Raw genomic sequence first — 72,089 nt, 5'->3', positions numbered from 1 at the left:
TCAGCGTAAACGGCGACCCAAGCCCCGCCTCGACAAAAACCCAGCCATAGAGCAGGACGAGCCGGTAGACGACGAGCAGGCCTTAGAGCAACCGTCCGAACAGGGCAACACGGATAGAGAAACTGAACATCCCTCCTCCGGCGAAACGGCATTCCGGACGACCTCACTCCGAATAAACCTATGGAGCAGAAGAATCTCCACGAGAGGCTCGTTGCAACTGCACACAGCCTAAAAAAGCAGAAGCGGAAGCTAAAAACAGCAGAAGATGCACTTCAAATTAGATGGAGCAAAGTAATCAATACCACAGATAAGTACGGCGGCAGTCGCCACACTAAAAGCTATCCGAAAAGAAAGCTACTGCCTGAATTCGACGAAGAGGCCCTAGAGCCCTCGCATTCAAAAAATGAAAAAGCCACACGGTCGGATAGACGACCCCATAAAGCGGCAAGCGGCGCCGCACCTAAATTGGCATGCGACCCACTTAAGTATTCGCATCATGGCCCAGTCAGGTCCATTTATGGGCCAAGAAAGCAAGCTCTCATAAGCAACGCTATGAAGCCATCATCAGAATCCGGCACACCCAAATACAGGGGCGCCGCACACCCCCTATGTTTCAACGATGAGGTCCTGGACTATGAATTCCCAGAGGGATTCAAACCCGTAAACATAGAGGCATATGATGGAACAACCGACCCTGGAGTTTGGATCGAGGATTATATCCTCCACATACACATGGCTAGAGGAGATGATCTCCACGCCATAAAATATCTACCCCTTAAGCTTAAAGGGCCAGCCCGGCATTGGCTTAAAAGCCTTCCCGAAAACACAATTGGAAGCTGGGAAGAGCTCGAGGATGCTTTCCGAGCAAACTTTCAAGGGACCTATGTCCGCCCTCCGGATGCAGACGATCTTAGTCACATAACTCAACAACCCGGAGAATCAGCTCGGCAGTTCTGGAATAGATTCCTCACTAAAAAGAATCAGATAGTCGACTGTCCGGACGCCGAAGCCTTAGCAGCTTTCAGGCATAACGTCCGAGATGAATGGCTCGCCAGAAACCTCGGCCAAGAAAAGCCAAGAACAATGGCCGCACTAACAAGCCTCATGACCCGCTTTTGTGCAGGGGAGGACAGCTGGTTGGCAAGGTGCAGCCCCAGCGACCCAAGTACATCCGAAACTAGGGATGGAAACGGAAAACCGCGACGCAACAAGGACCGTCGCTGGACTGAGGACAAAAGTCCGAAGAGCACAGCAGTCAATGCCGGATTCAAAGTCTCATGACAAAATCGGGAAAAATCGCCCCCCCCCCCAGGATAACAGGGACGATCCATCCAACCTAAATAAAATCCTAGACAGGATATGTCAGATACACAGTACTCCCGGGAAGCCTGCTAACCATACCCACAGAGACTGTTGAGTTTTCAAACAATCCGGCAGACTCAATGCTGAAGGGGCTCGACACACCAAGCGAAGACGAGGACGAACCCCAAAAGCAGAGCACCAGGAAACAAAAGAACTTCCCACACCAGGAAACAAATCGTGCGGCGCCCGTAAACGTACGCACCACACGGCCCATCCCCAAAGGGTCCTACCACTGGTTGTCAAAACCGATCATCTTCGATCAGCTAGATTATTCTAGGAATATCAAGAATGTAGGCTGGACTGCCTTGATACTCGATCCAATAATTGGCGGACTCCAGTTCTCAAATGTCCTTATGGACGGCGGAAGTGGACTAAACCTGATATATCAGGATACAATCCAGCACATGGGGATAAACCCAGCAAGAATCCGCCGCAGCAAAACCTCCTTTCAAGGGGTAATACCTGGTCCGGACACCCATTGTATGGGTCTTCTCCGGCTCGAAGTCATATTCAGCTCTGTCGATAACCTCCGCCGTGAAAAGCTGACCTTCCATATCGTCCCGTTCTCAAGTCGCTATCAAGCACTACTGGGACGCGAAGCTTTCGCTCGCTTTAACGCAATACCGCATTATGCATCTCTTACGCTTAAGATGCCCGGTCCATGAGGCATCATCTCTTTGAAGGGCAAGCACTAAAGTGCACTCCCCAAGCGGAGGACTGTGTGGCCGCTTTGACAGCCCCACAGCAAAATGGCCTCACCGGCCAAAAAAACTTCGAAATAGGTCATTCAAGACCACGAACGCGGATAGACAAGTTCGGTGCAAAATCATCATTGATGCAGGCCTAGAAGCCATATACCCCCGCACTAGGGGCTCCACGCATATACAATAAGAGACAATAAAGCCCAATCTTATATATCTTACTTTATACTTTGCTTATTTTAAACTTTTTCAGCACGACCCGTTTTCAACTCAGTTCCTCTCTTTTACAGATGAACGTCGTGCGGCGCCCGTCCAGGATACGGCACAACAAAGACACAGGCGCAGACGTGCAGTAGGGACCCGTCCTAAAGGATTCTTTTTAGATTAAGACCCTGCGTAAACCTTTTTTACTGTCTCTTGTTGCTACACATCCCCTGGTTTTTTCTTTCTGATATAACCAAGGAGGAGGCTGGCGTCTTGGCATGTGGCCACGTTAGAATTTTTGCACGTACCTGGACACTAGGGTTTTTTTAATAAAGAGTGTTGTTTCGCCTGGGTTCATAAAGACCGAACACCTTAGGAAGTGTTCGGCGTCGCGAGTTTTGGCATTATATGCATCAGCTCCAAATCATGTCTTTGGTCAAATGTTGGGTTGCCCGGCTCCTGAGTTCGGCTACCTTATGTTCCGCTCTATCGGCTAAGGTAGCACCAGGAGAACTACTGCGGTTGTGCCTCGGTTCGACCGGGCAAGCACCTCAGTAGAGAAAGCCGAAAACTGACTGTCATGATGTAGCGTGAGACTGGTCAGCCACTCGATGACCTATCGGAATCTATCGGATTCCTCCGCTTTAACGAAGGGCCGCTTCCCGGTCAGGCACATACGCGCCCCGAACTCGGACAAGCGCAGTTGCCACCAAGGGGCTACCTAAATAGTCTCACTGTCAAACTCCTATGGCTAAGTGAAAGTGTTAAAGCATTATAGTCCGGTTGCCTGGCCCGCTGCGCTATCACCTCCTTTGTAGGACCAAGACGTTGGGTTAAGTGTGAAAATGCGTCTTCTGCGAGCACCCCCGCACTATGTGCGTGGGGGCTGAAGCCAACGACTGCCATCTTTCAGATTCTATATATATCTTAAAACGGCCGCACAGGAGGTGTTCCCCATACTTGGAGGCACAAGTATAAAAAAGGCCACTACAGTTTATCAAAATACTACTTTATAATTACATATGCTATCATAACATAGCATCTTTCGGGCACTGCGTCTCTATTACATGAGCGCCTTCAAGAACTTCCTGAAAATAGTGCTCGGAGGGTACTCGGCTTTTGTCTGAATCTCGGGACGCAACAATGGTGGTCTCCATCTCTGCCCAGTATGTCTTAACACGGGCAAGAGCCATCCTAGCACCCTCTATGCATGCTGACCTCTTCATTGCATTTATACGCGGCACCGCGTCAAGGAATTGCTGCACCAAGCTGAAATAACTCTTCGGCTCCGATCTCCCCGGCCACAGGTGACCCATGACGTACTTCATGGCGAGTCCAGACAACCTATTCAGTTCGGCCCATTGAGCCAAACGATCATCCACTACCAGTGGACGCTCTGGATTGTGAAACTGCGACCAGAAAAGCTTTTCCACTTCGCGATCTTTTTGATCTCGAAAGTGTTCGGTCGCATCAGCAGCACTCGCTGCCAAGTCCAGATAGGTATCCTCCACACTCCACATCCGGTCCAACGGAGCAAACTTTGGATCACAAAATTTCCTTCGCAGCATAAAGTGAAGGAAATATGCCCTAGAGGCAATAATAAAGTTATTATTTATTTCCTTATTTCATGATAAATATTTATTATTCATGCTAGAATTGTATTAACCGGAAACATAATACATGTGTGAATACATAGACAAACAGAGTGTCACTAGTATGCCTCTACTTGACTAGCTCATTAATCAAAGATGGTTATGTTTCCTAACCATAGACAAAGAGTTGTTATTTGATTAAGAGGATCGCATCATTAGGAGAATGATGTGATTGACTTGACCCATTCCGTTAGCTTAGCACTCGATCGTTTAGTATGTTGCTATTGCTTTCTTCATGACTTATACATGTTCCTATGACTATGAGATTATGCAACTCCCGTTTACCGGAGGAACACTTTGTGTGCTACCAAACGTCACAACGTAACTGGGTGATTATAAAGGAGCTCTACAGGTGTCTCCAAAGGTACATGTTGGGTTGGCGTATTTCGAGATTAGGATTTGTCACTCCGATTGTCGAAGAGGTATCTCTGGGCCCTCTCGGTAATGCACATCACATAAGCCTTGCAAGCATTACAACTAATGAGTTAGTTGCGAGATGAGGTATTACGTAACGAGTAAAGAGACTTCCCGGTAACGAGATTGAACTAGGTATTAAGATAACGATGATCGAATCACGAGCAAGTAACATACCGATGACAAAGGGAACAACGTATGTTGTTATGCGGTCTGACCGATAAAGATCTTCATAGAATATGTGGGAGCCAATACGAGCATCCAGGTTCCGCTATTGGTTATTGACTGGAGACGTGTCTCGGTCATGTATACATTGTTCTCGAACCCGTAGGGTCCGCACGCTTAAGGTTTCGATGATAGTTATATTATGAGTTTATGAGTTTTGATGTACCGAAGGAGTTCGGAGTCCCGGATGAGATTGGGGACATGACGAGGAGTCTCGAAATGGTCGAGACGTAAAGATCGATATATTGGACGACTATATTCGGACATCGGAAAGGTTCCGAGTGATTCAGGTATTTTTCGGAGTACCAGAGAGTTACGGGAATTCGGCGGGGAGTATATGGGCCTTATTGGGCTTTAGGGGAAAGAGAGAGGAGAGGTTGGGCGCCCCCCCCCCCCCAAGGCCTAGTCCGAATTGGACTAGGGGAGGGGCTGCGCCCCCTCCTTCCTTCTCTTCTCCCTTCCCTTGCCTTGACTCCTACTCCTACTACTTGGAAGGGGGGGAATCCTACTCCCGGTGGGAGTAGGACTCCTCCAGGGCGTGCCATAGGGGCCGGCCCTCTCCCCCCTCCTCCACTCCTTTATATACGTGGCCAAGGGGCACCCATAGACACACAAGTTGATCTCTAAGATCGTTCTCTTAACCGTGTGCGGTGCCCCCTTCCACCATAGTCCTCGATAATATTGTAGTGGTGCTTAGGCGAAGCCCTGCGACAGTTGAACATCAAGATCGTCACCATGCCGTCGTGCTGACGGAACTCTTCCCTGACACTTTGCTGGATCGGAGTCCGGGGATTGTCATCGAGCTGAACGTGTGCCAGAACTCGGAGGTGTCGTAGTTTTGGTGCTTGATCGGTCGGGCCGTGAAGACGTACGACTACATCAACCGCGTTGTCACCCTTCCGCTGTCGGTCTACAAGGGTACATAGATCACACTCTCCCCTCTCGTTGCTATGCATCACCATGATCTTGCGTGTGCGTAGGATTTTTTTTGAAATTACTACGTTCCCAACAGTGGCATCCGAGCCTAGGTTTTATGTGTTGATGTTGTGCACGAGTAGAACACAAGTGAGTTATGGGCGATATAAGTCATAGTGCTTACCAGCATGTCATACTTTGGTTCGGCGGTATTGTTGGATGAAGCGGCCCGGACCGACATTACGCGTATGCTTACGCGAGACTGGTTCTACCGACGTGCTTTGCACGCAGGTGGCTGGCGGGTGTCAGTTTCTCCAACTTTAGTTGAACCAAGTGTGGCTACGCCCGGTCCTTGCGAAGGTTAAAACAGCACCAACTTGACAAACTATCGTTGTGGTTTTGATGCGTAGGTAAGAATGGTTCTTGCTAAGCCCGTAGCAGCCACGTAAAACTTGCAACAACAAAGTAGAGGACGTCTAACTTGTTTTTGCAGGGCATGTTGTGATGTGATATGGTCAAGACGTGATGAGATATAAGTTGTTGTATGAGATGATCATGTTTTGTGAAGTTATTGACAACTGGCAAAATCCTTATGGTTGTCTCTCTATTGCATAAGATGCAAGTGCCCAATAATTGCTTTACTTTATCGCTATGCGATAGCAAAAGTTGCAAGAGCAATTGTTGGCGAGACGACCATGTGACGACACATTGATATAGATCAAGACGATGGAGATCATGGTGTCATGCCGGTGACGATATAGATCATGATAGTACTTTGGAGATAGAGATCAAAGGCGCAAGATGATGATGGCCATATCATGTCACATATATTGATTGCATGTGATGTTTATCTTTTATGCATCTTATCTTGCTTTGATTGACAGTAGCATTTTAAGATGATCTCTCACTAATTATCAAGAAGTGTTCTCCCTGAGTATGCACCGTTGCGAAAGTTCTTCGTGCGGAGACACCACGTGATGATCGGGTGTGATAGGCTCTACGTTCAAATACAATGGGTGCAAAACAGTTGCACACGCGGAATACTCAGGTTATACTTGACGAGCCAAGCATATATAGATATGGCCTCGGAACACGGAGACCGAAAGGTCAAGCGTGAATCATATAGTAGATATGATCAACATAGTGATGTTCACCAATGAAACTACTCCATCTCACGTGATGATCGGACATGGTTTAGTTGATTTGGATCACGTGGTCACTTAGAGGATTAGAGGGATGTCTATCTAAGTGGGAGTTCTTTAGTAATATGATTAATTGAACTTAAATTTATTATGAACTTAGTCCTTGTAGTATTTTGCAAATTATGTTGTAGATCAATAGCTTGCGTTGTTGCTTTCATATGTTTATTTTGATATGTTCCTAGAGAAAATTGTGTTGAAAGATGTTAGTAGCAATGATGCGTATTGGATCCATGATCTGAGGTTTATCCTCATTGCTGCACAGAAGAATTATGTCCTTGATGCACCGCTAGGTGACAGACCTATTGCAGGAGCAGATGCAGACGTTATGAACATTTGGCTAGCTCAATATGATGACTACTTGATAGTTTAGTGCACCATGCTTAACGGCTTAGAATCGGGACTTCAAAGACGTTTTGAACGTCATGGACCATATGAGATGTTCCGGAGTTGAAGTTAATATTTCACGCAAATACCCGAGTTGAGAGATATGAAGTCTCCAACAAGTTCTATAGCTAAAAGATGGAGGAGAATCGCTCAACTAGTGAGCAGGTGCTCAGATTGTCTGGGTACTACAATCGCTTGAATCAAGTGGGAGTTAATCTTCCAGATAAAATAGTGATTGACAGAATTCTCTAGTCACCATCACCAAGTTAGTAGAACTTCGTGATGAACTATAATATGCAAGGGATAACAAAAACGATTCCCAAGCTCTTCATGATGCTAAAATCGACGAAGGTAGATATCAAGAAAAACATCAAGTGTTGATGGTAGACAAGACCACTAGTTTCAATAAAAGGGCAAAGGGAAGAAGGGGAACTTCAAGAAGAACAGCAAGCAAGTTGCTGCTCAAGTGAAGAAGCCCAAGTCTGGTCCTAAGCCTGAGACTAAGTGCTTCTACTGCAAAGGGACTGGTCACTGGAAGCGGAACTGCCCCAAGTATTTGGCGGATAAGAAGGATGGCAAAGTGAACAAAGGTATATTTGATATACAGATTATTAATGTGTATTTTACTAGTGTTCGTAGCAACCCCTCGGTATTTGATACTGGTTCAGTTGCTAAGAGTAGTAACTCGAAACGGGAGTTGCAGAATGAACAGAAACTAGTTAAGGGTGAAGTGACGATGTGTGTTGGAAGTAGTTCCAAGATTGATATGATCATCATCGCACACTCCCTGTACTTTCGGGATTAGTGTTGAACCTAAATAAGTATTATTTGGTGTTTGCGTTGAGCATGAATATGATTTGATCATGTTTATTGCAATACGGTTATTCATTTAAGTTAGAGAATAATTGTTGTTCTGTTTACATGAATAAAACCTTATATGGTTACACACCCAATGAAAATGGTTCATTGGATCTCGATCATAGTGATACACATATTCATAATATTGAAGACAAAAGATGCAAAGTTAATAATGATAATGCAACTTATTTGTGGCACTGCCGTTTAGGTCATATTGGTGTAAAGCGCATGAAGAAACTCCATGCTAATGGGATTTTGGAATCACTTGATTATGAATCACTTGATGCTTGCGAACCATGCCTTATGGGCAAGATGACTAAGACTCCGTTCTTCGGAACAATGGAGCGAGCAACTGACTTATTGGAAATAATACATACTGATGTATGTGATCCGATGAGTGTTGAGGCTCACGGCGGGTATCGTTATTTTCTAACCTTCACAAATGATTTGAGCAGATATGGGTATATCTACTTGATGAAACACAAGTCTAAAACATTTGAAAAGTTCAAAGAATTTCAGAGTGAAGTGGAGAATCATCGTAACAAAAATAAAAAGTTTCTACGATATGATTGCAGAAGTAAAATATTTGAGTTATGAGTTTGGCCTTCAGTTAAAAACAATGTGAAATAGTTTCACTACTCACGCCACCTGGAACACCACACCATAATGGTGTGTCCGAACGTCATAACCGTACTTTATTAGATATGGTGCGAACTATGATGTCTCTTACCAATCTACCACTATCGTTTTGGGATTATGCATTAGAGACAGCTGCATTCACGTTAAATAGGGCACCATCTAAATCCGTTGAAACGACACCATATGAACTATGGTTTGGCAAGAAACCTAAGCTGTCGTTTCTTAAAGTTTGAGGTTGCAATGCTTATGTGAAAAAGTTTCAACCTGATAAGCTCAAACCCAAATCGGAGAAGTGCGTCTTCATAGGATAGCCAAAAAGAAAATGTTGGGTACACCTTCTATCACAGATCCGAGGGCAAGATATTCGTTGCTTTGAATGGATCCTTTCTAGAGAAGGAATTTCTCTCGAAAGAAGTGAGTGGGAGGAAAGTAGAACTTGATGAGGTAACTGTACCTGCTCCCTTATTGGAAAGTAGTTCATCACAAAAATCTGTTCTTATGACTACTACACCAATTAGTAAGGAAGCTAATGATGATGATCATGTAACTTCAGATCAAGTCACTACCGAATCTCGTAGGTAAACCAGAGTGAGATCCGCACCAGAGTGGTACGGTAATCCTGTTCTGAAAGTCATGTTACTAGACCATGACGAACTTGCGAACTATGAGGAAGCGATGATGAGCCCAAATTCCGCGAAATGGTTTGAGGCCATGAAATCTGAGATATGATCCATGTATGAGAACAAAGTATGGACTTTGATGGATTTGCCCGATGATCGGCAAGCCATAGAAAATAAATGGATCTTCAAGAGGAAGACGGACGCTGATAGTAGTGTTACTATCTACAAAGCTAGACTTGTCGAAAAAGGTTTTTGACAAAGTTCAAGGTGTTGACTACGATGAAATTTTCTCACTCGTAGCGATGCTTAAGTCTGTCCAAATCATGTTAGCATTTGCCGCATTTTTACGAAATCTGGCAAATGGATAAACAAAACTACATTCCTTAATGGGTTTAAAGAAGAGTTGTATATGATGCAACCAGAAGGTTTTGTCAATCCTAAAGGTGCTAAACAAAATATGCAAGCTCCAGCGATCCATCTATGGACTGGTGCAAGCATCTCGGAGTTGGAATATACGCTTTGATAAGTTGATCAAAGCATATAGTTTTATACAGACTTGCGGTGAAGCCTGTATTTACAAGAAAGTGAGTGGGAGCGCTACAGAATTTCTGATAAGTATATGTGTATGACATATTGTTGATCGGAAATAATGTAGAATTATTCTGCAAAGCATAAAGGAGTGTTTGAAAGGATTTTTTCAAAGAAAGGCCTCGATGAAGCTGCTTACATATTGAGCATCAAGATCTATAGAGATAGATCAAGACGCTTGATAAGAATTTTCAATGAGTACATACCTTAACAAGATTTTGAAGTAGTTCAAAATGGAACAGTCAAAGAAAAGAGTTCTTGGCTGTGTTACAAGGTGTGAAATTGAGTAAGACTCAAAGCCCGACCACGGCAGAAGATAGAAAGAGAATGAAAATCATTCCCTATGCCTCAGCCATAGGTTCTATAAAGTATACGATGCTGTGTACCAGATCTATTGTATACCCTACACTGATTTTGGCAAGGGAGTACAATAGTGATCTAGGAGTAGATCACTGGACAACGGTCAAAATTATCCTTAGTGGAATAAGGATATATTTCTCGATTATGGACATGACAAAAAGGTTCATCGTAAAGGGTTATGTCGATGCAAATTTTGACACTGATCTAGATGACTCTAAGTCTCAATCTGGATACATATTGAAAGTGGGAGCAATTAGCTATAGTAGCTCCGTGCAAAGCATTATTGACATAGAAATTTGCAAAATACATACGGATCTGAATATAGCAGACCCGTTGACTAAACTTCTCTCACAGGCAAAACATGATCACACCTTAGTACTCTTTGGGTGTTAATCACATAGCGATGTGAACTAGATTATTGACTCTAGTAATCCCTTTGAGTGTTGGGCACATAATGATGTGAACTATTGGTGCTAAATCACATGGCAATGTGAACTAGATTATTGACTCTAGTGCAAGTGGGAGACTGAAGAAAATATGCCCTAGAGGCAATAATGAAGTTATTATTTATTTCCTTATTTCATGATAAATGTTTATTATTCATGCTAGAATTGTATTAACCGGAAACATAATACATGTGTGAATACATAGACAAATAGAGTGTCACTAGTATGCCTCTACTTGACTAGCTCATTAATCAAAGACAGTTATGTTTCCTAACCATAGACAAAGAGTTGTTATTTGATTAACGGGATCACATCATTAGGAGAATGGTGTGATTGACTTGACCCATTCCGTTAGCTTAGCACTCGATCGTTTAGTATGTTGCTATTGCTTTCTTCATGACTTATACATGTTCCTATGACTATGAGATTATGCAACTCCCGTTTACCGGAGGAACACTTTGTGTGCTACCAAACGTCACAACGTAACTGGGTGATTATAAAGGAGCTCTACAGGTGTCTCCAAAGGTACATGTTGGGTTGGCGTATTTCGAGATTAGGATTTGTCACTCCGATTGTCGGAGAGGTATCTCTGGGCCCTCTCGGTAATGCACATCACATAAGCCTTGCCAACATTACAACTAATGAGTTAGTTGCGAGATGAGGTATTACGGAACGAGTAAAGAGACTTGCCGGTAACAAGATTGAACTAGGTATTAAGATACCGACGATCGAATCTCGGGCAAGTAACATACCGATGAAAAAGGGAACAACGTATGTTGTTATGCGGTCTGACCGATAAAGATCTTCGTAGAATATGTGGGAGCCAATATGAGCATCCAGGTTCCGCTATTGGTTATTGACCGGAGACGTGTCTCGGTCATGTCTACATTGTTCTCGAACCCGTAGGGTCCGCACGCTTAAGGTTTCGATGACAGTTATATTATGAGTTTATGAGTTTTGATGTACCGAAGGAGTTCGGAGTTCTGGATGAGATCAGGGACATGACGAGGAGTCTCGAAATGGTCGAGACGTAAAGATTGATATATTGGACGACTATATTCGGACATCGTAAAGGTTCCGAGTGATTCGGGTATTTTTCGGAGTACCGGAGAGTTACGGGAATTCGTCGGGGAGTATATGGGCCTTATTGAGCTTTAGGGGAAAGAGAGAGGAGAGGTTAGGCGCCCCCCCCCCAAGGCCTAGTCCGAATTGGACTAGGGGAGGGGCTGCGCCCCCTCCTTCCTTCTCTTCTCCCTTCCCTTGCCTTGACTCCTACTCCTACTACTTGGAAGGGGGGGAATCCTACTCCCGGTGGGAGTAGGACTCCTCCAGGGCGCACCATAGGGGCCGGCCCTCTCCCCCCTCCTCCACTCCTTTATATACGTGGCCAAGCGGCACCCCATAGACACACAAGTTGATCTCTAAGATCGTTCTCTTAACCGTGTGCGGTGCCCCCTTCCACCATAGTCCTCGATAATATTGTAGTGGTGCTTAGGCGAAGCCCTGCGACAGTTGAACATCAAGATCGTCACCACGCCGTCATGCTAATGGAACTCTTCCCCGACACTTTGCTGGATCGGAGTCCAGGGATCGTCATCGAGCTGAACGTGTGCCAGAACTCGGAGGTGTCGTAGTTTCGGTGCTTGATCGGTCGGGCCGTGAAGACGTACGACTACATCAACCGCGTTGTCATAACGCTTCCGCTGTCGGTCTACAAGGGTACATAGATCACACTCTCCCCTCTCGTTGCTATGCATCACCATGATCTTGCGTGTGCGTAGTGTCGTGGAATTGTCACGGCAGATGTCCTTAGTGTCAGGACTTAGTCGCGAGGCCAACGCATCTACGTGGTAGCTTGAGAGGGGTTGAGTGGGACGAGAGACGCAGGGCGGATCATCACGCAAGACAAGGGTTTAGACAGCTTCGGGCCCCGGGAAACATCATCCGATAATAGCCCTACATGCTGTTTGAGGCTAGGTCTCATTATCATCACGAGGGAGTCGCCGTAAACCGACTCTCCTCTTTGTGTCTAGCCCTAGATATTGTTTCTTCTTCTCCCCCCCCTTTGGGGAGCCCTGCCCCTCCTTATATATGTTGAAGGGGCGGTTTACATGTGGAGTCCTATTAGGATTAGGACTAGTCTATCTCTAATACAAACCGGATACAAGTCCTGGTCTTAACTCCTTGTAAGGTAAATATTCCTCATGCCTTTCCTCTTAAACCGGCCCACCATAGTATGAACCGTCCTTCTGGGCCATGGGCCTCGTCATCCATCTGACCCGCCCGCCGGGTTACTAATGAACCGCCAAGACCGGGCGGGTAGCCGGTGAACCGCCAAGCTCCGGGCGGGTTACCAGTGAGTCATCCAGTCCGGCCAGTTTATACTTCCGGGCGGTTTACGCCACGGGGTATATCCCCGACATTATCCCCCAGTTTAATTTGGATTTATCCATGTTAAACTGATCCTGTAAAACAAATACAAGAATAAATTTGATAGATTATGCTCCGGGTTAAGAATTATTGTAAACCGGCATCTGAGCATCCTTAATTCCTTGCCATTCCCTTCTTCTAGAAAATCCAGGTCAATAAGCCAACTTCATAATCAATTTGCCGACATTGGTTTGTCACCGAGAAATACTCTGATATTCAGCCGGTTTGATGATGTAAAATTTGCTGGTTTAATATTACCAAAAATGGCCGAGTTTATAAATTTTGATGGCACCAGGTCATAATTGTTATCAACACCGGGTCATGTAATTGATCTTCCTGATTTGCTCAAAACTGATAAAAAGAAGATGTTCCTCCTTTATATGCATAATACATGTAGCCCCCAAGTCTTAAGAGGAGAACATAGTGATAACTTAAGACTTGCTCCAATAAGTGTTTCAACCTTGAAGAAATCCGGTTTGTTCATCTCAAAATTGAATACTCCATATGTGTAGCCCCCAAGTGCCGGGTTGTTATGCTTGCAGCAACCTGGGACTTGTAATTGCTTATAAAAACTTCAACCAGTGTAGCCCCCAAGGGCCGGGTCATTATGCAATAATGAGCAGGGACTTTGTAAATATAATCTTGTAAACTTTGAACAGCAACGTGTAGCCCCCAAGGGCCGGCTTAGTAAAATAATACTGAACCGGGACTTGATATATACTTCAATGAAAATAACACCTTATAATGTAGCTTCCATCGTAGGGCTTGAACCCACGTCCACAAGGTTAAGAGTTTTGTGCTTTACCAACTGAGCAATGAATCCTTCAATATTATGGACGAAAACTTGTGTACCTTGAATTGTTGACTGGAGCAATTGGTAGCCCCCAAGGGCCGGCTCATTATAATATGATGAGTCGGGTCTTCAATAAGACTAATAAAAATGACTTTGCATTAGCCCCCAAGTGTCATGGTGCATGCTTGCAGCGACATGAGACTTGCATGTAATCTCAATTTGAATAATGCAGCCCCCAAGTGCCGGGTCGTGAGCCTGCAGCGACTCGGGACTATTCCTTCCATTGTAGAATAAATCATATCCTTTGATAAAATAATAACTGTTGCGCTAAAGCGACTTTTGAAAACTCAATAATACCGGTTATTAATAACCATAAAAAATCCAGCCATGTTGGCTATTCAAGATAATATAATCCGGTATGAAAACCTTATTCATTCAATATCATAATGAAAATCTAGCCAAGTTTGGCTATTTGAATAATATAACCCAATGATTTATAAGCGCATAATTCGGATGGCGCAATCCAAATATATATATATGTTGGTGACTTATAGTCCAAAAACTAGGCCGGTTTAACAAACCTGTTTCTGCATACAGCAAGTTTAAAGTGTCCTGGCGGTTTACCGCCTGACGGGTCATAATACCCAACATATAACCTGGGTTTATAACCAAGGCTGCATTTAGAATAATCAAATATGAAATATATCATACCTGTGACATTGAATCACATCGTTGGTTTTACCAACTTTTTGTAGTAAGGGTGATAACCCAAATCTTGAGTACTGATAACTCCTTCCATATTGTGCCGGTTTATGATAAAACTGTGCCGGGTTGTGATAAACACCGGTTTACTCCATAAGAGGATGTTAAACCGGGCAAATACTCTCCGGATTGACGTGAACTGTGTTCCGTCAATTGAAAAAAAAATTGTCGGTTTAAGAAACATAATGAAAAGCAAAAAAAACCTTCAAAGAAAAGTGTGAAGCAAAAGCAACGACAAAAGCAATGATCAAATGGCGTTACCATGGCCAAACACGACCAAGCTCCCGTTAGGTGTAACTATGGTGCTAGTCAGCCAGGTCCCTAAGTGATTCTGTGGCATTTATGCCGACCAAATGGCGTGGTCATGGTTCGGGTTCGACCAAGCCCCCAAGTGATTCTGTGGCCTTAGGCCGACCAAGAGGCATGACTGGTTCAGACATGACCAAGTCCCCAAGTGATCTGGTGGCTTTCGCCTATCAAGAGGCATGGTATTGGTTCGGACACGACCAATCCTCCAAGTGATATAATACGATGCTTTTAGCAAAGCGAACTCAAGGGGTAAACTGGAGGCCGCTTTAGAGCAACTCCGTGTAACCTCACATGATGTAAAAGACCAAAGACCCCGCTTTATGAAGCAGAAACCTCCATGTAATCAATAATATGTCAGGCCAGTAAGGCGGAATATCCATGTTTGAACCGCGCATCGTGGCAGCAGGTCCTCTTTGGCAATTTTTAACTTTTTGCAAGAGATAAACTCTTCTTGAACCGGGATCTTGAACCGGATATTGAGAGCTTCAAAGCTTTGTGGGAGACATCTTTCCCTTGAACCGGATTTTAAACCGGGATCTTCATTTTCAGCCGGAAAATTTTCTGACGGCCTTTAAACCCGAACTTGCGAGAAGTTAATTTCTTTTTGAACCGGACATTGTTAAACCGGATTTGAGCGCTTCAGAGCTTTGTGGGAGAACAGACTTCCCTTGAACCGGACTGTAAACCGGATATTTGAGAGCTTCAGTCAGACTGACTTCCCTTGAGCCGGATTTTAAACCGGAATCCTTTCTGATGACCCGGATCTTCTTCATTGAGCCGGGATTTTGTAACTGTCATATACTTTCTAAACCGGAAATTTTCTGACGGCCTTTAAACTTTCATCAATATAACAGTAGCCTCCGGGACTGGGTTATCCTTCCCTCCATCGTCCTGGGGTTTTTAAATTTGCTGAAACTAGCAATATTCTCTAAGTCGTGTCATCGTAGCCCCCGAGTCTCAAAGGTGACTCGAGGAGTTGGCTTGAGGCTCTCCATATTTGACCGTGATATAAACCGGCATAACTTGTATATCATTGGCGTTGATAGCACGATGTGAATCCATAGAAGGTTGAGGTGACTGCGGCGGGTTGTAAATGATCCCGTATGAGCCGTGTCAGCAACTCGGCCAATGGTTCCTTCCAACTGGTGATTTGAAGTTAATCAAAACTGTAGTGGCGGCGACTTGTGCGCCCAATAAACAGCTCATGCAGACAGGTGCGGCCCGGTATGTTGATGTAGACCAGGCCGCAAGAGACGGACGACAAAAGCGACTGCAACATCAGAGGCAGCTCGGATAGATGAACCGGCCGCGGCATTGTAAACCGGTGCGGACGGGGAAGATCGGCACCGGTGTCGTAAACCGGCGCGGACGAGAAAGTCAACCACGTCGTGTTGATGTAGTGAACAATTGTCCTGCATCAAAAACATCGCAAGCCGGAGTAATTTGTTCTTTGACAAAAACAATATGTGTCAAAAATAGACTTAGATAGATTTCACCTGATATGTTAGGCCGGAAATTATCCACCGCTGAGTTGATGATCACCTCGGTGACGGTTGTAAGCCTGGTGCGGACGGGCAAGTTATCCTCCGCGTTGTAATCCGGCGCGGACGCATGAACCGGCGGCGAGGGCGGACGGGCGAGTCGTCTATGGCGTTGTAAGGTGGTGCGGACGGGCGAGTCGGTCGGCGTGTTGATGTAAACCGGACCACAGGCGGTTTGCGCGCGTCCGTTGAGCAGTGCGGAATGGTCAAAAGCTAGTATATAATGACGCTAGTGCGCGCTCCATATGCATGGTGTAACACCAATGTTGTGGCGAATAATTGTCCTGCATATAAAAATATGCAAAACCAACATAATTGTTCTTTTTACAAAAACAATATATGTCAAAAACAGACTTAGATAGATGTCACCTGATGTTTCAGAAACCAGTGAGCCATGGCAGCGGCTTTGGCGCGGTCCTTGGTGGCTCAAGATGGCTGCAACATCGACGGTTCAACGTTGACGGCTGCGTCGGAAATCTTGGTCTTGGCGACTTGGCGATTTGACGGCTCGATCGACGGTGGCCGTTTCAAAGTGGTATGCGAGGCAGCAGGGGTGGTTCAGGAGCGATGAGACTCGATGTACGACAGGGCCGTGAAGTGGCCACCTCGGCAACTTGTGCGGGCAGGGAGGCAGAGGCATCAAGTGATCCGGACGGCGTGGCTGAGGCAGTGCTGGCTCAGAACGGGCGGCTCGAGGCCGCAAGAAGCGGCGGCTGACCCGGCCATACGGGCTACAGCTGCCGTAGCAAACTGCAGCTGAGGCGGACCGGCCAGCCACGATAGAGGGTGAGGCTTCAGCAATGGCTTCGACGCTGACCCGCCATCATGGAGGTGGCTCGGCCATGAAGGCGCTGGCTTGCAGGCAACCGCAAGAGCTCACGGCGGCGGCAGGTTATGGCGATGACTCGGGGTCAAACCTGTTGCAGCTCGGTGACGGCAGCTCAGAGGCGGAAGTGACTCAACAATGGCAGCAGGTGAAACGCCAGCGGGTTGAAGTAACGGAGATTGTGACAGCGGGGACGAGGCGACGGCTCCGCCACAATTCAGGCAACGACGGTTTTGGCATCCGGCGGCAGTTTTGCGAGGTCAGGACGGCCTGGAACGGACATGAAGCAGCCAAGGCAGGTTTTCCTTCTCCGAGTCGCGGTAGTTTTCGTCGAATCCATCCCTGTCGACTTAGAGTGAGGCCGGGATAGCGACGGCAGGAGCCAGCCGACTCGAAGGCGGACCCGCTGAGAGGAAGCGGAGCCACGGCGGTTTGCACGCTGCGGGCGATTCGGAAGACAGGGCGGTTTTGACAGCAAGTTGAACTCTGAAGAAGATCCACACCCACTAACCTTCTCCTAATCGTCGCCTGTGTGGCGCTGGAGATTGAACTTGTTAATCTGTCAGTCCTATCTGGTGTTGTAGTCTTTTTCCCAAATATGCATGCTCACGTGACGTAGTTTCAACAAATATTATTTCTTATCTGGGCAGATTTGCCTCCTCAAAATCTGAGCTTTAATCATGAACAGTACGCAAGTACTTGATGGAGCAGCAATGAAGTAGTACTATTGCCTTCTCACGCCTGCGTTGATAAGGATTGTAACAGTAAACTTGGTCTTCTATTCGGATTCGACGGGTCGCGTTGCATCGGTGACGCACCAGAAAACCCTTATTTTCCTTTGAACGCAAATATCATAGATTGCAAGTGCAGACCCTTTCAATCCGGTTCTTCTTGATCCAGATTTTCATGAACTTCTTGAAATCCTGGGAAAGATCCCTCCAAGAACTCAACACCACCGTGCGCGGGCCCCACGGTGGGCGCCAACTGTCGTGGAATTGTCACGGCAGATGTCCTTAGTGTCAGGACTTAGTCGCGAGGCCAACGCATCTACGTGGTAGCTTGAGAGGGGTTGAGTGAGACGAGAGACGCAGGGCGGATCAACACGCAAGACAAGGGTTTAGACAGCTTCGGGCCCCGGGAAACATCATCCGGTAATAGCCCTACATGCTGTTTGAGGCTAGGTCTCATTATCATCACGAGGGAGTCGCCGTAAACCGGCTCTCCTCTTTGTGTCTAGCCCTAGATATTGTTTCTTTTTCTCCCCCCCTTTGGGGAGCCCTGCCCCTCCTTATATATGTTGAAGGGGCGGTTTACATGTGGAGTCCTATTAGGATTAGGACTAGTCTATCTCTAATACAAACCGGATACAAGTCCTGGTCTTAACTCCTTGTAAGGTAAATATTCCTCATGCCTTTCATCTTAAACCGGCCCACCATAGTATGAATCGGCCTTCTGGGCCATGGGCCTCGTCATCCATCTGACCCGCCCGCCGGGTTACTAATGAACCGCCAAGACCGGGCGGGTAGCCGGTGAACCGCCAAGCTCCGGGCGGGTTACTAGTGAGTCATCCAGTCCGGCCGGTTTATACTTCCAGCCGGTTTACGCCACGGGGTATATCCCCGACATGTAGGATTTTTTTAAAATTACTACGTTCCCAACATAAAGGGCTTTCCAGCCGCAATCTGTTCGGCCTGACGCAGCTCCTCCTTCGCAGCTCTCATCGCAGAGCACGCGTCCTTGGCATTGGCAACGGCCTTCTCTAAGTCCGTCTGTTTCGCCTGGTCTTCTTTTTCAAAAAGTCTGCAACGGTCTGTAGCGCTTTTTAACTTTTTGGCCATCTCGTCCATCTCTTCCTTGCTTCGGCAATGAGCAGCCTATTCGGCTCTCAGCTCTTCAAGGACTTTCCTCGTGGCCGCATCACTTTCGCTGGCGTGTTCTTTAGCTCGGGCAAGTTCTGCCCTAAGACTCTCCACGGTGGCCGCACCATCTGCGTCAAGCATACACATCACAAGACACATGCATAAAACTGTTCTTACCTGATGCCGCCCAAGGAATTACATACCTTGAGCCTCATCAAGCCGCTTATTGACAAGCGTGATGTCGGCATCTGCCATGTCCAGTTGCCGCTTTAGTTCGGCAAAATCATCCGTTCGGCTCGTTTCCGGACACCCTGCCGCCTACATTCAAAGGTGACATCTTAGACCTAGGATTATGATCCTCTGCGTGCCCTCATTTCTTGACGACACGCAAAGTCTCAGGGGCTACTATCTACACAGGGCGCATCTTACTCATGCGCAACTGACAAAAGTATACATTATCTAATGTACCTCGAAACCCGTCGGTAAACTTTTGACGGCCTCATACAATCCGCTCTCTACAGATGAAATCCTTTCAATCACCATGCCCATCAATGCGCGGTGCTCCTCTGAGATAGAAGCTCGCCCCAGCAGAACCTTTAGCTCCTCCGGCCGAGCACCAGACGGTGCCGGGCTCGTCCCATGACCTCTTTCGAAGGCCGGACGCGGAGAACCTCGGGGGGCCGCATAGCCACCTTCCGCCCCTGCCGGATTTGGAGAAACCCTCCGCGACGACACCTCAGGATCGCCCGCTTCGCTAGGCGGCACGGCAGGGGGAGGCGTCCCGCTCTCCATCATCTCCGGAAGGAGATCCCCCAAAGACGAGCTCTGCTGAGAAGGGCTGAGGTCCGAGCTACAAGATAAAGGTTTGGTTAATCTTCTCAGATATAAATCAAGGACTTCCCTCATCCCTCAAAAGGAAAATCTTTTCTCCACTTACGGCTCGCTGGAGGGCTGATCCCCTTGAGGGCGTAGTCCGGCTGAGGAACTCCCCGGTGTCGGACCCTCTGACGAGGATTTTCTCCCCCGTTTCGAGGCCATGGTTTCCGGATCGTCAGAGGCAGCTCTCTTCTTCCCCTTAGGAGAGGAATTGTCAGTTCCTCCCTTCGGAGCAGCCTCCTTCGAGGAGGCCATAGCTTCCTTGTCCTCCCCCTCCAAAGGCATTATCTCCAGCATCCTGACCAACACAGGATCCGGCCTAGTTTCAGGAAGGGGAGCCGGACACCTGGTCAGCTTTTCCTTTGCTATCCACTCCTGTTTAAAAGGACGGCTCTTTTAGGGGCAAGTTTATGACAATTATACGGATAGAAGGTCCGGGCACAAGGTTGCTTACTTGAGTATCTGGGCGATTGCAGCTTAGGCCTGCGTCCTCGGTTAAATCCGGACACATCTCTTGTGATCCGAAGAAGAGTCTATACATCTCCGCGGGCGTTGCGCCCATAAAGTTCTGGAGAGCTCGCGGTCCCTCTGGATTAAACTCCCACAGGCGAAGGGGGCGACATTTGCCGGGCAATATTCGGCGAATCAGCATGACCTACGTCACCTTGACCAAGCTGAGATCTCCTTCCAAGAGATCCTTAATTCGGCCCTGTAACAGGGGCACGTCTTTGGGCAAACCCCAATCTAACCCTCTGTTAACCCATGACGCTAGCCGTGGTGGGGGACCCGAGCGAAAGGCAGGAAGCGCCACCCACTTGGTGCTCCGGGAAGCGGTGATATAAAACCGCTCTCGTTGCCACAAGCCTAGCTCCTCTTGAAAAGAGCCCTCGGGCCATGGAGCATCAGCATTTTTGCTTATAACAGCGCCTCCGCACTCTGCGTGTCGTCCCTTGATCATCTTCGGCTCCACTTTGAAAGTCTTGATCCATAATCCGAAGTGAGGGGTAACATGGAGGAACGCTTCACATACAACGATAAACGAGGAGATATGGAGGATGGACTCCGGAGCTAAGTCATGGAATTCCAGCCCGTAATAAAACAGCAGTCCCCTCACAAAGGGGTCCATCGGGAAGCCTAACCCCCGAAGGAAGTGAGACACAAACACTACGCTCTCACCGGGCTGGGGACTTGGGATAGCCTGCCTTTGAGCAGGCAACCTGTGTGAAATTTCGGCGGTCAAGAACTTAGCCTCTCTCAACTTTAGCACGTCCTCCTCCGCATCCATCGGCCTTGAAGGTCGGAACCGGACATTGTCGAAGGTCTGAGGCGCCCGGAATCTGGAGCCTAGGGTGTTGGAACTCAAGGCGACGAGCGAACTTGTTTTGGGATTGGAGAAAAGGAGTAAGGCCCTGGTCTCTTTATAAGAGGTTGAATACCAGGAGCCCTCCCCATAACCGTTTGGGACTCGCCTTTAATCGAGAAAACATGCTAACGGGCACGATTGGGTTACCCACGTCCGTATTGATGAGAATCCCGTAAAAGGGGGGCACACGATCTCTGCTTTGACAAGATGTGCCAAGGAAACCGCCTCGCAAAACACGCTGAGGTGGAAAAGTGAAAACGATTCGAGTGAAGGACTTGGCTGTAGTGTGATGACGCACTGTGGAATACGTCAGCAGATTTGATTTGTGTCAATATTATTCTCTCTATGGCAATATGTGGAAGCTTATTTTGCAGAGCCGGACATTACTCTTGGTGTTTACAATCTTCTATGAAGGACTTGGAGGAGGAACCCGCCTTGCAATGCCGAAGACAATTTGTGTGCCGGACTCGTCGTCATTTAAGCCTGGTTTAGGGGCTACTGAGGGCGTCCTGGATTAGGGGGTGTTCGGGTAGCTGGACTATACCTTCAGCCGGACTCCTGGACTATGAAGATACAAGATTGAAGACTTCGTCCCGTGTCCGGATGGGACTTTCCTTGGCGTGGAAGGCAAGCTTGGCAATGCGGATATTCAAGATCTACTACAATTGTAACCGACTTTATGTAACCCTAACCCTATCCAGTGTCTATATAAACCGGAGGGTTGTAGTCTATAGGAAATCAACTCCATATACAACAATCATACCGTAGGCTAGCTTCTAGGGTTTAGCCTCCTTGATCTCGTGGTAGATCTACTCTTGTACTACCCATATCATCAATATTAATCAAGCAGGACGTAGGGTTTTACCTCCATCAAGAGGGCTCGAACCTGGGTAAAACATCGTGTTCCCAGCCTCCTATTACCATCCGGCCTAGACGCACAGTTCGGGACCCCCTACCCGAGATCCGCCGGTTTTGACACCGACACTATTGCTTTCTTCATGACTTATACATGTTCCTATGACTATGAAATTATGCAACTCCCGTTTACCGGAGGAATACTTTGTGTGCTACCAAACGTCACAATGTAACTGGGTGATTATAAAGGTGCTCTACAGGTGTCTCCAAAGGTACATGTTGGATTGGCGTATTTCGAGATTAGGATTTGTCGCTCCGATTGTCGGAGAGGTATCTCTGGGCCCTCTCGGTAATACACATCACTTAAGCCTTGCAAGCAATGCAACTAATAAGTTAGTTGCAAGATGATGTATTACGGAACGAGTAAAGAGACTTGCCGGTAACGAGATTGAACTAGGTATTGAGATACCGACGATCGAATCTCGGGCAAGTAACATACCGATGACAAAGGGAACAACGTATGTTGTTATGTGATCTGACCGATAAAGATCTTCGTAGAATATGTAGGAGCCAATATGAGCATCCAGGTTCCGCTATTGGTTATTGACCGGAGACGTGTCTCGGTCATGTCTACATTGTTCTCGAACCCGTAGGGTCCGCATGCTTAACGTTACAATGACAGATTCATTATGAGTTTATATATTTTGATGTACCGAAGGTTGTTCGGAATCCTGGATGTGATCACAGACTTGACGAGGAGTCTCGAAATGGTCGAGACATAAAGATCGATATATTGGACGACTATATTTGGACACCGGAAAGGTTCTGGGTAAGATCGGGACAATACCGGATCACCGAGAGGTTATCGGAACCCCCCGGGAGGTATATGGGCCTTATTGGGCCTTAGTGGAAAGGAGGGGAAAGGAGCAAGGGAGGGGGCGCCCCCCCCCCCCCCAAGCCCAATCCGAATTGGGAGGGGGGCGGGCCCCCCTTTCCTTCCTTCCTCCTTCCTCTTCCTTCCCTCTCCTACTCCTAATAGGAAAAAGGGGAGTCCTACTCCCGGTGGGAGTTGGACTCCCCCCCTTGGGCGCGCCACCCTCCTTGGCCGGCCCCCTCCTCCACTCCTTTATATACGGGGGCAGGGGCACCCCAGAGACACAACAATTGATCATTGATCTCTTAGCTGTGTGCGGTGCCCCCTCCACCATAATCCTCGATAATATTGTAGCGGTGCTTAGGCGAAGCCCTGCGACGGTAGAACATCAAGATCGTCACCACGCTGTCGTGCTAACGGAACTCATCCCCGACACTTTGCTGGATCGGAGTCCGGGGATCGTCATCGAGCTGAACGTGTGCAAAAACTCGGAGGTGCCGTAGTTTCGGTGCTTGATCGGTCGGGCCATGAAGACGTACGACTACATCAACCGCGTTGTTATAACGCTTCCGCTTCCAGTCTACAAGGGTACGGAGACGGCACTCTCCCCTCTCGTTGCTGTGCATCACCATGATCTTGCATGTGCGTAGGAATTTTTTTGAAATTACTACGTTCCCCAACAGTGGCATCCGAGCCTAGGTTTTATGTGTTGATGTTATATGCACGAGTAGAACACAAGTGAGTTGTGGGCGATATAAGTCATACTGCTTACCAGCATGTCATACTTTGGTTCGGCGGTATTGTTGGATGAAGCGGCCTGGACCAACATTACGTGGACGCTTACACGAGACTGGTTCTACCGACGTGCTTTGCACACAGGTGGCTGGCGGGTGTCAGTTTCTCCAACTTTAGTTGAACCGAGTGTGGCTACGCCCGGTCCTTGCGAAGGTTAAAACAGCACCAACTTGACAAACTATCGTTGTGGTTTTTGATGCGTAGGTAAGATTGGTTCTTGCTAAGCCCGTAGCAGCCACGTAAAACTTGCAACAAACTAAGTAGAGGACGTCTAACTTGTTTTTGCAGGGCATGTTGTGATGTGATATGGTCAAGGCATGATGCTAAATTTTATTGTATGAGATGATCATGTTTTGTAACCATGTTATCGGCAACTGGCAGGAGCCATATGGTTGTCGCTTTATTGTATGCAATGCAATTGCCCTGTAATGCTTTACTTTATCACTAAGCGGTAGCGATAGTCGTAGAAGCATAAGATTGGCGAGACGACAATGATGCTACGATGGACATCAATGTGTCGCGCCGGTGACGATGGTGATCATGATGATGCTTCGGAGATGGAGATCACAAGCACAAGATGATGATGGCCATATCATATCACTTATATTGATTGCATGTGATGTTTATCTTTTATGCATCTTATCTTGCTTTGATTGACAGTAGCATTATAAGATGATCTCTCACTAAATTTCAAGATAAAAGTGTTCTCCCTGAGTATGCACCGTTGCCAAAGTTCGTCGTGCCTAGACACCACGTGATGATCGGGTGTGATAAGCTCTACGTCCACCTACAACGGGTGCAAGCTAGTTTTGCACACATAGAATACTCAGGTTAAACTTGACGAGCCTAGCATATGCAGATATGGCCTCGGAACACTGAGACCGAAAGGTCGAGCGTGAATCATATAGTAGATATGATCAACATAGTGATGTTCACCATTGAAAACTACTCCATTTCACGTGATGATCGGTTATGGTTTAGTTGATTTGGATCACGTGATCACTTAGAAGATTAGAGGGATGTCTTTCTAAGTGGGAGTTCTTAAGTAATATGATTAATTAAACTTAAATTTATCATGAACTTAGTACCTGATAGTATCTTGCTTGTTTATGCTTGATTGTAGATAGATGGCCCGTGTTGTTGTTCCGTTGAATTTTAATGCGTTCCTTGAGAAAACAAAGTTGAAAGATGATGGTAGCAATTATACGGACTAGGTCCGTAACTTGAGGATTATCCTCATTGCTGCACAGAAGAATTACGTCCTGGAAGCACCGCTGGGTGCCAGGCCTGCTGCTGATGCAACTGACGACGTTAAGAACGTCTGGCAGAGCAAAGCTGATGACTACTCGATAGTTCAATGTGCCATGCTTTACGGCTTAGAACCGGGTCTTCAACGACGTTTTGAACGTCATGGAGCATATGAGATGTTCCAGGAGTTGAAGCTAATATTTCAAGCAAATGCCCGGATTGAGAGATATGAAGTCTCCAATAAGTTCTATAGCTGCAAGATGGAGGAGAACAGTTCTGTCAGTGAGCATATACTCAAAATGTCTGGGTATAATAATCACTTGATTCAACTGGGAGTTAATCTTCCGGATGATTGCGTCATTGACAGAATTCTCCAATCACTTCCACCTAGCTACAAGAGCTTCGTGATGAACTATAATATGCAAGGGATGGATAAGACAATTCCCGAGCTCTTCGCAATGCTAAAAGCTGCGGAGGTAGAAATCAAGAAGGAGCATCAAGTGTTGATGGTCAACAAGACCACTAGTTTCAAGAAAAAGGGCAAGGGGAAGAAGAAGGGGAACTTCAAGAAGAACAGCAAGCAAGTTGCTGCTCAGGAGAAGAAACCCAAGTCTGGACCTAAGCCTGAAACTGAGTGCTTCTACTGCAAGCAGACTGGTCACTGGAAGCGGAACTGCCCCAAGTATTTGGCGGATAAGAAGGATGGCAAGGTGAACAAAGGTATATGTGATATACATGTTATTGATGTGTACCTTACTAGAGCTCGCAGTAGCACCTGGGTATTTGATACTGGTTCTGTTGCTAATATTTGCAACTCGAAACAGGGACTACGGATTAAGCGAACACTGGCGAAGGACGAGGTGACGATGCGCGTGGGAAATGGTTCCAAAGTCGATGTGATCGCGGTCGGCACGCTACCTCTACATCTACCATCGGGATTAGTATTAGACCTAAATAATTGTTATTTGGTGCCAGCGTTGAGCATGAACATTATATCTGGATCTTGTTTGATGCGAGACGGTTATTCATTTAAATCAGAGAATAATGGTTGTTCTATTTATATGAGTAATATCTTTTATGGTCATGCACCCTTGAAGAGTGGTCTATTTTTGATGAATCTCGATAGTAGTGATACACATATTCATAATGTTGAAGCCAAAAGATGCAGAGTTGATAATGATAGTGCAACTTATTTGTGGCACTGCCGTTTAGGTCATATCGGTGTAAAACGCATGAAGAAACTCCATACTGATGGACTTTTGGAACCACTTGATTATGAATCACTTGGTACTTGTGAACCGTGCCTCATGGGCAAGATGACTAAAACGCCGTTCTCCGGTACTACAGAGAGAGCAACAGATTTGTTGGAAATCATACATACAGATGTATGTGGTCCAACGAATGTTGAAGCTCGTGGCGGATATCGTTATTTTCTCACCTTCACAGATGATTTAAGCAGATATGGGTATATCTACTTAATGAAACATAAGTCTGAAACATTTGAAAAGTTCAAAGAATTTCAGAGTGAAGTTGAAAATCATCGGAACAAGAAAATAAAGTTTCTACGATCTGATCGTGGAGGAGAATATTTGAGTTACGAGTCTGGTTTACATTTGAAACAATGCAGAATAGTTTCGCAACTCACGCCAACCGGAACACCACAGCGTAATGGTGTGTCCGAACGTCGTAATCGTACTTTACTTGATATGGTGCGATCTATGATGTCTCTTACAGATTTACCACTATCGTTTTGGGGTTATGCTTTAGAGACGGCCGCATTCACGTTAAATAGGGCACCATCAAAATCCGTTGAGACAACGCCTTATGAACTATGGTTTGGCAAGAAACCAAAGTTGTCGTTTCTGAAAGTTTGGGGCTGCGATGCTTATGTGAAAAAGCTTCAACCTGATAAGCTCGAACCCAAATCGGAGAAATGTGTCTTCATAGGATACCCGAAGGAGACTGTTGGGTACACCTTCTATCACAGATCCGAAGGCAAGACATTTGTTGCTAAGAATGGATCCTTTCTAGAGAAGGAGTTTCTCTCGAAAGAAGTGAGTGGGAGGAAAGTAGAACTTGATGAGGTAACTGTACCTGCTCCCTTATTGGAAAGTAGTACATCACAGAAACCGGTTTCTGTGACACCTACACCAATTAGTGAGGAAGCTAATGATGATGATCATGAAACTTCAGAACAAGTTACTACTGAACCTCGTAGATCAACCAGAGTAAGATCCGCACCAGAGTGGTACGGTAATCCTGTTCTGGAAGTCATGCTACTAGATCATGATGAACCTACGAACTATGAAGAAGCAATGGTGAGCCCAGATTCCGCAAAATGGCTTGAAGCCATGAAATCTGAGATGGGATCCATGTATGAGAACAAAGTGTGGACTTTGGTTGACTTGCCCAATGATCGGCAAGCAATTGAAAATAAATGGATCTTCAAGAAGAAGACTGACGCTGACGGTAATGTTACTGTCTACAAAGCTCGACTTGTCGCAAAAGGTTTTCGACAAGTTCAAGGAATTGACTACGATGAGACCTTCTCACCCGTAGCGATGCTTAAGTCTGTCTGAATCATGTTAGCAATTGCCGCATTTTATGATTATGAAATTTGGCAGATGGATGTCAAAACTGCATTCCTGAATGGATTTCTGGAAGAAGAGTTGTATATGATGCAGCCGGAAGGTTTTGTCGATCCAAAAGGAGCTAACAAAGTGTGCAAGCTCCAGCGATCCATTTATGGACTGGTGCAAGCATCTCGGAGTTGGAATAAACGCTTTGATAGTGTGATCAAAGCATTTGGTTTTGTACGGACTTTTGGAGAAGCTTGTATTTACAAGAAAGTGAGTGGGAGCTCTGTAGCATTTTTGATATTATATGTGGATGACATATTGCTAATCGAAATGATATAGAATTTCTGGATAGCATAAAAGGATACTTGAATAAGAGTTTTTCAATGAAAGACCTCGGTGAAGCTGCTTACATATTGGGCATTAAGATCTATAGAGATAGATCAAGACGCTTAATTGGACTTTCACAAAGCACATACCTTGACAAAGTTTTGAAGAAGTTCAAAATGGATCAAGCAAAGAAAGGATTCTTGCCTGTGTTACAAGGTGTGAAGTTGAGTAAGACTCAATGCCCGACCACTGCAGAAGATAGAGAGAAAATGAAAGATGTTCCCTATGCTTCAGCCATAGGCTCTATCATGTATGCAATGCTGTGTACCAGACCTGATGTGTGCCTTGCTATAAGTCTAGCAGGGAGGTACCAAAGTAATCCAGGAGTGGATCACTGGACAGCGGTCAAGAACATCCTGAAATACCTGAAAAGGACTAAGGATATGTTTCTCGTATATGGAGGTGACAAAGAGCTCATCGTAAATGGTTACGTTGATGCAAGCTTTGACACTGATCCGGACGATTCTAAATCGCAAACCGGATACGTATTTACATTAAACGGTGGAGCTGTCAGTTGGTGCAGTTCTAAACAAAGCGTCGTGGCGGGATCTACATGTGAAGCGGAGTACATAGCTGCTTCGGAAGCAGCAAACGAAGGAGTCTGGATGAAGGAGTTCATATCCGATCTAGGTGTCATACCTAGTGCATCGGGTCCAATGAAAATCTTTTGTGACAATACTGGTGCAATTGCCTTGGCAAAGGAATCCAGATTTCACAAGAGAACCAAGCACATCAAGAGACGCTTCAATTCCATCCGGGATCTAGTCCAGGTGGGAGACATAGAGATTTGCAAGATACATACGGATCTGAATGTAGCAGACCCATTGACTAAGCCTCTTCCACGAGCAAAACATGATCAGCACCAAGGCTCCATGGGTGTTAGAATCATTACTGTGTAATCTAGATTATTGACTCTAGTGCAAGTGGGAGACTGAAGGAAATATGCCCTAGAGGCAATAATAAAGTTATTATTTATTTCCTTATATCATGATAAATGTTTATTATTCATGCTAGAATTGTATTAACCGGAAACGTAATACTTGTGTGAATACATAGACAAACAAAGTGTCACTAGTATGCCTCTACTTGACTAGCTCGTTAATCGAAGATGGTTATGTTTCCTAACCATAGACATGAGTTGTCATTTGATTAACGGGATCACATCATTAGGAGAATGATGTGATTGACATGACCCATTCCATTAGCTTAGCACCCGATCGTTTAGTATGTTGCTATTGCTTTCTTCATGACTTATACATGTTCCTATGACTATGAGATTATGCAACTCCCGTTTACCGGAGGAACACTTTGTGTGCTACCAAACGTCACAACGTAACTGGGTGATTATAAAGGTGCTCTACAGGTGTCTCCAAAGGTACATGTTGGGTTGGCGTATTTCGAGATTAGGATTTGTCGCTCCGATTGTCGGAGAGGTATCTCTGGGCCCTCTCGGTAATACACATCACTTAAGCCTTGCAAGCAATGCAACTAATAAGTTAGTTGCAAGATGATGTATTACGGAACGAGTAAAGAGACTTGCCGGTAACGAGATTGAACTAGGTATTGAGATACCGACGATCGAATCTCGGGCAAGTAACATACCGATGACAAAGGGAACAACGTATGTTGTTATGCGGTCTGACCGATAAAGATCTTCGTAGAATATGTAGGAGCCAATATGAGCATCCAGGTTCCGCTATTGGTTATTGACCGGAGACGTGTCTCGGTCATGTCTACATTGTTCTCGAACCCGTAGGGTCCGCACGCTTAACGTTACGATGACAGTTTCATTATGAGTTTATATATTTTGATGTACCGAAGGTTGTTCGGAGTCCCGGATGTGATCACGGACTTGACGAGGAGTCTCGAAATGGTCGAGACATAAAGATCGATATATTGGACGACTATATTTGGACACCGGAAAGGTTCCGGGTGAGATTGGGACAATACCGGATCACCGGGAGGTTACCGGAAACCCCCAGGAGGTATATGGGCCTTAGTGGAAAGGAGGGGAAAGGAGCAAGGGAGGGGGCGCCCCCCCCCCAAGCCCAATCCGAATTGGGAGGGGGGCCGGCCCCCCTTTCCTTCCTCCCTCCTTCCTCTTCCTTCCCTCTCCTACTCCTAATAGGAAAAAGGGGAGTCCTACTCCCGGTGGGAGTTGGACTCCCCCCCTTAGGCGCGCCACCCTCCTTGGCCGGCCCCCTCCTCCACTCCTTTATATACGGGGGCAGGGGGGCACCCCAGAGACACAACAATTGATCATTGATCTCTTAGCCGTGTGCGGTGCCCCCCTCCACCATAATCCTCGATAATATTGTAGCGGTGCTTAGGCGAAGCCCTGCGACGGTAGAACATCAAGATCGTCACCACGCCGTCGTGCTGACGGAACTCATCCCCGACACTTTGCTGGATCGGAGTCCGAGGATCGTCATCGAGCTGAACGTGTGCAAAAACTTGGAGGTGCCGTAGTTTGGGTGCTTGATCGGTCGGGCCGTGAAGACGTACGACTACATCAACCGCGTTGTTATAACGCTTCCGCTTCCGGCCTACGAGGGTACGTAGACAACACTCTCCCCTCTCGTTGTTGTGCATCACCATGATCTTGCGTGTGCGTAGGATTTTTTTTGAAATTACTACGTTCCCCAACAGTACGTGTGTTGAACGCGGAGGCGCCGTCCGTTCGGTGCTAGATTGGATCTTTCGCGATTTGAGTTCGTGCGAGTACGACTCCATCAACCGCGTTCCTTGCAACGCTTCCGCTTAGCGATCTTCAAGGGTATGAAGATGCACTCCCTCTCTCTCGTTGCTAGCATCTCTTAGATTGATCTTGGTGACACGTAGGAATTTTTTTGAATTATTACTACGCTCCCCAACACCAGTTATGTTGTGACATTTGATAGCACACAAGGTATTCCTCCGGTATCTGGGAGTTGCATAATCTCATAGTCGAAGGAATATGTATTTGACATGAAGAAAGCAATAGCGATAAAACTGAACAACCAATATGCAAAGCTAACGGATGGGTATTGTCCATCACGTCATTCTCCTACTGATGTGACCCCGTTCATCAAATGACAACACATGTCTATGGTTAGGAAACTTAACCATCTTTGATTAACGAGCTAGTTTAGTAGAGGCTTACTAGAGACACGGTATTTTGTCTATATATCCGCACATGTATCAAGTTTCCGGTTAATACGATTCTAGCATGAATAATAAACATTCATCATGATATAAGGAAATATAAAATAACAATTTTATTATTGCCTCTAGGGCATATTTCCTTCACATCCACCTTCCCCCTCTCCGCGCCGCCAGTCCAAGCCCATCCACCTCCTCCCTCTCCCGCTTCGGCGCTCTACCCATGTTCCAGTGCTCCGCCATGGTCCGGACTAAGATCACGTACTATGCAATGCTCACGCCGGAGCGTCGCGACGAGATCTAGCGGGAGATCCGAGCGAGACAAGCCGCACACGCAGTCCTCATCGCTGTCGGGCTGCTTGCGGACTCGCCGGAGTCGGAGGAGGAGGAGTTGGCGCCGATGGAGGTGGAGGAGTCGGGCCAGCAGCTGCCGGTCTTCAACATGGAGCAGACAGAGGCGGAGCTCGCCATCGCCCAGTCCGACGAGATGGCGGAGCAGCAGGCCATCCTGGAGTCCATCTAGGATGAGGCCTATGTGGAGGCCAACCGGGCGTTCCTCCAGCAGGAGCAGGCGGACTCCAACGCGCTCTTCGCCGAATTCGACGCGGAGATAAAGACGGAGGAGGCCGGAGCAGAGCAGCCGGAGGCGTCGAAGCTGCAGCTGCCGCCCATGCTGGTACGGAGATCGTCGACATCTTCGACGATGAGTACCTAGGTGATCGACGTAGTACCTGGGTTATTTCATTTGCATGTCTTTATATGGATTTACGAATCTAGTATGAGATGTCCGGATGCAACAAGTAAAATTTGAGGCGTGTCCGATCACTACTCGCGGGCGCGTCCGGTCGCATTCGGAGGCGTTTGAGGGGTTATATTCATCATGTGGTTGTAGATGCTCTAACATGACTTGTACTGGCCATTGTCATTTAGCCGATCACTCCGTGTGCTTCTAAGGCTCGGCAATCTGAATATTAAACATTGTAAAGTTACAGATGTATCTCGTACTTGATCATTTTAATGATAGGCACTGTATGCGCCACCTCATAGTTAAAAGAAAAAACGTCTACGATGACTGAATCCTCTGCAGCCTTAACCATATCTATTCCTGTCAAAGTACAGTACACTGCATGAAATTTCCCGCAAACAACAAGTGCCCTGCACCGCACGGTATGATTCCACTGCAACAAGCACCCGAGAATTCAATTCGATCCAATCCAGTCCGCGTCGTGCTCGTCTCCCGGGGGAAAGCCGACCACGGCAGCGGCGCCATCGCTTTGCTCAGCTCCGTGCACGGGGCACACTGAAAGCGGAGTTAGGGGCCGCCTGGTCGACCGGCCGGTTCGGGTCGGGCCAATGGCCGGTGAGGAGCTGGACCTGGATGGACGGACGACATCTCTACTGCTCCGTTCTACTGCCACCAATACCACCGGTCCGGCGTGGTGCGCGATCTGGAAGGACGCGATCGAGGGGCAGGGGGGGCAACAAGTCAAGGCGCGGCGGCGACACCGCATCGGCCAGGCTTCCATCCGTGGCCGTGTCGGGCGTTGCGTCAGTGCGATGTGCCGCCCGGCCGTGCCCACCAGACGCCGGAACAGGACGGGTGCGAGGCAGTCAAGGCTAGGGCCAGTACGCCTAGCTGGTGCAACGTGGGAGACTGTTGCGTGTGCCGATGCCGGAACCGGAAGGCGGCCAACCAACTGAGATCGTCTGAAACTCTGAATTCTTCCCCTACTACGACAAAAAAAATGCCTCAATCAATCTGCCTTGCCTTTGTACTAACTAGCTTTTATTAATGGTAGTATGATTAGACCGCTCAACTAATAGTAAGTCCGTGAAAGCATGGCTCCGGGGGGCCACTTGACGGAACAGTTTTTTAGTTCACCAAGCGGCAACGTGATGATCCAGCCTTGCTTTGGGCCAAAGCGAGGCCAGGAAACCACCAACAGAAATCCGTGACCGCGGTAGCATTTTTCGTAAGGGAAAAGTCTAAAATAAACCTTAAATTTGTACTTTGAGTCTGAATTGAACCCTGACCTCAAAATCCTTGAAATTGGCACCCTAAACTCTCTAACCCCGGTCTATCCCGGCGTCTTTTTGCTGAAACCTCGTTTGTACTGGGGGGATTGCATATGTAACTGGGGGAGGGGGGAGGGCAGCGCTAGCTGGGCTGGCTATGGGCCATACTTCAATCGTTCTCGCCGCGTGGGCTCTCACCAGACACAACCCAACTAAAGCCTCCTTCATCGATCGGCATTGTGTGTTTGGCAATTGCATTGCTCAGTCGCATGCATTGCGCTGCACAGTGCTAGCAGGATCAATCGATCTCCCTCATCTCCGCTCGACCTTGTACGTTCTCGTGCTCCTTTTACTTGCTGGCTTGGCTAGCATGGCCGAGGAGCAGCAGCACAAAGTGGCGCGCGTCGTGGCGTGCATGATCAGTAAATGCATGTGCTGTTGTTGTAATCAGTTTGATAATGTGATGGTGTGCAGCTGCAACTGCAGGGCTTTGTCTTAGAGCATCTCCAACAGCCGCGCTATGCGCGGCGCGCTAAAATAGATAAAAAAACGATACATAGATATTTCACAGTGTGTACATAGTTCATCATAGTATAGATAGATAAAAAAAACTAGTCCAACACGATAAAAACTACGGTGCAACTAGATAAAAACTACGGTGCAACTCGAACGTGCCGAGGCCGAGGCGGACGTCACCAGACCGAATCTCAGCATAGAAGGCGCCGGAGGGGCACTTGCGGACACCGCGGTAGCCTGAAGATCCCCGGCGGCGCGGCGACATGGTGGTGGCGCATCGGTGGCGGGGCGAGGAAGCGGCAGAGGAATCAGAGGAAGCAGGGAGAGAGCGCGTGGCAATGTGGACCACGTGGTGGGCGCAGCAATTTATAGGCGCGCCGGAAGCGGTGCGCCAAATTTAGCGCGCGACCTCCCGCCGCGCGCAATCGTTTCCCGCGCGCCCGAGTTTCTCGCCTCCGCTGGAGCGCGTGAAAACGTCTCGCACGTGCTAAAATGGCAGTTTACCGCGTGCGCGGGGTTTTTGTCGCCGCAGTTGGAGATGCGCCGTTGCAAAACACAAGCTTCATGGAGTCCCTTTTTCAAAAAATATTCAAAATATATTAAAAAGTTTCAAATAATATTTTTTTCTACAAATACATATGCATGTTCTTCTAGTATGTACAAAATTTCAGCAAATTTGATTATTTGCATAGTGCATAAAAAAGACAATTATCAGTCCCAAAAACAAAAAGGGAAAGACATCTTTTAATTCATGTATTTATCTTTTTTGTGTGCATCACTTTTTTCTAGAAAAACTTTCAATATATTCATCATCAATTATGATAGTACAACGATTACTGACAATAAAAAAAAACTATATCCAAATCCGTACACCACCTAGTGACGACTACGAGCATTAAAGCGAGCTGAAGGCGCGCCACCGTCATCACCCCTCCTTCCCTGGACTCGGGCAAAACTTGTTGTAGTAAACAATCGAAAAGTCGTTGTGCTTTCCCTGTATGTTTATAAAATTTTATACATGTATACTACAAACATATATCTATGTGTATGCTTTTTCCAGATTTTTTTGGATGTGAAAAAAGTATTTTTCTTTGAAGGAAAAATAAAGAGCTCCGTGAAGCTCGGTTGCTGTTTGCACTTTTCGATATCCCGTCCCTTTCTTCACTAGTACTCATCCAGCTCAATCTTTTTTTTATAAACTACTCATCCAGCTCATTCTAGTTTCGAACAAAGTGAGAAGAGTTGTACCTCCTCACTCTAGCAATGCTCGTATTGCTTTAACTCATCCTATTTTTTAACTAATAACAGAACACGATATAGATAACAGCTAGTCATCTTATTTCGCCAGCCAACGCGCACAGAGTGGCGCTCAACCTGACGCGGAGCGAATCCCCACCACTTATGCAATCCCCCGGGCACAAACAAGCTCTTAGCCAAAAAGGGCTGGGATAGACCAGGATTAGAGAGAATAGGGTGCTAATTTCACGGATTTGAAGGTCAAGGTTTGATTCAGACTCTGAGTACAAATTCAAGGTTTATTTTAGACTTTTCTCTTTTCGTAAACTATAAACTACGTACGGTCTACTCACGGTAGCTCGACGGTTGCACCACGGTGCCTTTCTTCAGGGCCGCAATGATCCCAAAACATCTACGCCTGAACAACAAAAATGCTCCTGTGGTGAAAACGGAAACATTTTCACGTGGATTTGGACAGGATCGCAATGAGTTCCCATGCAGTGGAATCACCTAGTACATGCTCTCTCCACTGGAACTGCATTGCACTGCAATCATGCAATGGTAAAAGATCAGGACCGACAGTTCGAGGTAAAATGGAGAGGCCCGCCGATTTGCCAGCTTTTTTAATCGGCGAAATGGATTTCAGGTGATGTGGGGGAGAGGTGGTACGAGTACGAGAAAAAGAGTGAGACCGAAGGCTCACCAAACGGAGGCAATAAAATGGAGCCGCTCTCCGCGGACGGACGTGTGTTGTTGTGTGCGGCTGCTGTTGGGCCGTTACCTTTGCTTGCATTCACAGAAAGCCGGGCGCTTTACAACCACCTGCTGCCTCCTCCCAACCTTGTGCCCCAAGTGACAAAAGGAAAGGGATTCTTTTCTTTTCTTTTCTTTTTTCTTTCTTTCTTTCTTTCTGTTGCGTCAATTATTGGAGATTACAACAGGTTTTGATCCTCTTTTTAGCTTGCATTTGTTTAACTGTATGTATGCAGTGGATGCGCCTTTGTTAGGTCGACGCTCGATGGAAATGATGCGTCTCACCCGTTTGTTCTTGTTTTTCTCTCACCCTTTTTGTTCACCACTTTCACACACAGGCAGTAGCATCTTACTTGCAGTGCTCGCAGCGGGAAAAAGAATTACAGAGGAGCACATTCTCTAGGATGGTGGTTTGTACTACCCTAGTGTCGCCCTATGATTGGAGAAAAGGAGCACTTTTTTGAACGAAAAAGCGCATACATGATTAATCTCAAGAGCATATTCTGTGATGCCCATTCTTCGTGGGTGCTCACCGACACTAGCTCCTAACATACGACGAATATGACCGTACGAAATGTGAAAACATTTGGTAACGTACTATCATTGACACGAAATAAATCATACCACAAAATTCAAATATATATTTGATCTACAGATGGGGAAATAAAAAGACAGATTATGTTTGAAAGCAATCATAAAACCGAAAATGAAGTAATAGTAAATGATAATGGTGGGTGTGAGACTAGAAGCGCTGGATATTCTATCGGCTATACTCTGATCAAGGCTATATTTCACGCATTGATTGAGATCAAACATCCATTTCACATGGTCCTGGGTAAAGTAATAAGGAAACAATGTGCGGCAATAGTTTATTTGGGCAAAAGGAACAAGGGTGATGGCCAGATATGAAAGATGGCATGTGTGAATGGTTGCTGCACTTGTTGCAATACGTTACTAAAATAGAGGGAAAGTGTATATTGCTGATGAGAAAGAAAACTCCATTTATGCTTTATCTCAAAAAGCATTCTCCCTCAAGGCCCTGGGAGGCTGGCACACAGTTTGCTCATAGAAAACCCCATGTCGACTGAGTGCATTTTTGCCAAAAATAAATAAACTTAGTGGACATTTCCTTTCCCAAGAAATTCCTACACATTTGCATGCTAAAATGTTCAGCTTTTTAGGCAACGAAAAATATCGCAGAGTCCATATATTTGCACGCCTATGATATTGATTGCTGTCCGAGTTCATCATTTTAAGTGGACAATCTTGCAGTTCACAGCGTCATTTTCTATGGCTGCGGTGGCCCCAGGCTAGAATCTTTCGTTGGTTGAGAAGGAAATTGTCGTGCACGCTCGTGTAGAAGGAGCATGTTGCACGATGCCTTATAGGCTCACCAAGGAAGCATCCACTCAACAGCATCAAAGCCAGCACCTAACTGCCCACCATACAAACTCACCTTCCCCCCCTGTAAACTCTGAACATAAAAGTGCCTGTCCCTCCCTCCATTCCTCTTCCAAGGAGAGGAGAGCCACCTTACGCTCTCTCATCTCTCTCTGTCTCCCTCTCTCTGTTCTCTCGATACGGAGGGAGGTGTGCCGTTCTTCGAGGAGACGAAGCAGCAGCTGTCGGAAAGGTACGGACTCCCAAGCGAACATTCCTACTGTTGGTTGATCCTAATGTTGCTGCTTCTCAGGTTAATCATGTTTTTGCATTTCTAACTCTGTATGTTGTGCATGCCTGCTTACACCTGAACTCCGTGTTTCTACCCCAATCCCTGGCCAAGTCCATGCATAAGAGCATCATACATATCGACAATGTGGAGATTTATGGTTTCTTTCTTAGCATTGGCAGGATTTGAAGGTTACCCTATCAAGCCAGTATATGATCATAGTATAAGATAACTAAGCAGAGTCTCAAAGACACCGACTTATGAACAGTTCGCGATTTGTCATGGATCGCATAGTGATTGTTCTTCGTAGGGTGCATTATGAATGTCATGATCATGTGCATAGAATTTCAGTTATCCACCTTTGCTGTACATTGTTTAGCTATGCTTATCACTGCCTTGTGAGAAGACAGTACATCCACATGAGCATTGCTTAGCTATGCTAGTTACCTAACTGTGTTCTTCACGCTTTCATGGTCTTTTTATGCTTGGAAAATCAGCTCTCCAAGAAATATACAAACTAATTGATATCAGGGTAAATGTAGCATCCGGCCAGGACTGAAGTGATTATAAATGATTTGTAAACTTCATCCCTCCTAGAACAAAATACAAGAGCCAGTGTCCATAAGATAGATGAATTAGAAAAATATAATAGAATCCCTTTCCATATTAAAAGTGTGAATTCATGGCATGTATTGTGACCATTTTATTCAAAATAAACTCATCTAACATGTTGCTTAGGAAGTGACCAAATCACCAAACACATGGGCTCCCATGTGTTTTTCCTATTCTATTTGGTCATTCAGTTGACATCTTGCTGAAGTATCAATCATTTGAGAGCCACTTGAACTACCTTTAGATTATTGTACCCACCAAGAAACAACCTAGTAGGTGGCAGGTACCAACTCTCCAGATTATATTTATAGGTACAAATAAGCCAGTAGTTAGGTCGAGTATGACGTATAGACTACAGTCTACAGTCATGCCAAAACATAACAATCTCTTCTAATGTTTGCGCTCCATGTTCTGGATCTGATAATTAATTAATATAATGTCTCACTTGCTAGTCATAGCAGTTTTGTATGCTCCATTTGTAATCAGTAATGTGTTAATGATTATCCTGATTTGGTGTGCAAGTAGGTGCTAGTTTATTGAGATGTTGTTGCTGCGAAGCTTGGATCTATGTGACATCTGCGTAACATACTAATATTAAGCAGTACTATAATACAACAAACTTAACGGATGATATCATCTGACTGCTATAATTCTTGTATGTGACTTGGGCCAGCTAAGAATTTGACCCATTCCATTCTAGGACGAACATAGATGGTCATAGTTATTCCTCTCCATAAACATTGATAAGGACACTAACAATATTCAAACACTAACTACCTCCCAAATAACTCGACCAAACATGGACCTTCTCTTCTCCTATTATCTTGTACATCAAGACAAATTAAGTTGGTTTTCCATTTCACATGAAAATAGGAAGGTGTAGTCACATATATCATAAACTAAAGGACACTATCACACCATTGCAACAGAAATTGTATGGTCTCACAAAAGCAATTAATTCAGGCTAACAGTAGGCTATGTTCAGTGTGTAGCATGTGTACCTTGCACCTAACTCTTCATGATAATGTAACTTCAGATAAGCAAGGAAACATCAGCTGGTCAAGATGACAGCTGGTTTACAGCTCGGCGTGATCGGGTCTCTCGCGCTCTCCGTTGCATCTTCAGTTGCCATTGTCATCTGCAACAAAGCTCTCATCAGCACACTTGGTTTCCCATTCGGTCAGTACAGAAGCCTTCATGTTTGCAAGATTCAACAGAACTTAACAACAAACCAAAGGCCATGCATGAATAGATTCAAATACTTGCAATTTATGCTTAACTCTGTTGTTTTCGAATGTAGCTACAACATTAACAAGCTGGCATCTCATGGTGACCTACTGCACCCTCCATGTGGCACAACGCTTACACTTTTTTGAGCCCAAGGCAATTGATGGACATACAGTGATCCTCTTTGGGTTTCTGAACGGCACCTCAATTGGACTTTTAAACCTTAGTTTAGGATTCAACTCCATTGGATTCTACCAGGTAAGGGCTGCTCTATCTAGGTACCATTTTTCATAAACCATGCCGCAAGTATTTTGAATTCAGTATGTTCTGCAGATGACGAAACTGGCCATAATACCTTTCACTGTGCTGTTGGAGACAATCTTCCTGAACAAAAGATTCAGGTTTTTCAATATAAACTCAGTACTTTACCTTAATTAAGGAGTCAACCACTGTAAATTGCACCCCATTTATGATCAGAGCAAAAAGATACAAGATAGATGATGGCACATGCACTATACTAAAGTACATATTGATAATTTGAAACTGGAACAAGAAATTATTGCTAATCCATAGTATTATATATTATATTCAAAGGGGGAAATAACTTTAGATGTGTTCTTTTACAAGCATCAACTTTTGGATCAAACGATGAAAAGCTAATCACGCATAAATGAGTCATTTACTTGTTTAGTTTTTCTGGGCCTATGGTATTTATTTTTATCATCAGTGAGCTAATACCAGTCCAACAACGTGCAGCGAGACTATCAAGCTCTCTCTTATGGTCTTACTTCTTGGAGTAGGTATCGCATCAGTTACAGATCTCGAGCTAAATCTACTTGGGTCCGTCCTTTCTGGCCTCGCCATCGCCACCACTTGTGTTGGCCAAATTGTATCCTACATTTAATACTTTACTCGTCGTTGACATTCCAAAAACTGCAGATTAAAAGAAAAGAATAAGGAAATCTTATTATTCGAAACCTTTTAAATGCAACTTGCAGTAGTCTTAGCAGGTTTTCTTAAAGGCTGGAGAACCATATATGTTATTTGTGAAGCATCAAAATTCTTATTTCTTAGTGCTAGATTCTTTCTGAATTAGGTTGCATTTACTTTCATATAAAAATAGGTGAATCTTTATCTTGTTACTGTAGCCACATGGTATCCTTAACCCAACAACTTTGAATGAAGCTCACAAACACAATACAGAAGAAACTGAAGGTCTCGTCAACGCAGCTTCTGTACCAATCTGCGCCATACCAAGCAGCAATTTTGTTTGCGACCGGCCCGTTTGTGGATCGACTCCTTACAAACCGCAGTGTCTTCGCCCACAAATACACCACTCCAGTTGTGGTATGTTCTGAATATTTCATGCAGTTACAAATATCTGAAAAGAACAATTTTATAATGTCACTGTGAGATCTTAACATTCTTTTAAAAATGCCCGTCAAGCCAACTATTTTGTCGAAATTCATAATGCATGGCTTCTTCGGTGAGGAAGTGACACTCACAATTTGTTCTTTCTAAGTAGCTAGCCAAAGTTCTGAAACCTGACATCAAATAATTTCCTGATCTACCTATCAAGTTGGGACTCCCGACTAAAAATTGTTATAGCCTGAATATACATTTCACTTTTAGTGCTTTTCCATGAAAGAAATGTATAAAATGAAGACCAAACCCAGTGATTTGAAGGGGGGAAAATAAGATAGATTTTATGCATGTAACTACTGCTAGATTTCATAAATGTAAAATGTGAAGTGCCTTACGTTCAAGTTTATTTCAATGGTACATTGATACCTACAGTCCTAAAGAAGTAAACAACAAATTAATATGAAATTGCTCCAGCTGTTACTGCTAGAATGAATCAGCATTTTAAGCGCAGTAGCAGTTGATTGTCATGCTCCTGGGTGAGACATTAAACATATATGTTGCAAGTTAACGCTCTCAGAGATATACCTCAAATTTCGATGGACAATACATGCAACATGATGCTCTTTATCATGAATTATATGCAGGGTTTCATCATCCTATCTTGCTTGATTGCGGTATCTGTGAACTTCAGTACATTTCTTGTGATTGGAACGACGTCTCCAGTCACATACCAGGTGCTTGGCCACCTTAAGACATGCCTGGTTCTCTCTTTTGGCTACACTCTACTACACGATCCTTTCACCATGAAGAACATATTAGGCATTCTGGTCGCCATATTTGGTATGGCATTGTATTCCTTCTTCTCAGTCAGGGAGAGCAAGAAGAAGTCAACAAATGATGCTCTGCCAGTTTCACAGGTTTGATTTTGCCTCCAACCTGGTATCATATCTAAATCATGATTATAATCTTGATGGCACAAAATAGAAGGTAGATCGACGAATGGCAGTTATACTAACAATTCTTATGCTCCTAATCTCAGCAGCAACAGTAAAGAGTCAAATTTCCACGTCAAACAAAATGTAGTAGCAGTTGAATTTTCTGAAATAAACATTCATATTTCAAAAGTTGAGACTATACATCAATTAAAATTTGCATATTGATGTACAAAATTAGTATTTTCTGGCAGCAAAAGCAAGTGATAAGGATTATTATGTGTGCAGGACAGAAACTTTTATGCACATTAGCTGACAAAAGTAAACTCGGACAATTGATAATACCATGCTTCTGCCAATCCATTACCCAATACTGGAAGCAAACTAGAGCTCATCAGTTTAGCTTAATTATATTTATGAATAATATGTGCTCTCTTAAGCATAGTTTTTATGATGAATGTGTCGAGAAAATTGGCAACTCTTCCATGAAATACAGTTCAATTTGCTCCCAAATTTCAGTTTCACTCATTTCATGTTTTTTATGCCTTTGTAGATGCCAGATAAGGAGACTGAACCACTTTTGGCAACCAAAGACGGCAGTGATATCAAGAAGGCAAATGGTGTATCTCACGGCTGCTAAGACTTCCCTTGCTTAGTGTAGATATAGTATGCACGTCTGCTCTTCGAGTTTCAAGGATCTGGAAAGCCATTTCTTTCCGTTCTTAAATTTCTTTTGTAGAGAAGGAAAAGATTTCCATATCGTAGAGTGTATATTTTGACACAACAATTATTATTTGCTTATCCTTTTTCGCACTTAACAGTTCCATCTGAAGGTTTACTGGTGAAGATTGCCTTCCTGTGACATACCCCCGTTTGTCAAAACCCAGTTCTTATATGCTACAATAAGCATTTCGAACACATATTTGTTATGTCAACAGGATGGCATGGTGAGAATTAGACTAGGGACGAGATGTAAAGCGATATAGCCCCATCTGTTTAACTGCATTATTAAAATTTACTTGGAGCTATAAAATGATTAATCCAATCGCTATCTCCAACATGATATTAATCATACAATCAATATCTACAACGATGACCTGTCAGAAATGTTTGTTAGACTGTTACACGTCCTGTGGATTAGCATGCATTGTAGCACAGCTACTAACATCAGAAAGTACACTTTAGCATACTTGTTTTCACATCAAACCTGATAATAGAATGAATCAGTAAAGACGTTTTTTTTTACTATTTACTGCAGGGCAAATCCCCACAGTCCTTTATTAAAATCCAAACAGGAAAAAAACTGTACAAAATATTTACATCCCAAAAGAAAGGAAGAATCTAACTAGGGCTACTTACCTACTGAATACATGATCAGGGTAGACCCTTGATCCAAGCCAATAGCTTTGGCCTAACCGAATCCTTAACCCTATGATGTAAATGCGCATTCCTATAGATCAGCTTTATGTTGCAACTGTAAATCTATAGTAATACCTGATAGACTGCTGGTGACTATCAAACCTTCTGAGGAAAATAATGAGGTGAGAGTCTATTGAATTTTTGAACAGTCCACCGTCCCCATGTTGCTACTACATGTGTCTCTGTTACTCCCATGTGAATTCATTCTGTAATTGTTGTCTTCACCAAATACATATATCCGCAGAACTAGCTTGCATGAGATATGTTACTCTGAACTTCCTTGTGGTAGAACTCGTGCTGACAAGCTGATACCCTTAAAAATGAAAAGCTTCTCAGTGCAGTGGTAGATTAAAAGAGACTGGTCTTTGACCATTCTGTACAGCTCAGACTCTTGACCATAATCCAGTATCTTGCTCCACTACTAAAATCCTACTTAGTAGGACTATGTGGTCATTCAAACACATTTAACTTGCCCTTTATCTATCAAATAACAAGATCACTTTAGTAGCTCTTTCAGGCCTCAGCAGGCTTACTAGGTAGACTGTTCAAACAACCCGGTAAGACATATTTCTCTTCACATATGGAAGCCAAAGGAAAAGCAACAGCTTCTGGTCACAAACTTACCTCTTCTTTCCATCTATTTATGGAAGAAACCAATGGCCTGCTGGACTGCGGATTAATTAATCAAATACAGCACACGGTCACAAAGACCAAGTGTCATACAGCTTTGGTAGGTTGGCCAATTCTAACAAACCCCCAAGAAGACCTGACTCAACCATATTCCATAACCATTTCTTCATCTGACAAATCACTATTTGTATGATCAAAACTAGTATATTGACATGGTAGCTTTGGAACATAACCAGCTTTTATCATTTCCATTCCAACTATATCAAGCATTGTGTAAATTTCCTCAGACTCTGGATGCGATCTGTCCTCTACTATAAAGACTTTTAGCTCCCCCTTTAACTTAACCCAGCTCTTCCCTGGTGATTTCTTAACACCACTGCTTCTCATTGCCTTCTTCAATCTTGCAAACTCATTCCAATCACCAGAAGCAGCATATATGTTGCACAACAAGACATAGGCAGCAGAATGGGAAGGATCAATATTCAAAACGCCTTCTGCTGCCCTCTTTCCCATCTCCACGTCATTATGTGTTTTGCTAGCAGCAAGCAGGGTCTTCCACATCACAATATCGGGCTCAAATGGCATTTGATCAACAAATTTTGCTGCCTCAGTTAGTCTCCCAGCACGTGATAGCAAGTCAATGACACATGAACAATGCTCTCTTGTTGGAAGAATGCCATGTTCAGGCTCCATAATACTGTAGTAATAGCAGCCTTCATCGACAAAGCCGACGCGGCTGCATGCTGTGAGAACCCCAACAAATGTTACATGATTTGGCCTGATTCCCAAGTTTCTCATCCTCGCAAATAAATCAAGTGCTTTCCTTGCATAACCAGATTGGGCATAGCCAACAATCAAACTGCTCCAAGAGAACACGTCACAGTTGGTGCCCATCATTTCAAAGTGCTTTGCGGCATCATCTAAACTTCCACATTTAGCATAGGTATCAATTAGACCATTGCTCAGCATTGTATCGTTCACCAGACCTACTTTGAAGGTGTATGCATGGACCTGTTTCACCATTTCAAGGTAACCCAACTCGGCAGAAGCACTCAGAACATTGTTTAAACTGATCCCGTCCAGACTCGGCACCGACCTCTGCAAAAGGTTGAACAACTCAAAGACTACTTCCAGATGCTGGTGCTGTACACATGCAGTGAGAATGCTGTTCCAGGTGACAACATCACGATCTTTTGTCTCATGAAAAACATCCATCGCAGAGGAGAAATCCATACACCGCGCATACATGCTGAGTAAAGAATTGCATACTGAGACATCCCCATCCAAACCCATTTTGACCAAGTAAGAGTGGATCAATCTTCCATGTTGTAAAGCATCACAGCCCGCACACGCACATAACAAGCCCCTAACGGTAATGCCATCAGGCCTGAGGCCAGAGTCTCTCATATCAGAGAACAGTACCATAGCCTCACTAAGGAGACCCTCAACAGAGCAAGCATTGATTATTGAATTCCAAGAAACCAAATCTGGAGCATCAATCCCATAAAACACTTTCCTTGCAGACTCCAATTTCTTGCACCGGGCATACATGTCGCTTAATGAACAACCTGCATATGAGTTACAGTCCAGCCTATACTTCACAGACAAGCTATGAATCTGCTTCCCATACTCCAAACTACCCAGAACCCCACAAGCCCTAAACACGCTTCCCAAATGGAACTGATTAGGATGATGCAGCCCCTCAGCAATCATCTCCCTGAAAATCTGCAACGCCTCCATTTCGCACCCTTGCTGTGCAAACCCTGCAATAATGGACCCCCAGGAAATCAGGTCTTTCTCCCTCATCCTCGTGAAGAGCAAGTACCCATCCCCAACGAAGCCGCTCTTGGAGTACATCGTGACAAGAGCATTCTGCACGATCAAGTCATTTCCAGTCTCAGACTTCATAGCCTGTGCATGCACCTGCCTTCCCACAACAGCGTCCCCAAGCTCTGCGCACGCACGCACAGCACTACCGAGCGCAAACTGGTCAGGCGCAGTCCCCGCCCGTAGCATTAAAGAGAACAGAACGAGAGCATCAGTGGAGCGTCTGTTCTGCACGTGGGCCGCGATAACAGATGCCCAAGAGACAGGGTTCTTGGCAGGCATTTCGTCGAACACCAGGCGGGCAGAGTCTGGGGCAGCGCACCGGCCGTACATGGTGATAAGGTGGTTGTTGAGGACAGTATTTCGGGCAAGTCCGGCATCAGGGGATGCAATCAAGTGGTGGTGGACGAGGCGGCCCTGGCAGAGGGAGCGGAGGCGGGAGCATGCGGCGACGAGGGCGGCGTATGTGGCCGCGGAGAGAGGAGCGGGAGCGGGCGAGGAGGGGAGCGATTGGAAGGCGTGGAGGGCGGCAGAGAGACGGCCGGAGTGGTAGAGCTGGAGGATGGTGCCGTTGGGGTTCTGCATCTGCGGCGGTTTTGAACTCGCAGTTGGAGGCGACGACCGGCACCCTGGCGGGAGAGATTGGTAAAATGTTTGGAGACGACGGCCGGCTAGGTGACGATCAGGAGCTCAGGAATGCATATGTGCCAGTATCATCACAGCATCTCTAGCAGATCCAGTATAACCTCGTCGGCTCTTACAATTTTTATCGATTTTGTCTAAATAGATTATGTAAAAAAAGTGACCCGTAAAAACCCGGCTCAGCCGCTATATTACCGTATCCGGCATGTTTTAGGGTTTCTATCCGTCAAATCCCCCAGCTTCCTCCGTTACAATTCCTCTCTCTCCGGCACCAAACCCACCGTGTGTGTCATGAACTTAACATGACAGATGCCCTAGCAAAAGGACTTAGGTGTGAAGCCATCACAGCTAGGTTAGCTCGAAGGGGTTAAACGGGACAACGACACAGAGAGTTACCCAGATTCGGCCCCTCTCAACGAGGTAAAAGCCTACTCCTGCTTTAGGTTGTATTGCTTGAGTTTCGATTATCAGAGAGCGATTACGCTTGACCTAATTCTCGATTGGTTGTTACTTCAGTTAACCCGCCGCCGGGTCACCCATACAGGTTGATGCCCGACGGTTTACAGAGTCCGGCCGGCTCACACAAACGTGACCGGCTCGGTTTCTAATAAGCTTGCCTTACAATAAAGTTAAATATATGGCGTCTCATCCCTTTGGGCCTTAAGTCGCCTCTGGGTCTTGGGCCTTCAATAAGCCTACTTCATGAACCGTCATCTTCATGTCTTGGGCGGACTTCTTCATCTTTTAAGCCGCCAGCAGCGTGACCCGGCCCCTCCTGGGCGGGTCATATTCAATAGTCATATCCCCAACATTAGGCCCCAGGTTGATTTGAACTCATTCACATCAATAAGCCTGCTTCACGAACCGCCATCTTCATGTCTTGGGCCTCGTCGGACTTCTTCATCTTTTAAGCCGCCAGCAGCGTGACCCGGCCCCTCCTGGACGGGTCATATTCAATAGTCATATCCCCAACATTAGGCCCCAGGTTGATTTGAACTTGTTCACATCAATTTTCAGTATTTGACTTAGCAGAATCTTCCATCGTCAATTCTTTATCATTTCATTATAATCCGCCATGACGTCACATCTCAGAATTGTGTTAACCCACCATGACATCATCTCGCATTAACTTCGCACGAAGCCCTGGATATCTCAACAGATCTTTTATCTTTAATGGACCTCTCGAAAATCAAGGCGTCCACACAGCCACATAATCATTTTTCGGCCTTCTCGATTCCCGCGCATGCCATCTATCCACTTCCTTATAAATAGGGATAGGGGGTCCTCCTTTTCACTTTTACCCCTGCCTCTGCCTCTTCTTCTCCTTCCTCGCGACAACGGACGCCTCCGGAGCTCCGCCGCCCACGTCGACTTCATCAACCTTGGCCGCTGCATCAACCTGACCTCGACCAGAAAACGGTGACGCCCCTCCGCTGTTCATCAGCATCCGCAGGTACTTATTTTGACTCATATAAGATCTGCACTAGGGTTTGCTCAGTTCATCGGAGTTCTTCGCCATTCTTCCTCTTCCTTCTTTAGATTATATATTTAGATCTGAACTCAACATCAAAGTTATGCAGTAGTAGTTTTAGCATTCATTTTCAATAGCAGAAGACACCCCCTCTGTAGAAGACCTCATCTGAACACACGAGCTCTTCTGATGCCGCCACCTTAGGTTTAGAATTTATTTTATTTTCTGAACCGATGTAGATCCAAAATCATAGCACCAATCTGTGGAATCTGTTTGTCCATCACTTAACAAAAAATCACTTACATATCTGTGATACGTCTCCAACGTATCCATAATTTTTGATTGCTCCATGCTATTATATTATCTATTTTGGATGTTAATGGGCTTTATTTTACACTTTTATATCATTTTTGGGACTAACCTACTAACTGGAGGCTCAACCCAAATTGCTGTTTTTTTTCCTATTTTAGGGTTTCGAAGAAAAGGAATATCAAATGGAGTCCAAACGGAATGGAACCTTCGGGAACGTAATTTTCTCAACAAACGCGATCCAGAAGACTTGGAGTGGGCGTCAAGAAACGATCAAGGCGGGCACGAAGCAGGGGGCGCGCCCTCCACCCTCATGGGCCCCTCGTTGCTCCACCGACGTACTTCTTCCTCCTATATATATTCACGTATCCCCCAAACATCCAGGAGCACCACGAAAACCTAATTCTACCGCCGCAACCTTCTGTACCCGAGAGATCCCATCTCGGGGCCTTTTCCGGAGCTCCGCCGAAGGGGGCATTGATCATGGAGGGCCTCTACATCAACTCCATGGCCTCTCCGGTGATGTGTGAGTAGTTTACTTCAGACCTACGGGTCCATAGTTATTAGCTAGATGGCTTCTTCTCTCTTTTTGGATCTCAATACAAAGTTCTCCTCGATTCTCTTGGAGATCTATTCGATGTAATCTTCTTTTGCGGTGTGTTTGTCAAGATCCGATGAATTGTGGGTTTATGATCAAGTTTATCTATGAACAATATTTGAATCTCCTCTGAATTATTTTATGTATGATTGGTTTATCTTTGCAAGTCTCTTCGAATTATTGGTTTGGTTTGGCCTACTAGATTGATCTTTCTTGCAATGGGAGAAGTGCTTAGCTTTGGGTTCAATCTTGCGGTGTCCTTTCCCAGTGACAACAGGGGCAGCAAGGCACATATTGTATTGTTGTCATCGAGGATAAAAAGATGGGGTTTATATCATATTGCATGAGTTTATCCCTCTACATCATGTCATCTTACTTAAAGCATTACTCTGTTCTTATGAACATAATACTCTAGATGCATGCTGGATAGCGGTCGATGTGTGGAGTAATAGTAGTAGATGCAGAATCGTTTCGGTCTACTTGTCGCGGACGTGATGCCTATACACATGATTATACCTATATATTCTCATAACTATGCTCAATTCTATTAATTGCTCGATAGTAATTCGTTTACCCACCGTAATACTTATGCTCTTGAGAGAAGCCACTAGTGAAACCTATGGCCCCCGGGTCTATCTTCCATCATATTAATCTTCCAACACTTAGTTATTTCCTTTGCCGTTTATTTTACTTTGCATCTTTATTTCTTTTTATCATAAAAATACCAAAAATATTATCTTATCATATCTATCAGATCTCACTCTCGTAAGTGACTGTGAAGGGATTGACAACCCCTTTATCGCGTTGGTTGTGAGGTTCTTATTTGTTTGTGTAGGTGTGTGGGACTCGAGCGTGATCTCCTACTAGATTGAAGCCTTGGTTCTCAAAAACTAAGGGAAATACTTATGCTACTTTGCTACATCACCATTTCCTCTTCAAGGGAAAACCAACGCAGTGCTCAAGCGGTAGCAGAAGGATTTCTGGCGCCGTTGCCGGGGAGATTCGCGCCAAGTCAAGTCAAGATTTGACTCCTGACAACGAGCCATTTCTGGCGCCGTTGCCGGAGTCAACGCACAAGTCAAGACATACCAAGTACCCATCACAAACCCTTATCCCTCGCATTACATTATTTGCCATTTGCCTCTCGTTTTCCTCTCCCCCACTTCACCATTGCCGTTTTATTTGCCCTTCTTATGTTCGTCTTTCCATTTGCTTTGATGTCTTACTTGGCTCGTTTGCTCGTTTGGTTGGAATAGTTGTTTATTTATTGCTAAACAGAGAACCTAAGATCTATGGATCCTCATCCGCTTGCTAATCTTTTTAAGAGATCCAATTATGGTGAACCAATTTCTAGTGAGTTTTTGTGCACTAGATTATCTTTATGAAGTTTTGCTTGAAATTTGTGAATCTGAAAATTGTGATGAAGTACTTTATGGAGTGATTCACGATGGATCTTTGAATAGAAAGCATGATTGCAATGATGATAGTATAAATTCTATTAATGTCAATTGTGCTTATAATATGCAAAACCCTAAGCTTGGGGATGCTAGCTTTGCTATGACTACCACTTGTTGCAATGATCATGATTGGGGTGATTCTTCTTATGATTTTGAAAATTTATTTAAGCCCCATGATGAATATAAGATTGATTATAATGTTTGCAATAATATTGAAAGTGGGTTTGGAAGAGTGTAAACTTTAGATACCACATATTTGGAGAATGTTCAATCTTATGAAGTTTTTGATGAAAGTGGGTTTGGAGAGGTCATGACTTTAGTTAATGTTAACCCCACTATTTTGGAAGAGTGTCAACTTTGCATACATGTGGATCGTGTTAAGAATATGTTTTGTGATAGCTATATTGTTGAATTTGCTTATGATCCTACATATAATTATTATGAGAGAGGAAAATATGGTTGTAGAAATTTACATGTTACCAAATCACCTCTCGTTATGTTGAGATTGCTATTGTTTCTTTCTGCTTCCTTGCATATGCTAGTTTTTGCTTGGCTTGATAATTTGTCTGCCTATAAGATGCCTATGCGTAGGAAGTATGTTAGACTTAGTGTGTTTGTCACATGTTTTACGATGCTCTCTTTGTGCTTCAATTCTTGTCTTTCATGTGAGCATCATTAAAATTATCAATGCCTAGCTAAAAGGCTTTAAAGAAAAGCGCTTGTTGGGAGACAATCCAATATTTTTCCTTCCTGTTATTCAATAAATAATTTATCTAGCCTCTGTTTTGGTTGTGTTTTTTGTATTTAATTAGTGTTTGTACCAAGTAGAACCGTTCGGAAGACTTGCGGAAAGTCTTTTTGATCTTGCTGTAAAAAACGGAAACTTTAGCGCTCACGAGAATTACTACCATTTTTATTTGGAAAGTGCTATTTAGTTAATTCTTTTTGAAGATTATTAATAGATAAATTCCTCACGTCCATCAATTTATTTTAGAATTTTTGGGGTTCCATAAGTTGCATTAGCTACAGATTACTACAGACTGTTCTGTTTTTGACAGATTCTGTTTTTCTTGTGTTGTTTGCTTATTTTGATGAATCTATGGCTAGTAAAAGAGTTTATAAACCATAGAGAAGTTGGAATACAGTAGGTTTAACACCAATATAAATAAAGAATGAGTTCATTACAGTACCTTGAAGTGGTGTTTTGTTTTCTTTCGCTAACAGAGCTCACGAGATTTTCTATTTTGAGTTTTGTGTTGTGAAGTTTTCAAGTTTTTGGTAAAAGTCTTGATGGATTATGGAACAAGGAGTGGCAAGATACTAAGCTTGGGGATGACCATGGCACCCAAGGTAAAATTCAAGGACACCAAAAAGCCTAAGCTTGGGGATGCCCCGGAAGGCATCCCCTCTTTCGTCTTCGTCTATCAGTAACTTTACTTGGAGCTATATTTTTATTCACCACATGATATGTGTTTTGCTTGGAGTGTATTGTATGATTTGAGTCTTTGCTTTTTAATTTACCACAATCATCCTTGCTGTACACACCTTTTGAGAGAGACTCACATGATTTGAAATTTATTAGAATACTCTATGTGCTTCACTTATACCTTTTGAGCTATATAGTTTTTGCTCTAGTGCTTCACTTATATCTTTTAGAGCACGGTGGTGGATTTATTTTATAGAAATAATTGATCTCTCATGCTTCACTTATATTATTTTGGGAGTCCTTTGGAACAACATGGAAATTTGCTTTAATATAAAAATTCATAGAAGTGCATTGAATACTATGAGAAGTTTGATACTTGATAATTGTTTTGAGATATGGAGATGGTGATATTAGAGTCATGCTAGTTGAGTAGTTGTGAATTTGAGAAATACTTGTGTTGAAGTTTGTGATTCCCGTAGCATGCACGTATGGTGAACCGTTATGTGATGAAGTCGGAGCATGATTTATTTCTTGATTGTCTTCCTTATGAGTGGCGGTCGGGGACGAGCGATGGTCTTTTCCTACCAATCTATCCCCCTAGGAGCATGCGCGTAATACTTTGTTTCGATAACTAATAGATATTTGCAATAAGTATGTGAGTTCTTTATGACTAATGTTGAGTCCATGGATTATACGCACTCTCACCCTTCCACCATTGCTAGCCTCTCTAGTATCGCGCAACTTTCACCGGTAACTTAAACCCACCATATACCTTCCTCAAAACAGCCACCATACCTACCTATTATGGCATTTCCATAGCCATTCCGAGATATATTGCCATGCAACTTTCCATCGTTCCCTTATTATGACACGCTTCATCATTGTCATATTGCTTTGCATGATCATGTAGTTGACATCGTATTTGTGGCAAAGCCACCGTTCATAATTCTTTCATACATGTCACTCATGAGTCATTGCACATCCCGGTACACCGCCGGAGGCATTCACATAGAGCCATATTCTTGCTCTAAGTATCGAGTTGTAATTCTTGAGTTGTAAGTAAATAAAGTGTGATGATCATCATTATTGGAGCATTGTCCCAGTGAGGAAAGGATGATGGAGACTATGATTCCCCCACAAGTCGGGATGAGACTCCGGACAAAAAAAAGAGGCCAAAAAAGAAAGAAGGCCCAAATAAAAATAAAATAAAAATGAGAGAAAAAGAGAGAAGGACAATGCTACTATACTTTTTCCACACTTTTGCTTCAAAGTAGCACCATGATCTTCATGATAGAGAGTCTCCTATGATATCACTTTCATATACTAGTGGAAATTTTTCATTATAGAACTTGGCTCATATATTCCAATGATGGGTGTCGGTGTCAAAACCGGCGGATCTCGGATAGGGGGTCCCGAACTGTGTGTCTAGGCCGGGTGGTAACAGGAGACAAGGGACACGAAGTTTTACCCAGGTTCGGGCCCTCTCGATGGAGGTAAAACCTACGTCCTGCTTGATTAATATTGATGATATGGGTAGTACAAGAGTAGATCTACCACGAGATCGAGGAGGCTAAACCCTAGAAGCTAGCCTATGGTATGATTGTTGATGTGTATGTTGTCCTACGGACTAAAACCTCCGGTTTATATAGACTCCGGGTAGGGTTAGGGTTACATAGAGTCGGTTACAATGGTAGGAGATCTGCATATCCGTATCGCCAAGCTTGCCTTCCACGCCAACGAAAGTCCCTCCCGGACACGGGACGAAGTCTTCAATCTTGTATCTTCATAGTCCAGGAGTCCGGTGGAAGGTATAGTCCGGCCATCCGAACACCCCCTAATCCAGGACTCCCTCAGTAGCCCCTGAACCAGGCTTCAATGACGACAAGTCCGGCGCGCATATTGTCTTAGGCATTGCAAGGCGGGTTCCTCCTCCAAGTACTTCATAGAAGATTTTGAACACAAAGATAGTGTCCGGCTCTGAAAAATAAGTTTCCACATATTGCCATAGAGAGAATAATATTTACACAAATCTAATCTGCTGACGTATTCCGTAGTGTGACATCACACCACGGCCAAGCTTTTATTCGAATCGTTTTACTGTCCCATCTCAGCGCGTTATGCGAGGCGGTTTCCTTGGCACGTCTTGTTAAAGTAGAGATCGTGTCCCCTTATTCTGGGATTCTCATCAATACGGGCGTGGGTAACCCAACCGCGCCATCGATTACGGCGCTTGGAGATAAGCGAGTTTTATCAGGCTGGTGGGGACATGTAGCTGCGTCCACCCATATAAGGGGATAAAGATCCACCTTTTCACCTATGCCTTCTTCCTCCTTCGCCTATCCATTCTTGCGCACTCGAGCTCCAGCGCCCAAGTCCGCACTCCCAACCTCAACCTTCTCCAGCCATGTCCGGAGCGGGAGGCAAGTGGATGGTCTCCTCCGTCACGGAGGGACATATCAAAAAGCTGAGGAAGGCCGGATACCTGTCTAACGACATCGCGTACCGGCTCCCCGAAAAGGGGCAGCTCATCCCCACCCCTAGGCCCCATGAGAGGGTGGTGTTCCTTCCCCATTTCCTCCGCGGACTGGGCTTCCCTCTCCACCCATTTGTCCGGGGGCTCATGTTCTACTACGGCCTGGATTTCCACGATCTGGCCCCGAACTTCGTCCTCAACATCTCGGTGTTTATCGTCGTGTGCGAGGCCTTCCTCCGCATCCGCCCCCATTTCGGGCTCTGGCTCAAGACTTTCAACGTCAAGCCGAAGGTGGTGCGCGGCAGCCAGGCGGAGTGCGGAGGCGCCATGGTGGGCAAGATGGCCAACGTCCTCTGGCTCGAGGGCTCCTTTGTGGAGACCCTGAAGGGGTGGCAATCGGGGTGGTTTTACATCACCGAGCCGCGCGACGCCGAATGGGTCGCACCCCCCGAGTTCCGGTCCGGACCCCCAATGCGGCTCACGTCCTGGAAAGAGACGGGCCTGTCGTGGGGTAAAAAAGGAGAGCTAACCGGACTCCAAACATGCGTCAAAACCCTGGTGGACAAGAAGCTCAAACTTGTCAACGTAGTCCAGGTTATGCTCATCCGCTTGATCCTCCCGTGCCAACAACGGGCTTTCAACCTGTGGGAGTTCGACCCGGCGCGGCACCAAACTCTGAGCAGGCTCTTCGACACGATGTACGAAGATGCCTGGAAGGTGCTTTTCAAGGGTGCCGAGGCTCCCGCATCCGCTATTGAGGATCGCGGATTCAGTGCGCAGCGTCACGCTCTCGCGGTAAGCTGTTTTTTCCTTTTACAGGGTATCAGTTTTTCATAGTTTGACTCCATGCGGGATCTAAACTCCCTTACCTTTGACAGGATTGGCAGGTGACCTCCGGACAGATCAACTGTCCGGCTCCTTTGCCCGAAGGCCCAGCGGATGCTCGCTTGGTGAAGCTGCTGGTTCCAACACCTTATGTGGTGCCGGAGAAGAAGGTCAAGAAGAAGGCCACGGGGACTCGAAAGAGTGCCCGATGCCCGGAGGTGTCGGATTCATCATCCGACGAATCCAAGACGCACTCCTCCCGTGAAGACGAGGAGGAGGAAGAAGAGACCCCTCCCCCTCCAGCGGGGGAAGGGAAGAAAAGGAAGGCCGCCCCAACTGGGGAGGCCGAAGGGTCCAAGAAGGGGAAAACCCTTCCTCCGGACTGCTCCACCGACGCCGACGGCGGCGGAGAGGAGTGGGTGCCTAGGGCCAAGCCCGTGGCAAAATCGTAAGTATCCGGATACCGGAGTAATTCATAGCATTCGTTTATTGCACAGCTTTCCCTAACGTCGAATATGTTTATGTAGCCCACCCAAAGACCGTCTCGACGCGTCGTCGAGCGGCTCACTGGACTCCTCGGATGTGAACTCGCTTCCGATGGCTTCCTCCCCCCGCCCTACGGACGACACCGAAGTGTTGTCTCCACAGGTTCCAAGCCAGGAGGAGGTGGTCCTGGAGGCGTCGCAAGGCGACCTCCCGGACTCCAGGAGTAAAGGGGATGGAACCCGTCAGGGCTCCAAGTCCGGCTCTAGGCCGGACACCACTCCGGAACCTTCAAAGGTTCCAGAGTCCGGTGGGGGACCTCCTTCCAAGAGGAGCAAGTCCACCGTGCCGGCGGCCCCCGTCCACCCGGAGGCGCCGGACAATATGTTGGAGGCGCTCCAAGGCGCCTTCATCGACGAGGAGCACCGCACTATTATGAGTGCGGTGGTCCAGAAGGTTCAGTCCGCCAAAGACGGGCTGACTAAAGCTTGTACTAGCCTTTTGACAGGCTTTGAGGTAAGTAAAGAAAGTGTAAATAATAGTACCGCATAGACAGTAGCCCCTGATGCTCTGTTTGGCGTTCGGGAAGAAAAGCCGAATAGAGGATCAAATAGAATTCGCAGGAGTCTAATAAAAATGAGTCAATATGCATATGCAGGCTTCCCTGCTTGCGTCTACCACACTGACTGCAGAAGTGGACACGCTAAAGCAGAACCTCGAGCGGTCCGAGCAAGAGCTCGAACGTGCCAAGAAGCAGCTCGAGGACAATGAAGGTAAGAAATACCTTGTTTAAAAATATATATAAAAAGGTGCAATTGCAAAAATGACAGGATTATCGTGGCTATTGTAGGGGCCACGTCTGAGGTGGCGACCCTTAAGCAAGCGCTGGACGAGGCTGAGAAGAGGGCAGCCTCGGAGTGCACCGAGCGGGAGAGGTATGAGGCCGAAGTTGGCAAGGTGCGGCAAGAGCTCCAAGCTCTCATGGAAAAGCATGAGAGTTTGGAGCTTGACTCAAAGACACGAGCGTCCGAGCTCGCGGTGGCTATTGAAAATGCCAAGTCTGCCAAGGCCGAATCCCAGAAGACCCTCCAGGAGTTGGATGAGGTGAAGAAGATAGCGGCGGGTAAGGCATTCTTTATGCAAAGCAAACACATAAACGTGAGTTACTTGTTACTTACCCGAATCTGGAGCTCTCCGGGAGCGTTCGCAGATCTTCCCCGGAGTGTATCCGATGCTGCCGTATTCTATCGAGCCGAGGAGGGCAGCTTGACGGAGAAGGTGTTTTGGTCTCAGTACGCTGAGGCCGGACACCCCGTGCCCCTGAGCGACCAGCTGAAGCAACTGGTCGAGCTCCACAAGGCGGCCGAACAGGCCATGAAGGGCCTCATTGTTCGGCTGTGGCCTGGAGGGGCCCTGCCTGGGAGCTATTTCGGGCTGGTGCGGCGGTTGGTGGAGGCCTGTCCAAGGCTTGAAGTCATCAAGCGCTCCGTCTGCATTGAAGGTGCCCATAGGGCCCTTGCCCGTGCTAAGGTGCACTGGGGCAAGCTGGATGCTGAGAAGCTGGTGAAGGACGGGCCACCGCCGGGGAAAGAGCATCGCAAGCCCGAGAATTACTATAAGGATGTTCTGAAGGGTGCCCGCCTTGTGGCGGATGAATGTTCTAGGGATGTAATTTTTGAGTGAAACTTGCTCGTTTTGTCCTGTGCGCTGAAAACTTGTTTATATGCGCTAAGCAATGCTGTTGGAATTTAAAATATTACCTTCTGTGCGGCTGTTTATCAATTCTGAGAGATGGCGAGTCGTCGGCTTCTGCCCCCGTGCCGCTAGTGCTGGGGTGTTCGGGGATAAACCTGAGCGCTCTTTTTCCCATGTTTGGGTCCTTCGAGGGAGGCGCTCAGCCCAACGAACAAGGCAATCGGACTATAATGCGTGAACACTCTCACTTAGCCATAGAATTCTATAATTTTAAATTTCGGCGAAGCCCCTGGTATTCGGAAGACCGAGTTCGGGGCGCTATCCACGCCTTGGCCGGACAGAGCCGGCTCCTCGCCCTAAGCGGCATAAGTCTTTAGGGACTCGAAAAAACCTCTCGAACAGCGACCAGCTCTCGCTTCATCATGACAGTCAGTTTTAGCTTTCTCCACTGAGGTGCTCGACCCAGCTCAACTGGGGCACAATCGCAGTGGTTCTCCTAGTGCTACCTTAGCCGATATAGCGGAACGTAAGGCACCAAAACATAGGAGCCGGGCAAACCCAACTATTGACCCAAGACATGATTCGGAGCCGATGCATATAATGCTATAAGTTCGGGGTGCCGCACTTGTTAAAGTGTTCGGACTTCTCACACCATATTGAGGGGTACTAAAGCCCCTGGCGTATTTTGGCCGTACCAACATGTACGGGTGCAACATGTCGTTAAGGAACATATATAAGAAAAAAGGTAATGCAAAAATAGACGAAAGCTATGCATTGTTTATTAAAAAGGGCTGCGATCAAAGCAGAACGATACAAATAATGCGATAAGTGGAAGGTTGGACTAGTTAACATGTCCGTTCCAGGGGCAAGCTGCGGAATAGTATGCGGAACGGGTATACTGCTCGTGATAGAGACCACCTGGGAGTTCCGTAGTGCGGCGTGGCTTGTCTGCTTCCCTGGTTCTTGCATCGTTTGTGCGGCAATTGAACTGCCGAACAGGCCTTCCGAAGGATGAAGTCCTGAAAGTAAGAGAAAACTAAAAAATCGGCAGCCCCTGGTACGGTTTAAGCCGTGTTTTGGGCGTGCCGTGATGGTGCCCCTCCCCCTGTGCCCATGGTATCTCTAGAGCGTAGTTATGTACGCGAAGTACTGGCGTCGCCTTTTTGCGAGGGTTGGGGTTGGGGCCGCATTGCTACGCCTGCTCGGATCGTGCCAGGCGGTCTTGTTGTAGGTTACTCCGGGCGCGCTTGACGGTGTCCGGTCGTTTAGTGGCCGGACTGGAGAACTGCCTGGAGAGGCTGCTTTGAACTTCCGCTGCAAGGGCCGCCGTGTGCTCCTCCGTTCGGAGGGAGCGTTCGGTGTTTCCATTGACCGTAATTACTCCTCGAGGGCCTGGCATCTTGAGCTTAAGGTATGCGTAATGCGGTACCGCATTGAACTTAGCGAATGCGGTTCGCCCGAGCAGTGCGTGATAGCCACTGCGAAACGGGACTATGTCGAAGATTAACTCCTCGCTTCGGAAATTATCCGGAGATCCGAAGACCACTTCAAGTGTGACTGAGCCTGTACAGTTGGCCTCTACACCTGGTATTACGCCTTTAAAGGTCGTTTTGGTGGGCTTAATCCTCGAGGGATCTATGCCCATTTTCCGCACTGTATCCTGGTAAAGCAGGTTCAGGCTGCTGCCGCCGTCCATAAGGACTCTAGTGAGATGAAATCCGTCAATAATTGGGTCTAGAACCAATGCGGCGAATCCGCCATGACGGATGCTAGTGGGATGGTCCCTTCGATCAAAGGTGATCGGGCAGGAGGACCATGGGTTGAACTTTGGGGCGACTGGCTCTACCGCGTATACGTCCCTTAACGCGCGCTTCCGCTCCCTTTTGGGGACATGGGTTGCGTATATCATGTTCACCGTCCGCACTTGTGGGGGAAAACCCTTCTGTCCACTGTTGTTCGGCGGCCGGGGCTCCTCGTCGTCATCGCTATGCAGCCCCTTGTCTTCATTTTCGGCGTTTAACTTGCCTGCCTGCTTGAACACCCAACAATCCCTGTTGGTGTGATTGGCTGGCTTTTCGGGGGTGCCATGTATCTGGCACGAGCGGTCGAGTATTCGGTCCAAACTGGACGGGCCCCTAGGATTCCTTTTGAATGGCTTTTTCCGCTGACCGGATTTAGAGCCTCTGAATCCGGCATTAACTGCCGTATCCTCAGCATTGTCGCCGTTAATGCGGCGCTTCTGCTTGTTGCGACGCGACCTGCCACTACTGTCCCTGGTGTCCGAATTACCAGGGTTCTTGGTCATATTGTTGCTACGAGCAAGCCAGCTGTCTTCTCCCGCGCAAAAGCGGGTCATGAGTGTCGTGAGTGCTGCCATAGATTTCGGCTTTTCCTGTCCAAGGTGCCGGGCCAGCCACTCGTCACGGATATTGTGTTTGAAGGCTGCTAGGGCCTCAGCGTCCGGACAGTCGACTATTTGATTTTTCTTTGTTAGGAACCGTGTCCAGAATTGCCTGGCCGATTCCTCTGGCTGCTGAATTACGTGACTTAGGTCATCGGCGTCTGGGGGTCGCACGTAAGTGCCCTGGAAATTGTCGAGGAATGCGGCTTCCAGGTCCTCCCAACAACTGATTGATCCTGTTGGCAAGCTGTTAAGCCAATGCCGAGCTGGTCCTTTAAGCTTGAGTGGGAGGTATTTGATGGCGTGGAAATCATCGCCGCGGGCCATGTGGATATGAAGGAGATAATCCTCGATCCATACCGCAGGATCTGTTGTGCCATCATATGATTCGATGTTTACGGGTTTGAAACCCTCGGGGATTTGATGATCCATTATTTCGTCTGTAAAGCAGAGTGGGTGTGCGGCGCCTCTGTATTGGGCTATATCATGACGTAGCTCCAATGAGCCTTGTCTACTGTGTTCGGCCCCGCCGAATTTGTGGCCGGCGTGACGGTTACCGTCTCGAGCCGTGGGGCGCCCACGCGATCCGTAGATCGATCTTGTTTGCCTTGCCTTGTCCTCCAACATGTCTCGTAAGTCCGGCGCATATTCCCGTGCCTTGGTACGGGGTGCGGCTTGAGTGGAGGGCCGAGAGGCCTCTCTGTCGCGACCACGAGGTGGCCGGTCGGCCGCATCAAGTGCTTCCTCCTCTAATCGGGGTAGCAACCTGCGCTTTGGGTAGCTCTTGGAGGGGCGTTCGAGTTTATGCTCTTCGGCCGCAAGGACTTCAGTCCATCTGTCGACTAGCAAATCTTGATCAGCCCTAAGTTGTTGCTGTTTTTTCTTGAGGCTTCTTGCCATGGCCATAAGCCTGCGTTGAAAACGCTTTTGCTCGACGGGATCCTCTGGCACGACGAATTCGTCGTCGTCGAGGCTTGCCTCGTCTTCGGAGGGAGGCATATAATTATCGTCCTCGACCTCTCTGTCTGCCGCTCTCTCGTGAGGGCTGGTTTCTCCATCCTCCTGTGCTAAATCTTGCTGGAGGGGGTTTTCTTTGGCGCTTTCCGGAGTATTATTATCTCCCGTGCTGGAATCACCGTGTTTGTTTTGGCGGGATTTTGAGCGGCGCCGCTGACGCCGGCGCTTAGGCTGTTTCTTGGAGGGGTCATCCTCCGCTGTTCCATCGCCATCTCCCTCTTTTGGGGTGTCCACCATGTATATGTCATATGACGAGGTGGCTTTCCAGGGCCTAGTAGGCGCTGGTTCTTCATCATCTCCTTCATCGGCGTCCATACCGTCGATATCTTCGGAGTCGAAGTCGAGCATGTCGGTTAAGTCGTCGACAGTGGCTACAAAGTGGGTGGTGGGTGGGCTTTGAATTTCTTCATCGTCCGTACCCCAACCTTGCTGACCGTAGTCCGGCCAGGGCTCTCCTGATAAAGAGAGAGACTTCAGTGACTTCAGGATATCGCCAAAAGGCGAGTGCTGAAAGATGTCCGCGGCAGTGAACTCCATGATCGGCGCCCAATCGGATTCGATCGGCAGGGGCGCGGGGGGCTCGGAGTCCGGAGAGGAGTCCGGCTCCTTGGAGTCACGGGTCTCGCAGAGTACGGGGCTGGTGCTTGGCTCAATCGCCGTTGGGGTTGCAGCCCCCGAGGTGGCGTCCAACCGCCCATCCTCGATCGGCGCAGTTGGCTCCGAATTAAGGGTCGGAGCCGATGCGGATGCGGCCTCCAGGGCACTGTTCGGCGGCAGAGCTAGATCATGCTCGTCGTGACAGTGCGGCGCGCTCGGCAGTGGCTCGAATCCGTCGAAGATCAAGTCCCCGCGGATGTCAGCCGTGTAGTTTAAATTTCCGAATCTGACCTGACGGCCAGGGGCGTAGCTTTCGATCTGCTCCAGACGGCCAAGCGAATTGGCCCGCAGTGCGAAGCCGCCGAAGACGAAGATCTGTCCGGGGAGGAAGGTCTCACCCTGGACTGCATCGCTATCGATGATCGTAGGAGCCATCGAGCCTGACGGCGACGACACAGAGGAACTCTCAATGAAAGCACCAATGTCGGTGTCAAAACCGGCGGATCTCGGGTAGGGGGTCCCGAACTGTGCGTCTAGGCCGGATGGTAACAGGAGACAAGGGACACGAAGTTTTACCCAGGTTCGGGCCCTCTCGATGGAGGTAAAACCCTACGTCCTGCTTGATTAATATTGATGATATGGGTAGTACAAGAGTAGATCTACCACGAGATCGAGGAGGCTAAACCCTAGAAGCTGGCCTATGGTATGATTGTTGATGTGTATGTTGTCCTACGGACTAAAACCCTCTGGTTTATACAGACACTGGGTAGGGTTAGGGTTACATAGAGTCGGTTACAATGGTAGGAGATCTGCATATCCGTATCGCCAAGCTTGCCTTCCACGCCAAGGAAAGTCCCTCCCGGACACAATACGAAGTCTTCAATCTTGTATCTTCATAGTCCAGGAGTCCGGCCGAAGGTATAGTCCGGCCATCCAAACACCCCCTAATCCAGGACTCCCTCAATGGGCTTCCTCAAAATGCCCTAGGTCTTCATGAGCAAGCAAGTTGGATGCACACCCACTTAGTTTCTTTTGTTGAGCTTTCATATACTTATAGCTCTAGTGCATCCGTTGCATGGCAATCCCTACTCACTCACATTGATATCTATTGATGGGCATCTCCATAGCCCGTTGATATGCCTAGTTGATGTGAGACTATCTTCTCCTTTTTTTTCTTCTTCTCCACAACCACAATTCTATTCCACATATAGTGCTATATCCATGGCTCACGCTCATATATTGCGTGAAGATTGAAAAAGTTTGAGAACATCAAAGTATGAAACAATTGCTTGGCTTGTCATCGGGGTTGTGCATGATTTAAATATTTTGTGTGGTGAAGATAGAGCATAGCCAGACTATATGATTTTGTAGGGATAACTTTCTTCGGCCATGTTATTTTGAGAAGACATGATTGCTTAGTTAGTATGCTTGAAGTATTATTATTTCTATGTCAATATTAAACTTTTATCTTGAATCTTCCGAATCTGAACATTCATGCCACAATAAAGAAAAATTACATTGAGAAATATTAGAAAGCATTCCACGTCAAAAATTCTTCGTTATCATTTACCTACTCAAGGACGAGCAGGAATTAAGCTTGGGGATGCTTGATACGTTTCCAACGTATCTATAATTTTTGATTGCTCCATGCTATTATATTATCTATTTTGGTTGTTAATGGGATTTATTTTACACTTTTATATCATTTTTGGGACTAACCTACTAACTGGAGACCCAACCCATATTGCTGTTTTTTTTTGCCTATTTTAGGGTCCAAACGGAGTCCAAACGGAATGAAACCTTCGGGAACGTGATTTTCTCAACAAACGTTGCATCTAGGAGACTTGGAGTGGGCGTCTCGAGGAGGGCACGAGGTAGGGGGCGCGTCTACCCTGGGCGCGCCCTCCATCGTGGGCCCCTCATTGCTCCTCGACGTACTTCTTCCCTCCTATATATATCCATGTACCCCAAACATCCAGGACACCACGAAAAGCCAATTCCAAACCGCCGCAACCTTCTATACCTGAGAGATCCAATCTCGGGCCCTTTCTGGAGCTCCGCCGGAGGGGCATGATGCATGGAGGGCCTCTACAATCAACTCCATGGCCCTCTCCGGTGATATGTGAGTAGTTTACTTAAGAACCCTACGGGTCCATAGTTATTAGCTAGATGGCTTTTTCTCTCTCTTTGGATCTCAATACAAAGTTCTCCTCGATTCTCTTGGAGATCTATTTGATGTAATCTTCTTTTGCGGTGTGTTTCTCGAGATCCAATGAATTGTGGGTTTATGATCAAGTTTATCTATGAACAATATTTGAATCTCCTTTGAATTCTTTTATGTATGATTGGTTTATCTTTGCAAGTCTCTCCGAATTATCAGTTTGGTTTGGCCTACTAGATTGATTTTTCTTGCAATGGGAGAAGTGCTTAGCTTTGGGTTCAATCTTGTGGTGTCCTTTCCCAATGACAGAGGGGCAGCAAGGCACGTATTGTATTGTTGCCATCGAGGATAAAAAGATGGGGTTTATATCATATTGCATGAGTTTATCCCTCTACATCACGTCGTCTTACTTAAAGCATTACTCTGTTCTTATGAACTTAATACTCTAGATGTATGCTGGATAGCGGTCGATGTGTGGAGTAATAGTAGTAGATGCAGAATCTTTTCGGTCTACTTGTCGCGAACGTGATGCCTATACACATGATCATACCTAGATATTCTCATAACTATGCTCAATTCTATCAATTGCTCGACAGTAATTTGTTTACCCACCGTAATACTTATGCTCTTGAGAGAAGCCACTAGTGAAACCTATGGCCCCCGGGTCTATCTTCCATCATATTAATCTCCCAACACTTAGTTATTTCCTTTGCCGTTTATTTTACTTTGCATCTTTATTTCTTTTTATCATAAAAATACCAAAAATATTATCTTATCATATCTATCAGATCTCACTCTCGTAAGTGACTGTGAAGGGATTGACAACCCCTTTATCGTGTTGGTTGCGAGGTTCTTATTTGTTTGTGTAGGTGCGTGGGACTCGAGTGTGATCTCCTACTGGATTGATACCTTGGTTCTCAAAAACTGAGGGAAATACTTATGCTACTTTGCTGCATCACCCTTTCCTCTTCAAGGAAAAACCAATGCAGTGCTCAAGAGGTAGCAATCTGTTGTACTAAAAATGTGCGGGCGGCTCATACAATAAGTTGTAACCCGCCATATAGCATTAGTCCTCTTGTTAAGTCGCCAGTATATGTTCACTATCCGTATAACCCGGCACTGTCTTCCGGTTTAACCATGTTAATCTTCATAGCACTTATTCTTCTGCCTTACGAACTGGCGTTGCATAACGCACTTACCTTTTGATCGCCGGTCGGCTTAATAGCACAATCCTAAATCGGCAATATCTTTTTGTTTAGGCTTTCCGCGACAAAATGACAAAAACTATTACCTCATGCTGCTACCTCTTGAGCACTGCGTTGGTTTTCCCCAAAGAGGAAGGGATGATGCAGCAAAGTAGCGTAAGTATTTCCCTCAGTTTTTGAGAACCAAGGTATCAATCCAATAGGAGGCTACGCGCGAGTCCCTCGTACCTGCACAAAACAAATAAATCCTCGCAACCAACGCAAATAGGGGTTGTCAATCCCTATAAGGCCACTTACGAGAGTGAGATCTGATAGATATGATAACATAATATTTTTGGTATTTTTTGTGATAAAGATGCAAAGTAAAATAAAGGCAAAGTAAATAGCAAAGGAAATAACTAAGTAGTAGGAGATTAATATGATGAAGATAGACCCGGGGGCCATAGGTTTCACTAGTGGCTTCTCTCGGGAGCATACGTATTCTACGGTGGGTGAACAAATTACTGTTGAGCAATTGACAGAATTGAGCATAGTTATGAGAATATCTAGGTATGATCATGTATATAGGCATCACATCCAAGACAAGTAGACTGACTCCTGCCTGCATCTACTACTATTACTCCACTCATCGACCGCTATCCAGCATGCATCTAGAGTATTAAGTTAAAAATAGAGTAACGCCTTAAGCAAGATGACATGATGTAGAGGGATAGACTCATGCAATATGAAGAAAACCCCATCTTGTTATCCTCTATGGCAACAATACAATATGTGCCTTGCTGCCCCTACTATCACTGGGAATGGACACCGCAAGATTGAACCCAAAGCTAAGCACTTCTCCCATTGCAAGAAAGATCAATCTAGTAGGCCAAACCAAACTGATAATTCGAAGAGACTTGCAAAGATAACCAATCATACATAAAAGAATTGAGAGAAGATTCAAATATTATTCATAGATAGACTTGATCATAAACCCACAATTCATCGGTCTCAACAAACACACCACAAAAAGAAGATTACATCGAATAGTTTTCCACAAGAGAGGGGGAGAACATTGTATTGAGATCCAAAAAGAGAGAAGAAGCCATCTAGCTACTAACTATGGACCCGTAGGTCTGAGGTAAACTACTCACACTTCATCGGAGGGGCTATGGTGTTGATGTAGAAGCCCTCCGTGATCGATGCCCCTTCCAGGGGAGCTCCAGAACAGGCCCCAAGATGGGATCTCGTGGATACAGAAAGTTGCGGTGGTGGAATTATGGTTTTGGCTCCGTCTCTGATTGTTTGGGGGTACATAGGTATATATAGGAGGAAGGAGTACGTCGGTGGAGCAACAGGGGGCCCACGAGGGTGGAGGGTGCGCCTGGGGGGGGGGGGGGGTAGGCGCGCCCCCTACCTCGTGGCCTCCTCTTTTCTTTCTTGACGTAGGGTCCAAGTCTCCCGGGGCTTGTTCGTTGAGAAAATCACGTTCCCGAAGGTTTCATTCCGTTTGGACTCCATTTGATATTCCTTTTCTTCGAAACCCTAAAATAGGCAAAAAACAACAATTCTAGGCTGGGCCTCCGGTTAATAGGTTAGTCCCAAAAATAATGTCCAAAACAGTAGATAATATAGCATGGAGCAATCAAAAATTATAGATACGTTGGAGACGTATCACATGCAACTGGGTCGCTTCCCGGGTTACCGAGTAAACACTGAACGAGCATATTCAGGTGGGCGTTCTAGCTGCCAAGAACGTCATTCACTGGAGGATCCCAGGAAATGAGACCACCCCTGACCCCAAAGAAGGTGAAGTAGTAGTCTTTACCGACCACATGCTTAGGGGGTTCACTCCACCAGGTTCCAAATTCTTTCGTGACGTGATGCACTTTTTCAAACTCCATCTACAAGATATTGGGCCCAACTCGGTTTCAAACATCTACAATTTCCAAGTGTCTTGCGAAGTGTACCTTCAACAGGAGCCCATTGTAGAACTGTTCAGGAAATTTTATTACTTAAACCGCCAGACTAAATTCACGGACGGCCCTAGTTTAGAACTAGGTGGCATCTCAATTCAGAGGAAAAAAGAAGCCACGTTTCCTGCTACTGCACCTCCCAGCCATCCCAAGGATTGGAACCAGACTTGGTTCTACTGCAAAGACAGCTCTCCAGATGGCGAAAACCCTATGCCGGGTTACCACGAAAGTCGTCTTAGCAACGGACATCCTCTCCCAGAGTGGATCAGCATAGAAGAGCGGACCAAATATATGTCCATATTTTCAAAAATCAGAGCTCTGATGGCCAACGGTTTGACCGTAGTTGATCTGGTTTGTTGCTGGGTCTCATGGAGGATCTTGCCCTTAAGCCGCTGGCCCAGCTTAATGTGCGAGTATACCGGTGACGTCAAAGATCCGTTGCGTTACTCCTCAATTCGTCTGGATGATAAACAGATCAACGACATGACCAAGACCCTGCTCTATGAGAGCCTAGAAACTTGTAGCAAGGTGGGGCTAAACCCATACCCTCAACAAGCCGCCAGCTGTAAGTATTTTCAAGCAATTTTCACAAGCTCATTGTTTATTAATCTATCTTCTCATTATTACTTGATCTTTCTGCAGGCCAACTCCCCCTTCTGGAGCAAAAAACTTCAGGATAAGCCGGCCAAGAAGACCAGGAATAAGACCAAGGCAAACAAGAAACCTGCCAAGAAGAAGGCAGACGCAATTGATCCGTTTACTTTGGATGATGAGTCAGAGGTAGAACTTGACTCCCTTGGCTCTTTCTTTGTTTATCTTATTGACATTGATTACTATCAGGATGATGAGGAAGCCAGCCATGTAGATGGTGAAGAGGTAACTATCATTTCCTCCGACTCAGAACCTCTGCCAAGACAGAAAGTTCATAAAGCGAGCCGGAAAGTAAGGTTTTCTCACCCTTTAGCTTACTTGGATCCCAACTTTCTTTTGAACAAACAGCAACATGAAGTTCACCGCACAATCCAGAACAGTGGCGGTGGGATTCTCTCATCCGTCTTACCCAACACACCAGTTCCTCGCAAGCACCGATCAGAGGTTTCAAAGATTTCCAACTTAACTTTTCCCAAGGCGGGTCTTATTCGACAACCCCTTAACCCTTCTCATTCAAACTATTAGGGAACCTCTCATTCTTCATCTGGTGACTCTACTGGGACTCAGGTCCCTCTGTTCAAGACCATACCTGGGTGAGAACATTAAGCCCGCTTGCTTTAACACTTTACTCAATTGATTTACTAATCCTGCTATGTGTCTTATTTCAGTGTTATAGCCAAGCCCAGCAAGAAGCTGGAGGTGAATAAACTGGCTGAAGATCCCAAGGTTGCTGACCCGGAGAAGCAGACAATGTCTCAGTCTTTGACTCAAACTTCTGAAGCAGCCATGGGCGATCTGCCGCTAGAGGAGCACCATGTCACCATGGACTCCATGAATGTTGACCCGCAGACAATGCTAAGCCGCCCAGTTCCGCTCAGCTGGCTCAAGAAACTGAAGATGTAATAGTTACTGGGATGGCTTATACAGCTCTAGGCAACCCCACTGTCCTATCCAAGCATAGCACCAAAGAAGAATTTTCAGCTGTTGATAAGGGCAAGTGGAAACTGGATCCGGAGAGCTATGCTCAATTCAATGCTCATGAGATTCATGCAGGTTATCTAAACCTCCTTCACACCAACCGTGACTTTGAAGACGGCTTGGTTAACCTCATGAAGGAGCACTTTGAGGTAAGCAATAACAAAACCTTCTCATATAAGTATATTCCTGTCAGCTTCCAAGTCTACTGAATATGAAAAACTTGAATATGTTGTAGACTTAAATATCCTTGTTGACCTTGTAGACATGTCATAACAACTTGTAATTGCTGAATCAACACTAGTGGTCCCCAAGGGCCGGCTTAAACTGGAAAGTTAAGCCGGGACTTCAAATTGTAGTGCTCAATTTTGCACATGTAGCCCCCAAGGGCCGGCTTAAACTAGAAATTTAAACCGGGACTTCAAATAGTAGTGCTCAATTTCACACATGTAGCCCCCATGAATCAGCTATAGTTGTAGAAAGTTAGCCGGGTCATCATAGAATTGTCTTCAAAAAGAGCAATGTACATTAGCCCCCAAGTGCCAAGTAAAATACTTGTATTATGCTTGGGACTTCAAATAAGGTGATTATCATAACCATGTATTGCTGCTGACTCGTCTTATCTTGTAGGCTGAATTAAATATGACAAAATTTCAAGTGGCAGATCTGAGGCAAAATATCCAATCCCAACAATCAGAAACTTCAAAGGCCAAGTCAGAGCTGAAACTGCCTTAGAAGACATTGAAAAGTTGAAAAGGGATTTCAGCACTAAGAGAACCGACTGGGACACTGAGAAGGTAGCTCTATTGAAAAGAGCGGAAGATGCTGAAGCTGCCCTTAAACTGGTGACTGATGAGTTGTCCAGCTTGAAGCATCACATCAATAGCATGACAGCCGCCATCTTTGGTAAGTAACATTGTGAAGGAAATATTCCCTAGAGGCAATAATAAAGTTGTTATTTATATTTCCTTATATCATGATAAAAGTTTATTGTTCATGCTAGAATTGTATTAACCAGAAACTTAGTACATGTGTGAATACATAGACAAACAGAGTGTCCCTAGTATGCCTCTACTTGACTAGCTCGTTAATCAAAGATGGTTAAGTTTCCTAGCCATGGACATGTTTTGTCATTTTATGAATGGGATCACATCATTTGAGAATGATGTGATGGACTAGACCCATCCGTTAGCTTAGCACTATGATCGTTTAGTTTATTGCTATTGCTTTCTTCATGACTTCTACATGTTCCTATGACTATGAGATTATGCAACTCCCTAATACCGGAGGAACACTTAGTGTGCTATCAAACATCACAAGTAACTGGGTGATTATAAAGATGCTCTACAGGTGTCTCCGATGGTGTTTGTTGAATTGGCATAGATCGAGATTAGGATTGTCACTCCAATTGTCGGAGAGGTATCTCTGGGCCCTCTCGGTAATGCACATCACTATAAGCCTTGCAAGCAATGTGACTAATGAGTTAGTTGCGGGATGATGCATTACGGAATGAGTAAAGAGACTTGTCAGTGAAGAGATTGAACTAGGTATGATGATACCGACGATCGAATCTCGGGCAAGTAACATACCGATGACAAAGGGAACAATGTATGTTGTTATGCAGTTTGACCGATAAAGATCTTCGTAGAATATGTAGGAACCAATATGAGCATCCAGGTTCCGCTATTGGTTATTGACCGGAGATGTGTCTCGGTCATGTCTACATAGTTCTCGAACCCGTAGGGTCCGTACGCTTAACGTTCGATGACGATTTGTATTATGAGTTATGTGATTTGATGTACCGAAGGTTGTTCGGAGTCCCGTATGAGATCATGGACATGACGAGGAGTCTCGAAATGGTCGAGACATAAAGATTTATGTATTGGACCATGTTATTCAGACACCAAAACTGTTCCGGATGGTTTCGGATAAAAACAGAGTGCCGGAGGGGTTACCGGAACCCCCCAAGGAAGTAATGGGCCTTAGTGGGACTTAGGGGAGAGAGGGGGCAGTAGCCAGGAGGTGGCGCCCCCCCAAGGGGAGTCCGAATAGGACTTGGGGAGGGGGCATGGCCCCTCTTTCCCTCTCCCTCTCCCTCTCCTTCCTTCTTCTCCTACTAGGACTAGGAAAGGGGGGACCGATTCCTACTTGGAGTAGGATTCCCCCCCACCTTGGGCGCGCCCCTTGTGGCCGGCCGGCCTCCTCCTCCCCTCCTTTATATACGGGGGAGGGGGCACCCCATAGACACAAGTTGATCTTTAGCCGTGTGCGGTGCCCCCCTCCATAGTTTTACACCTCAGTCATATTGTTGTAGTGCTTAGGCGAAGCCCTGCGATGGTAACTTCATCATCACCGTCAACACACGTCGTGCTGATGGAACTCACCCTTGGCCTCATCTGGATCAAGAGTACGAGGGACATCACTGAGCTGAACGTGTGCAGATCGCAGAGGAGCCGTGTGTTCGGTACTTGATCGGTTGGATCGCGAAGACGTTCGACTACATCAACCGCGTTACTAAAGCTTACGCTTTCGGTCTACGAGGGTACGTAGACACATTCTCCCCTCTCGTTGCTATGCATCTCCTAGATAGATCTTGCGTGATCGTAGGATTTTTTTGAAATACTATGTTCCCCAACCAGTCCTGTCCCCAACAGTGGCATCCGAGCCAGGTCTATGCGTAGATGTTATATGCACGAGTAGAACACAAAGGAGTTGTGGGCGTGGGTATATACATATTTCTTGCCGTCACTAGTTGATACTGCTTACCAACATGTCATACTTTGCTTCGGCGGTATTGTTGGATGAAGCGGCCCAGACCGACATTACATGACCGCGTTCATGAGACTGGTTCTACCGACGTGCTTCGCACACAGGTGGCTAGTGGGTGTCTGTTTCTCCAACTTTAGTTGAATCGAGTGTGACTACGCCCAGTCCTTGTTGAAGGTTAAAACAACACACTTGACGAACAATCATTGTGGTTTTTGATGCGTAGGTAAGAATGGTTCTTGCTAAGCCCGTAGCAGCCATGTAAAACTTGCAACAACAAAGTATATGACGTCTAACTTGTTTTTGCAGGGCATGTCGTGATGTGATATGGTTAAGACGTGATTATATAAATTGTTGTATGAGATGATCATGTTTTGTAACAAAGTTATCGGAAACTGACAGGAGCCATATGGTTGTCGCTTTATTGTATGAAATGCAATCGCCATGTAATTGCTTTACTTTATCACTAAGCGGTAGCGATAGTTGTGGAAGCAATAGTTGGCAAGACGACAACGATGCTACAATGGAAATCAAGGTGTCAAGCCGGTGACGATGGTGATCATGACGGTGCTTTGGAGATGGAGATCAAAGGCACAAGATGATGATGGCCATATCATATCACTTATATTGATTGCATGTGATGTTTATCTTTTATGCATCTTATTTTGCTTAGTACGATGGTAGCATTATAAGATGATCTCTCACTAAATTTCAAGGTATAAGTGTTCTCCCTGTGTATGCACCATTGCTACAGTTCGTTGTGCCGAGACACCACGTGATGATCGGGTGTGATAAGCTCTACGTTCACATACAACGGGTGCAAGCCAGTTTTGCACAAGCAGAATACTCAGGTTAAACTTGACGAGCCTAGCATATGTAGATATGGCCTCGGAACACTGAGATCGAAAGGTCAAGCGTGAATCATATAGTAGATATGATCAACATAGTGATGTTCACCATTGAAAACTTCTCCATCTCACGTGATGATCGGACATGGTTTAGTTGATATGGATCACGTGATCATTTAGATGACTATAGGGATGTCTATCTAAGTGGGAGTTCTTAAGTAATATGATTAATTGAACTTTAATTTATCATGAACTTAGTACCTGATAGTCTTTTTGCATGTCTATGTTGATGTAGATAAATGGCACATGCTACCGTTCCTTTGAATTTTAATGCGTTCCTAGAGAAAGCTAAGTTGAAAGATGATGGTAGCAACTACATGGACTGGGTCCGTAACTTGTGGATTATCCTCATTGTTGCACATAAGAATTATGTCCTGGAAGCACCGCTAGGTGCAAAGCCCGCTGCAGGAGCAACACCAGATGTTATGAACGTTTGGCAGAGCAAAGCTGATGACTACTCGATAGTTCAGTGTGCCGTGCTTTACGGCTTAGAACCGGGACTTCAACGATGTTTTAAACGTCATGGAGCATATGAGATGTTCCAAGAATTGAAGTTAATATTTCAAGAAAATGCCCGGATTGAGAGATATGAAGTCTCCAATAAGTTCTACAACTGCAAGATGGAGGAGAATAGCTGTGTCAGTGAACATATACTTAGAATGTC

At 45.9% G+C, this 72,089-nt stretch overlaps 2 protein-coding genes and 1 long non-coding RNA gene across 4 annotated transcripts; 1 reads left to right on the top strand and 2 right to left on the bottom strand.

Moving 5' to 3' along the window:
* Nucleotides 1–33,788: 33,788 nt before the first annotated feature.
* On the bottom strand, nucleotides 33,789–43,042 carry LOC123189876 (uncharacterized). Of its 2 annotated transcripts, none has more exons than XR_006496025.1 (4): nucleotides 42,894–43,042; nucleotides 41,188–41,538; nucleotides 39,012–40,618; nucleotides 33,789–34,313 (listed from the first exon to the last, which is right to left on the bottom strand). It is a non-coding gene; the product is annotated as an uncharacterized lncRNA (long non-coding RNA). The 2 variants fall into 2 exon arrangements; XR_006496026.1 differs by having other exon boundaries at nucleotides 41,188–41,550; nucleotides 42,894–43,001.
* Nucleotides 37,262–42,398, top strand: LOC123189875 (UDP-xylose transporter 1). The gene is made up of 8 exons (XM_044602393.1): nucleotides 37,262–37,362; nucleotides 39,047–39,189; nucleotides 39,311–39,495; nucleotides 39,571–39,638; nucleotides 39,994–40,126; nucleotides 40,423–40,584; nucleotides 41,247–41,519; nucleotides 42,088–42,398. The coding sequence occupies exons 2-8, from the start codon at nucleotides 39,075–39,077 to the stop codon at nucleotides 42,172–42,174; spliced, it is 1,023 nt and encodes a 340-aa protein (XP_044458328.1). The 5' UTR covers nucleotides 37,262–37,362; nucleotides 39,047–39,074; the 3' UTR covers nucleotides 42,175–42,398.
* Nucleotides 43,043–43,531: 489 nt separating the features above from the next.
* On the bottom strand, nucleotides 43,532–46,103 carry LOC123189874 (pentatricopeptide repeat-containing protein At3g53360, mitochondrial). The gene has a single exon (XM_044602392.1). The coding sequence runs from the start codon at nucleotides 45,993–45,995 to the stop codon at nucleotides 43,725–43,727; it is 2,271 nt and encodes a 756-aa protein (XP_044458327.1). The 5' UTR covers nucleotides 45,996–46,103; the 3' UTR covers nucleotides 43,532–43,724.
* Nucleotides 46,104–72,089: the final 25,986 nt, after the last annotated feature.

The sequence above is a fragment of the Triticum aestivum genome, chromosome 2A (genome assembly GCF_018294505.1).
Source record: "Triticum aestivum cultivar Chinese Spring chromosome 2A, IWGSC CS RefSeq v2.1, whole genome shotgun sequence".
NCBI classification, from domain to species: Eukaryota; Viridiplantae; Streptophyta; class Magnoliopsida; order Poales; family Poaceae; genus Triticum; species Triticum aestivum.
Note: the sequence above shows the minus strand (reverse complement) of the source record. Positions and strands in the feature narration are given on the sequence as shown.

What these genes read in the sequence shown, in the direction of transcription:
- LOC123189875 (XM_044602393.1), top strand. Translation starts at nt 39,075, where the DNA reads ATGACAGCTGGTTTACAGCTCGGCGTGATCGGGTCTCTCGCGCTCTCC. An exon ending in CACACTTGGTTTCCCATTCG is followed by an intron (nt 39,190 to 39,310) that starts GTCAGTACAGAA and finishes TTTCGAATGTAG; the next exon opens with CTACAACATTAACAAGCTGG. An exon ending in ACTCCATTGGATTCTACCAG is followed by an intron (nt 39,496 to 39,570) that starts GTAAGGGCTGCT and finishes TATGTTCTGCAG; the next exon opens with ATGACGAAACTGGCCATAAT.
- LOC123189874 (XM_044602392.1), bottom strand. Translation starts at nt 45,995, where the DNA reads ATGCAGAACCCCAACGGCACCATCCTCCAGCTCTACCACTCCGGCCGT.